Here is a 60,695-nt window from a genome sequence, read left to right as displayed (position 1 = left end):
AGAGCTGAGGGCCAGCACCCAGGCCCAGAGTTCAAGCCCCATGACCGACAAAAAAAAAAAAAAAAAAACCTTCAACAAACCTTAACAGATTTTAGAAGGTATGGAATTCAGAATTTCTACAAAATATCATCCATTAAGATTATTAGATACAGGGCTGGGAAGATGGCTCAGTGGTAGAGTGCTTGCCTTGCATGCCTGAGGCCCTGGGTTCGATTCCTGAGCACCACATAAGCAAAAAGAAAAAAGCTGGAAGTGGCGCTGTGGCTCATGTGGTAGAGTGCTAGCCTTGAGCTGAAGAGCTGAGGGACAGCGCCCAGGCCCAGAGTTCAGGCCCCACAACCGGACCCAAAAAAAAAAAAAAAAGATTATTAGATACAGCAGGGCTCTGGTGGCTCCTACCCTCCTGAGATCTGAGGATCGAGATTTGAAGACAGACCAAGCAGAAAAGTTCTTGAGAGCGGGCACTGGTGGCTCATGCCTGTAATCCTAGCTACTGAGGAGGCTGAGATCTGAGGATTACAGTTCAAAGCCAGCCTGGGCAGCAAAGTCCATTGGACTTTTATCTCCAACTAACTACTCAGAAAGCACTGTGGCTCAAGTGGTAGAGCACTAGCCTTGAGTACAAAGAGGCTCAGGGACATCACTCAGGCCCCAAGTTCAAGCCCCAGGACCAGGGGGATTGTACTGCAAAGGTGAAAAAAAAATATTGAGAAGAACCTTAATGTCTGGTTGGACACTGCCAAACTGTCTAAGACACATGACACTGGAGTCACGTGAGAGGAGAAAAGCTGGGCAGAGAAAGCTCTTGCAGCAATAGTGCCTGAAAATTTTCCAAATGCGATCAAAACTAGCAACTCACAAATTTATTAAGTCTCAGATGCATAAAAGCAGAGGAAAACATACAGAGATACACCTGCAATGGACAAAAAAGTCAGAGAAAATGCTGAAAGCAGATGTGGAAATGGGGAAGGAACGAGAGCACCACTGGCTCACACGTAGCTATTCAGGAGAGTGGATCTGAAGATCAGGGTTCAAAGACATCCTGGACAGGAGACTCTGTGACACTCAGCTCCAGTTAGCCACCAAAAAAGAGGAAATGGAGCTGTGGCTCAAAGTGACAGAGCACCAGCCTTGAGCACAAAAGCTTAGGGACAGCATCCAGGCCCCGAGTTCAAGATTCAGAACTAGCAACGACAACTACAACAAAATAGATGATAGCTGCTTTCCATCAGAAAATAAAGGCGACGAGGCCAGGCATGGTGGCTCACACCTGTAATCCTAGCTCCTAAGGAAACTAAGATCATGATCCAGGCCAGCCCAGGCAGAAAAGTCAGAATCTGTCTCAGGAGAGGGAAGCCAGATGCAGGGGTGTCTGTGACTCCAGCAAGGATGGAAAGCCTAAAATTAGGTGGAGTGTTGCTCTGACAGCAACACTGCTGCATATCTCCCGGACCAGCTGTGACATACCACCATCCCAGAGACAAGAGACGGGCCATGTTCAGCTCATATATCTTAGCTAAGCAAAAATTTTGTGTGTGTGTGTGTGGTAGGGCTTGAACTCTGGGCCTGGGCACTGCCCCTCAGCTCTTCAGCTCAAGGCTAGCACTCCACCACTTGAGCCACAGCGCCACTTCTGATTTTCTGGTGGTATATTGGAGGAGATAAGACTTTGCTGCCCGGGCTGGCTTTGAACCATGATCCTCAGATCTCAGCCTCCTGAGTAGCTAGGATGACAGGCGTGAGCCACTAGTTCCGGCTTCTCTCTGAGAATTTAAAAAGACCTCAAGTTCTGTGCAACAAGAGAGAAGGAACAGAGTGGAAGAGCACGCAGAGCAGAAGTAAGGCTCTGGTCATAAAGACAGCAGTCCTAAACTGCAGACCATGGAGAAGCTCACGCACTGGAGGCTGGAGGCCTTCCTGCTCTTTAAAAGGTTGAAGAGTTAATGCAACCAGCACAGCTATCTGGATACAAAAGTGAGTCTATTTCTTCCCATCTTATTCCTATCTGGTGGTAGTCAATTACTTTTATGTGAATTCATACCATCGATTCCTGTTATTTTAGGTAACAAGAATCATGTCTTAAATCAAATTCTTCCCTACTACAGAATAAAAGGATCTTCTTAATTCTTGGGGCTGAAAGCAAGTGGAAAATTTTTGAATGAATTTGTCCTTTACAACTATGCTTCTCCATTGGGATAATATTTCTAGGCTAGGGCAGTGTTCAAAACTGTGAGGCAATGCACAGTAACAAGTGGATTTTAATGGATTTTATTAAACTATATATATAGCATGTCTATAAATACATACAATATCCATACCCTTACCCTTAATGTGTATACTATTTCTATTCTGGCTTATTCTAAAGTGGTGTGTGCGTGTGTGTGTGTGTGTGGTGTGTGTGTGTTGCCGTAAATAAAATTCAGGGCTCATTTTGTTTCAACCCCTCCTTCCCCTCAGTCACGGGGTTTGAACTCTGGGCCTAGGCGCTGTCCCTGAGCTTTTTCCATTCAAGGCAAGTACTTTACCACTTGAGCCACAGCACCACTTCTGGTTTTCTAGTTAATTGGAGGTGAGTCTCACAAGACTTTCCTGCCCTGGCTGGCTTTGAACTGCAATCTTCAGATCTCAGGCTTCTGAATAGCTAGGTTTACAGATTTGAGCCACCAGAGACCAACTTCCACCCCTTTTTCTTATCAAGAAAGAAAGAAAGAGCTGGGTACTGGTGGCTTACGCCTGTAATCCTAGCTACTCAGGAGGCTGAGATCTGAGGATAATGGTTCAAAGCCAGCCTAGGCAGGAAAGTCCATGAGACTCTTATCTCCAATTAGCCACCAGAAAACCAGAAGTGGTGCTGTGGCTCAAGTGATAGAGCTCTAGCCTTGAGCTGAAGAGCTGAGGGACAGCGCCCAGGCCCAGAGTTCAAGCCACATGACCGACCAAAAAAAAAAAAAAAGGTTTTTATACAGCTGATGTTCAGGTAACGAGTACATTTCTTTTTGGACAATGTCACCTCTTCCCTTTTTCCCCTTACTCTGGACAGTCCATTTGAAGACCTGAGGTTCAAATACTGCATACTTAAGTAGGGCTAAATGCTCAGTAGTAGAGTGCCTGCCTAGCAAGTATAAGGCACTAGATTCAATCATCCCTAGGACCACAATAGGCACGGCTGGCTCAGCCTATGATCAGAGCTACTCGAGGTTGAAATCTGAAGACTGTGCTTCAAAGTCAGCCCAGGCAGGAAAGTCCAAGACTACTTCCAATTAATCAGGGGCCTGGAAATGCGGCTTAGTGGTCGACATACACAGAAAAAGCCTGAAGGGGAGCTGTGGCTCAAGTAGTAGAGTTCTAGCCTTGAGCAAAAGAAGCTCATGGCCAGTGCCCAGGCCCTGAGTTCAAGGCCCAGGACTGGCACTGGTACGGACGCACGCACGCAAAGGAAATGGAGCTGCGGCTTAAGTGGTACAGCACCAACCTTGAGAGCAAAAGCTGAGTGAGAGCCCGAAGCCAAGTTCGGTACAACATAAATAAAACAATACTTAAACGAATGAACAGGCAGAAGGCACAGACTTCCGTCGGTCTCGTAGGAGGACGTCTTCCTGGAGGCTGTCTTCCCCGGGTTCAGTGTTCCAGTGCCACAGTTCACCTGCACGTCTTCACGCGGGCGGGCGCGAGGCCTGTGCCCGGGCTCCCGGGGCGCGCCTCCCACCACCGCGTGCCCCCCACCACCGTGTGCTCCCGTCTGGTCTGTTTACAACTTTCAAGGTCAAAGTGTACCCTGAAGGACATGGGGGGAGGGGAGGAGTTGACACCTTCAGCTGGACTTCCAGGGCCCCGCTGCGTCTTTCCCCCTGACGGCCGTCGGGCCCGGCCTCCGCGAGGGGCCTGCCAGTGCTCCACTGGGAGCGGCCACCTTCCCCGTCCACCCTCCGCGGCCTCCGCCCCGACCGCGCTGGCTGTGGCCGTGGGCCGTCAACGAGGCCCGCGGGAAAACCCGGAAACTCGCGTCGTGCTTAAAGGAATGCCAGGCATTTTAAATGAACACCAACCCCGTTCTTCCCACAGTCTTCAGCCACGGATGGCGCTGAGTCACCACCCACATCAAGGCCAGACTAACTAATGCTAATATAGCAAGATGGCAATTAAAAAAAAAAAGGAGAGAAAAAAGGTGCCAGCCAACCCACAGCCAGCCCGCGACGGCCACGCACCTCGCGCCTTTTAAGGGCTCGATGGGCGCGAGTCCGCCAAGCGCTCCCGCAGCCCGCCAATCACCGCGCCAATCACTTCCGCCAGCCCCGCCCCGCGCTCCGCCCCGGCCAATCACGGGGCCGCTCTCTTCCCCCGCCCGTCCGCACCCACCAGCCGACAGCGCCCAGCCTTCAAACGTCGCCAGCACCTGGAGGTGCGACCGCGGACGGGAATATTTTTAGCTCCGCGGAGAGCAACTCCGCCTCCAGCTCCGCCCCCTCGCCACCCCCAATGGGAGACGGAATTTCCGTCGCGTCACCGCGCGGGCAGGCGGGAGGTATCCAATCAGCGGTCGGGGCGAATTGGCGTAATTAAAAAGCGGCGGAAGAAGGTGGGAGGGTCATGACGCAGCGAGTTTCGGCCGTGGCTTTTCCCGGGGCGTCTCGGCGTCCCTTTTATTTCCCTTTAAAGTAGAACGTCGTTCCCACGCACCCCCCTCCCCTCCACCGCGTGCGCGTCCCGGGGGGGCGGAGGCGGCCGCGGCGGCGGGCGGGCGGAGCGGCGCTGACGCGGGCCGGGGGCGGGGCCGCCCGCGGGTCACGTGGGCGTGTTGTGGGGGGAGGGGCGCCGTCGCGCGGTCGGTTCCGGGCGGTTGGGCGCGAGCGGGCGAGCGAGCGAGCGAGGGGACGAGAGAGGCAGCCGCGCCCGCCGCCTGCCGCTCTGTATGCCGCTCTCCCCCGGCGCGGCCGCCGCCGATCGCAGCAGCAGGAGCCGCCGCCGCCGCGGTTGATGTGGTTGGGCCGGGGTGGAGGCCGCCGAGATGCCGCAGTCCAAGTCCCGGAAGATCGCCATCCTGGGCTACCGGTCTGTGGGTGAGTGGCGGCGCCGCGCGGCCTCCTCGCGCCGTCCCCGGCCGGGGGGACCTCTTGGGCGTCGGGACGCGGTGGGGCCTCGCGAAGTTTGGGGCCGGCGCGGCCATGTGGCGGGCGGGCGGGCGGGCGCGTTTCGTAACCACCATTTTGAGCGGAGGTGGCGGCGCGGTCTGGGCGGCGGCCGCGCGGCGCGCCGGGTGCGGGAGCTCGGCGCCCTTCCCGGGCTGGGGCGCCGGGGGGCCCGCGGGGCGGGCGGGCGTGTCCGCGGCGGGCCCGCGCGGGTGGGAGCCGCGCGCTCCGGCGGGCGGGCCGCACCTGTCCCCACCTGGCGCCGCGCGCGCCGCAGACGTGGCGGGCCGCCCGCCCCCCGCGGGTCCGACGGAGGCCCTGGGGTCCGGCCCCGGGAGCGACCCCGTGGGTTCTCTGCCATCGGTGGCGAAGTGGAGCCTTTTGGACGAATCGGGAACGTGTGACTCAACTTTCCCACCGCAGAGACCCAGCCCCCTCCCCCCTACCTGTTCGGAAGCCTCTGGACAGCTGCGGGCGGCGGCCCAAATAGGAAGGGAGAGGGGGGAACACTTCTCAACTCGGTGTCCTATTTTCCTTCTCGAAGAAAAAGGCCAGCAAATGGTAGCCAGGCTGCGGGAAGTAATCCCGAAGTCTTTTTGTTTGCCGGCGTCCCGGGTTTTTCTCCGCACCGAATGGCCGACAGGCCTGCGGAGCGGTGCGTGGCGGCGGCCTGGACCTGCTGGGCGCGGGAAGCGTGGCCTCGAGGCCGCGCCGGGCGGCGGGCGCCGCTCAACTTGAGGCTTCTGGGTGAGGCTTTATTGTCTGCCGCCAGCCGAAGCCCGGGAAAGCCCCGTCCGTCTTTCCGTGCCGTGTTGAGGAGGCGGCTGTCGTTCCGTCCCCCCCCCCCCCCCCCCGGTGGCCGAGGGGCTGGGGCGCCGCGCGCGGGCGCCGGGAAGCTCGCTAACGGCCGCCGCCCGCCCGTTGGCCGGGGTTCCGTTACGCTTTCCCTGGCGCTGGCTCACCCCCACTTTCCGCCGCCCGTGCCAGGGGCTGTGCTCTTTGACCAAGCTCAGGTCCGGCGTGCTTACTCATCCTGCCCCATCTCCCTCTCCCAAGGGCAGCGAGCAGGGCGGCGGAGAGGCTTGCCCGACGGGGGTGCCGGGCGCCGAGGATGGGGCAGCGCCGAACGAGAAGCCGGGACCGGGCAGGGTGGGTGCCTTGGCTTGACAGCTGTGGCCTAAAGTAGCCGAACATCCACCAAACACCAATGTAGAACCCGGTCTAACCTTTACTGATGGCCTAGATCACCGCGCCGGTGCTTCTCTGTTTTCCAAATTTCCTACACTGTATTTTGGGAACAGGGACCGTGACATGTCCTAGTTCCTGAGTGAGCTCACCAATCAGATCCATCACACCAATTATATACCTGGGTCACCAGTTTCAACGTCAACCCTGGAGAATGTCCACAGATCTAAACTTTAGCTCTTGACAGTTTTGAGATGGTAAAATGTTCTATCAGTTTGGTTAAAGAAGTTTCTTACATTCAGTAGCAACCCATTCTGTTTTGTCTTTATCCCTGCATGTTGCTAAGGACCTCTCTGATCCCTTTTTCTGCACGAACATTTCAACTGCTGTTAAGTGCTGTTTGTGGGGTCTTCAAATGGCTGCGGAGAGTGGGCTTGGTCTTTTGAGAATTATCTCAAATCGAGCTCACTGATTAACTTGCCAGTGGTACCATGCTGAAGACATATGAACGTGTGTTCTTAGGTTGTGATGTTTCATGATTCTAAAATGTTGGTCTATGTTGATTGGTGATAGTGTCAGAAATAAGCCTATTTCAGAACCACACATTTTTAGAATGTTCTCTTGGTATTGTCTTATGCCAGTTTGACTGTAGACTGCTTGTTGTGCCTTTGTCATGTGACAGGCTTCCAAGTTTGTCTTTAGTTCAAATTATGAAATACAATGATTGTTTTTGTTTTACTTCTTGGCTTTCAACTTCTGTCTTTTGGGAAGACTGAAAACTACCAATAGGGCAAATAATAATCCTTAGGTAATTTATACTTTTCCTGTTATATACAATGGTAAAGCTTTTAAGGACACGTCACCTATAGTTCAGTCTGGAATACAGCCAAGTAGCCCTACTGTAGGAGGAGGTAACTGAACTTAAAGTTTGCAATGTCTGTAAGCTGTGTCAGTCTGGTGTTTCTCACACTGGAATACTTTCTACAGAGAGCTTTTGTTAGACTAGTTTTCCTTTAGATCATAATCAAATGCTTGTCCAGCTAGGTTTGGTGTTGCACACCTGTAATCCCTGTACTTAGGAGACTGAGATGGGAATGTCATGAGGTTGAGCCTATCCTGGTTACATGGTGAGACCCTGCCTCAAACCAAAAAGCTGGCTGCCGGTGGCTCACACCTGGAGGCTAAGATCTGAAGATCACAGTTTGAAGCCAGCCCAGGGAAGGGTTTGAAACCAGTCCAGGCAAGAAAGTCCATGAGACTCTTTTTTTTTTTTTTGTGGGCCTGAACTCTGGGCCTGGTCGCTGTCCCTCAGCTCTTCAGCTCAAGGTTAGCGCTCTACCACTTGAGCCACAGCGCCACTTCCAGCTTTTTTCTTTTTGCTTATGTGGTGCTGAGGAATCGAACCCAGGGCCTCAGGCATGCAAGGCAAGCACTCTACCACTGAGCCACCTTCCCAGCCCTCCATGAGACTCTTTATCTCCAGTAAACTAACTGGAAGTGGGGCTGTAGCTTATGTGATAGGGCAACAGCCTTGAGGCAAAAGAAGCTCAGGGACAGTGCCCAGGCCCCTTGTGCGTGCACATGCACTCGCACGCGCGCGCGCGCGCGCACACACACACACACAAAGTATAAGCAGGTGCTTAACAGCATGTGATTTTTGTATACTCCAGGAGGGGTGTGGTCCAGTAGTGACTACTTTGTAGTTCAGTTTGAAATGACCTTTTTCAGAGTTGGGCATTGTTTTATACAAGAGCTCACATTTGTGATTATAATTTTTTTTTTTTTTTTTTTTTTTTTTTTGGTTGGTCGTGGGGCTTGAACTCTGGGCTTGGGCGCTGTCCCTGCGCTCTTCAGCTCAAGGCCAGTGCTCTACCACTTGAGCCACAGCGTCACTTCCTGTTTTCTAGTGGTTTATTGGAGATAAGAGTCTCACGGACTTTCCTGCCCAGGCTGGCTTTGAATCATGATCCTCAGACCTCAACTTTTAAGTACCACATGATACTTTTGATGTCATGTCATGTCATCTACACCTCTCCCAAAGTTATTTGTAGTCATTTCTCCATTGTTCTGTGGGTGTCTTTTTTTTTCTTTTGTCAGTTGTGGGCCCTGGCACTGTTCCTGCGTTCTTCAGCTTAGGCAAGTACTCTACCACTTGAGCCACAGCGCCACTTCCTCTGTGGATTTCCTCGTTCTGCACACTTCATGTAAATGAAAATGTGCAGGTGTAGTCTACATGTAGCGTATTTTCAAGCTTTATACTGTAGCTTGTATCAGGACTTCATTCCTGTTTGTGGCTGAATAATATTCCATTATGTGAATTTACCACATTTGCTTTAATTCATTCAACAACTGCGTATGTGAATAGTTTCTACTTTTTGACTGTTAATAATGCTGTTCTGAACATTTCTATACAATAGGCCTGTTTTCACTGTTTGGTTTCATGTGTTACATGTCTTCTGCTCATGTTCCTGGGCATGGACTTGGTGGGTGGAATGTGGCCTTGTTAACATTTTGAGGAGCTGCCCACGTTTTCGGAGTGGATGCCGCACTCTGCAGCCCCGCAGTGATGGGCTTCAGCTTCTCCGCGTCTTCACAGACACTGCTTACTGTCCTTTCTGGTTTTAAGCACCCTACTAACATGAAATAGTATCAAAAGTGGTTTGTAAATAATTTTCTTCCAGCTATGGGTTGACTTTTCACCCTGGTGGGTGGGGGGAAGGGTATGTTCTGGGAATCAAACCCAGGGCCTTGAACATGCTAAGCCAAATGCTCTGCCACTGAGTTATATACCTAGTACCAGCACACTTTCTGGAAGGTGTCCTTTGAAGAAAAAACCTTTAACTGGTTTAACTTTTTCTCTCTTTGGTCATTAGTGTTTTCTGATGTCGTATCTAGGCAACCATTGCCTAATCCTAGGACATGTATATTTGCTAAATTTTGGCAGTGTGCTACCTGGTTTTACTTCAAATTGGTAATCTCTTATTACTATTTCTTTTTTTCTTTTTTTTTTTTTTTTGGTCGGTCGTGGGGCTTGAACTCTGGGCCAGGGCGCTGTCCCTCAGCTCTTCAGCTCAAGGCGAACGCTCTACCACTTGAGCTACAGCGCCACTTCCGGTTTTCTGGTGGTTTATTGGAGATAGGAGTCTCACGGTCTTTCCTGCCCGGGCTGGCTTTGAACCGCGATCCTCAGATCTCAGCCTCCTGAGTAGCTAGGATTACAGGCGTGAGCCACCAGCGCCCGGCTCTTACTACTATTTCTTAAAAAAAATTGTCAAAGGGCTGGGAATGTAGCATAGCGGTAGAGTGCTTGTCTGGCACTCATGAAGCGCTGGGTTTGATTCCTCAGTACCATATAAACAGAAAAGGCCAGAAGTGGCACTGTGGCTAAGTGGTAGAGTGTCCCTGAGTAAAAGAAGCACAAGGACAGTGCGCAGGCCCTGAGTTCAAGCCCCAGAACGGGCAAAACAAACAAAAAAATCCAAACTGCCAGAAACCTGTGTTTGAAATAATAATAGTTTGTCCAGACTGGTGCAGACCTTTCTTGTGCTCATGCGTGTTCAAGCATCTTCTCTGGGCAACAGTCATCCTACTTCAGTATGTGGCACAGGTGCTTTAGTTTTCCCATTTTGTCACGTATATTATAAAGACAGACTTTTAAGGGCAGGATACAGTAAGCTTTGTCATTTTTACTGCTTCCTCAAGGTTATCTTAAAGCGAAAACAATTTTAAAAAATATGTCTTTGAGTGCACGTCAGTGATGAATAAAATGAGTTACTACTCAGTTTGTAACTACATTTTTCTGGTGCCCATGCTGGGGCTTGAACTCAGGGCCTGATTTTTTTGGGTTCAAGGCGAATTCTCTTAAACACTTGAACCACAGCTTCTCTTTCTGGCTTTCTGATGGTTAATTGGGGAAGAGTCTCACAGACTTTCCTGCACAGGCTGGCTTTGAACCATGAGCCACCAGTGCCTGCTCTGGAGTTTTTTTGTGTTTTTGTGGGGTAAGGTGAGGTAGGGAGGACCACACACAGTAATAACAGGGTTTAAAGAGACTTAGTCTTTCTAGGCACACTGACTAGAGTTTTCCCTCCGGCCCAGCAACCACTGTCTTAGTTCATTGAGGGTTGCCAGGGAGCAATTTTACCCACCATTGCATTAGCACCTGTAGTGCAGATGTGAACATAGTAAAAAAAAGAAAGAAAGAAAAAAAAAGTCAACAATAACTGAGTGTGGGCGGGGGATGTGTCTTCGAGGTAGAGCGCTTGCCTAGCATGCATGAAGTCCTGAGTTCAATCCCTTAGCAACACACAAACAGAAAAAGCCGCACATGGCACTGTGACTCAAGTGGTAGAGTGCTGGCCTTGAGCAAAAGAAGGGACAGTGCCCAGGCCTGAGATCAAGCCCCAGTACTGGCCAAACAAAACCCTGAGTGCTATGAGGAGAATAGTTCTGACCTTAGGAGCCCCTGGAAAGGTCTCTGGGGCTCCAGAGATCTGCAGACCGTGGAAGGATCTTGCTTCTTTCTGTGTAGAGTTGAATCACAGTGGCGATGTCCTAGATGTCTTTGACAAGGACATGGAGAGCAGCCTCCGCAGGCTTGTTACATTGTAGGATGGGGAAGAGGCAGGAAGGAACTTGGCAGGACTGAGAAGGAAGGAAGCGAGGGTGAGCACATAATGATGAGGTGGGTGGGAGTAGGAAATGAAGTTGGAAGGGAGTCACGAGGCGCCTTCTGTGGCCTTGTGGAACTTGGAGTAGTGAGTAGAGGCTTGCAAAAGGGTGTTGTGTGATTGGCTCGGCCTTTGATGAGGGGGAGGCACTTTGGGGTGAGCTGTGCTTGTAGTTGGTGGTAGTGAGGATTCCAGAGAGTGTGGGGATGCCTGGGGTACTTCTGTACATGCATGTAAATGTACTTTGATCATATTCCCCACCCCTTTAATTTCTTGTCTGCTCCCCCTTGGAGCACGTGTCAGGATGTCAGCTGAGACATTTATAAATGAAAACATTGTCCTCATCACCGAATGAGAAATGGTTGCCTGTACCTGTGATTACAGAGGCTGTTGATATACAATGCCTTTTTAAATTTCTGGTCCAGAATAACTTAGAATGTTGCCCATGCGTGGATCTTAATTAGGTATTCGAGTAAATCAGAGCTAAACTTGTACTTGATTGTGCATGTAAAAGCATTGAGAAAACATCAATGAATAGCTTTGAAAGAACTTTATTCCATTACCTTCATTCTGTTTTATTAGGAAGTGTCACATAAATCTTAACAGTTCTACCTACTAGTCGATAGCCACAATATAACTTAGTTGAACTACTCACTAGCAGCAGACTGCTGAGTGCTTTTATTATGAATTGCTTCATTGGTAATTCAGTACCCTAAACCTGAAGGTGTGGGAATACTGCGTTAGCATGTGTGCATCATCAGTCTTCTGGTGAAAGAGTTCCCTGGAGGACTTCTGGGATTTTCAGTCCATGTTGGCATTAGTGTGGAACAGGAAGCACAGAGGTCTTTGTGCTTTGCCCTGTGGGCTAGTTAAAGCAGGGTGATCTGAGGACACTGATGAGATTCATGCCCAAGTGTCCTGTTTGCCTGGTTTGTATCTTAATGTAATTGAGTCCCTCCCACCTCTACTTCTCTTGAGATATAAATTAGTATTTTAGCAATATGATATTGGTTTTTGCAAGATTAAGAATGAATGCTAACTACATGGGGTTGTAGTAGGATTTCCTGTTCACAGGAAAGGCTAATACTGGTTTTTGTACTCTATTAAGTTGTGTAAAATAAATGCTTTCCTTCTAAGACTCATGTGTTTTTGTTTATTTTGGCCTCTCTGGGGCTTGACCTCTGGGCCTGGGCACTGTCCTGGAGCCTTTTCAAGGCTAGCACTCTGTTTGAACCACAGTTCGACTTTTAGCTTTTTGTAGTTAACTGGAGATGAGAGTCTCACAGACTTTTTCCTGCCCAAGCTGGCTTCAGCAGCTACCCTCATATCTCAGCCTCCAGCCTAGGATTACAGGCATGAACTCCAGCACCCAGCTCATGTCTTAAATATAATGTGTCTGGGTAATGCTTTCCTAGTTTTAAAAAGTCTTAAATTATATTTTAAAAGGCAAGTGTTCTTATTGTATTTGTGTGTGTGTGTGTGTGTGTGTGTGCCAGTCCTGGGGCTTGAACTCAGGGAGTAGCACTGTCCCTGTGCTTTGATACTCAAGACTGGCACTCTACTACTTGCCCTGCACTTCCACTTAAGGCTTTTTGGTAGTTAATTGGAAGTAATCGTCACAGACTTTCCTGCCCGGGCTGGCTTTGAACTGGGATCCACAGATCTCAGCCTCCTGAGTAACTAGGATTATAGATGTGAGCCACCAGCATCTGGCAATTTTCAAAAGTTTTTGAACCAGTTTGTGCATGATTGCTAACCTCTAAGGTAGGAGTAGAAAGGGGAAAACAGTGGTTACCCATCCCTCAGCTGGCTTGTGGGGGCTTAGGCATGGCCGCCTAGCCCTGTGTGCACCCAGGGTAGGAATGCTGCCTGCATTCGTGTGGGAGAGCTGTGCAAAGGTTCGTGCGTGTCCAAAGAGTGTAAGCAGCAGTCTTACAAACGTGAGCTGCCACCGTAAAATTGTGTATCGATGACTGAAACTTGACCTGATTTTTTGGAGATTTTAGTAGGTTGCATTTCATTGTGAACCAGCTCAACCAAATGGAACCACAGGAGATCCAGCTGTTGAGCATTGCCAACCTAGGGAAAGAGGCTATCCGAGATGTGACGAATCCTTCCAGGATTTCAGCACCTACAGTTACCAAAAGTGTTGGTCAGAGAGAGCAGTCTGTGGGTTCTAAAGTTCTGCGTGTTACTAGAGTAGGGGTGCTTAGTCACTGAGCCTGGGCATTGGCATACTTGCCTCCTGGAGCTTCAGTCTAGAGAGGGAGCCAAAGGAAACAGATGGTAGAACAACACTAACAATAATTGGTGGTTTAAATGCCATCCGTCCATATATTAACTGTCTTAATAGCCCTTAAGTTCTAAGGGGTGGGTACAATTATTGTGCCTACTTTGCAGATAAAGAAACTGAGTTACCTAAAGGGTTAAGTGATTGCCACAGTCAGACCTGTGGCAGAACCACGCTCTCAGTGGCTGTAGAGCTGGCACTTTTTAATCAGCTGCTTGAAAAATGGGTGAAGTATGATTGTGTAAGTCCTTGAGAAATCAGAGACCTCACCTAAGGTGGTGGGAGTGTGAGAATTGTCTCTAAACAAAGGCAGTGCAGCTCCTCTAGGAGCCACAAGATGTGAGTGGTGAGGGAGTGCAGACCTCTCTGTGCCCGCTGTCTGCTGGGAATGCCAGTGCAGGTCTGAAGTTTGGCAGGCCAGTTAGTAAACACTTCTGATACAGCTACTCACCTTGGTCTTTGTAGACAAAATAAGCCTCTCTCTATCCTACCGTGCATGAACCAAGGCTCTTGCCGTATCCCAGCAAACCTGTATTCCTGGACCTGGCAGTGAAATTTTATCTGATTTTCTTGTGTGTAATCTTTATTTTTCTTTCCAATCGTTTAAATATGGAAATGCAACCAGCAGGCACCAGTGGCTCACACCTGTAATTCTAAGCTACTCAGGAGGCTGAGATCTGAGCATCAAAGTTCAAAGCCAGTCTAGGCAGGAAAGTCCATGAGATCCATAGCTCCAATTAAGTACTAAGAACTCTGGAAGTAGAGCTGTGACTCAAGTGGTAGAGGGCTTGCCTTGAGCAGAAAAGCTTAGGAAGAGCACTCAGATTGTGAGTTTAAGCCCCAGGACCCCCCCCCCCCCCACACACACACACACAGTCATAGACTGCCAGATTTGGCCCTTGCTCTGTAGTTTACTCTCTTAACCTTCTTCAGAAGGTCTCTCCTGTACTCTGGGAAGTTGGAAGGGTAAAGGGGAAGCAGGAAGAGTAGAAACAGACTATCTGAGTTGTTGTGGACTTGTGTGGTATAAGCAGAGCTGTGTAAGAAAAAGGCTACACATGCACGGTTCCATGGGACTATGGAATGTGCATAGAAGCTTTTGTGATGCAGGAGCTGTGCTGTTAGGGAAACCTTCAGCCAATGTTTCCATTGACTAAAATGAGAAATGCTGGCACAGAACTAGGGTGGGAGACCAGATTCACTGTGTACAACAGCCCCCCACACTGGCCTGCCTCTGGCTGTGGAGGCCCTAGCAGTGACCCATCCATTCTTGTGGTCTAGAGATGGGTAGCTTTGTCCATAACTAGATAGGCTCCTGGGTCCTTATGTCTCCCCAAGGGTATGACCAGTCATCCCTTCTCACTGATATCTCCTGTCACTTCAGAGCCACCTGTGGTCACAGAACCCAGGTGGAGACCCAGAAGTACATGCGTGCACTGCTCTCTGGAGGGCAGGCGGCTGAGGGCCGAGTCTAGGTCATCCCTGTTCGTGGGGAGCAGTTGAGCTGCGTTTCTAGACCTCTTCATTCTGCATAACTGCTTGCACGAGTGTACCTTGTATAAAGGAAATTGTTCCTTTAATCCAGCAATGCTTCTGGGTGAGCAAGTATCCTAAAGAAAAAAAAGCACAGCCCATAAAGTGAGCCTGCTTTTAATTGTTTAGATTTCAGGAAGTCTTTTGGGAGCTAAAGTTTACACAAATTTAGGGAATTTATGTAAATAGGGTGTTCCCATTCCGTTAGGCCTGTAGTATAGCATAGCGTTTAGAAACAGAGAGCAAGCTACATGGAACTAAATTTCCCAGTAGCCATGTGAAAGCAAAAGAAAACAGATGAAATTAATTTGTTATTTATGTTAGCACAGGTTGTCCAAAATGGTGACATTTCAGCATGTGATATTTTTATTACCCTGCCCACGGCCCCGGTCCCAGCCCAGGGGCCTGTCCCTGAGCCTCTCCGTGCTCAAGGCTAAGGATCTGCCACTTGCACAGTGCTACTTCTTGCTTTTTTTGAGTAGTTTATTGGAGATGAGAGTTTCACGAGGCCGGGGCGCTGGTGGCTTACGCCTGTAATCCTAGCTACTCAGGAGGCTGAGATCTGAGGATCGTGGTTCAAAGCCAGCCCGGGCAGGAAAGACCGTGAGACTCCTATCTCCAATAAACCACCAGAAAACCGGAAGTGGCGCTGTAGATCAAGTGGTAGAGCGAAAAAAAGAGTTTCACGAGGACTTTTCTGCCCAGGCTGCCTTTGAACCCCAGTCCTCAGATCTCAGCCTCCTGAGTAGCTTGGATTACAAGTGTGAGCCACTGGTGCCCAGTTTATTTTTACATTTTTTATACTACATTTTCAAAGTCTTACATATTTTACTCTGTTGCATATCTAAGTTAGGACTAGCCACATTTAAGGCTCAAACTGGGGCTCCTGGTGAGTATCCAGCAGCAGAGGTATAAGGAATGAATGCAGACCCTCAAGAACTTGTGAAATTATGAATATGGGTATTTTTGTCGCTTGCTGACTATTAATGTTAAAGATTGTGTTAAAACTTTTGAGAATTTGTGGCTTTGCCTTTTCTCACTTCTTACCCTCGTGTGCTCCCCAGCCTACTTGGGCTAAATTTGAGAAATCCTCCCTCCCCCTTTTGGTACCAAATATTTAAGTTTTCCTGTAGTTTATCAGGTCTATCTCCTTGTCTTGCAGTTTGGCTTTATCTCTAAATCATTCTAGAAAAATGGATGTCCTATTTAAAACATCTTTGGAGAACTAGTTCACTGACCCTCCTAAGCAGCATTTTTTTTTTTTTTTTTTGCCTTTTAGCTTAATAACTCCAACAGTTAATAAAGCTGTTCATTTATGTAACTCAGTCATTGATGTTTATATATGCATACATGCACACATACCCTTATTTTTACTTGTATTCCTTGGCAGAATGTTTTCTAGTAATAACGTGTTTAGGAGTAGTAAGCATGTGCTAAAAGTATTTAAAATGAGTAGAGTATGTATGTGTTTGTATGTACGTGTATGTGCACGCGCACCTGCTGCTCCAGATTCTTTTTTTTGGGGGGGGGGTCCAGTTGTTGGGCCTGAACTCTGGGCCTGGGCGCTATCCCTCAGCTCTTCAGCTCAAGGCTAGCACTCTACCACTTGAGCCACAGCGCCACTTCCAGCTTTTTTCTTTTTGCTTATGTGGTGCTGAGGAATCAAACCCAGGGCCTCATGCATTGCAAGGCAAGCGCTCTACCACTGAGCCACCTTCCCAGCCCTGCTCCAGATTCTTGAACTCAGGGCCTGGGCACTGTTTCTCAGCTTTTTTGCTAAAGGCTAGTGTCTGCCACTTGAACCTTCCTACTGTTTTCCTGTTGTCCTAAACCCCAAGAGAGCAATAGAAAGGATGGTGGGACAATTACCCACCACTCTGGCTGTGTGTGTAGGGGGGGAGGGAGTTGATTAATTGGTGATAAGCGTCTCGTGGACTTTTCTGCCCAGGCTGGCTTTGAACTGTGATGGTCAGATCTCAGGCTGTTGAGTAGCTAGGATTACAGGCGTGAGCCATCAGTGCCTGGCTTGAAAGAGTATTCATTTTATAAGCCAGTTTTCCTTAGCCATTCTGTTCACCCTTGTCATAATAATTGCACCTTAATTTTTTTTTTTATCTCCCAACATCTATTTTTAAAATTGGGGAATTGGTGTGAGAAAAAGCAAGATGATACCAACCCTTATTCATAGGGATGGGTGAGATAATGCGTGTGCAAATGATCTGCAGATTCTAATAAAATAGCATCTCCCTTGAAGATTCTGTTTAAACAGTGTAAGTTTGAATTGTCTGCATTGTGTGCCCTCATGTGTCTATATGTTGGCACAAGGGGTTGGAGTCACAATGAATACTTACCACAAATACTGGTGCTCCAGCTCAGTGGGTCTGTCTCCATCCATCCATCCATCCAGTCTACCTACTCTTTCTCTCATAAAAGCAACTAGGACCACTCTTACATGAACAGAATTAGGGTGGTTGTTTTATTTATTTATTTATTTACTTATTTATGCTAAAGTGGATGCATATAATTGTTAAGTCTTGTAAGGAACACATTGTTAAGGAAATTTTAAAGAAACATTGTTATCCCAGCCCTTTTAGAAATGCTGATGTAATCCAGTTCTTGTCCATTTATAACCTCGGCTTTTCTGCAGTCTTTGTCTGTTCTGTAGTTGGCTCCCACAGAGGGGCCTTCCTGCCGTTCCTTCCTACTGTTCTGTTGTCCTGAACCTCAAGAGTGCAGTGGAAAGGATGGTGGGCTAGTTTCCCATTTTCAGCCTTAACAACTGGGTCGCCTCTGCTTTATGTTTTTGGGAGACTGAGGAAACGTCTGAGAGATCTGGGCCTGGGAGAAGGCCCTGCCTCCTGCTGAGGCCAGAGTGCATGAACTGGTTGTTGATTTCATTCACCAAGCCTTTCGGGAGTTTGTCATTCATTCAGCAGCTGAAACAGTAAATTATGCTATAGGTGTGTGTGTGTGTGTGTCTATTTTTATCATATTTAAAGACAAAGTAGTTAATGTGATCTTTTAGTTTTAAATTTGTTCATTTGGTACTTAGTAAGTTTGGCTTAAGTTTACCTGTTGTTGAGAGACATTTACACTTTCTGCTGTGAGCTAGCACACACATAAGGTTTTGGATGTGTATTTGGGGGTACTGGGGCTTAAACTCGGGCTGGTACTCTACCACTTGGGCTATGCTTTCACTTCTGCCTTTGTGCTGGTTAATTGGAGATAAGAGTTCCTCAGATTAGTCTAAGCTATCTTTGAGCCATGATTTTAGATCTCAGCCTCCCTCTTGAGTAGCTATGATTATTGGGGGGGTGGATTTAGTAATTTGGTCAGGTTTGGGTTGCTTCTTCCTCTCCCAGCTGTTTCCAGGGTAATGTTTTCTGTTTCCGTCAAAGGTGCATAAAATCTGACTGTTCTCTTTTGTGATGTTAATAGCTGCTGCCTAGATACATTTGTTAACCCATTAGTTAAAAACTAACATGGTAATTGGTTAAGCTGAGTCCTTTCCCTTAGAGGGAATAGATACTAGCAGGTTTTCTCCCATTTATCGAATTTACTCTCAGCGTGTTTCTCCCACTAGAATTTCCTTGCTCTGAAAGGGGTTTTCTGTCTGATCCCTGATGTGCTCTTCCAGTGCCTGGAATTGTGCCACCTGGCACATAAAAGTTGCTTAACATGCATTTTAAGTGGGTGGGTGAATGAATCTTTAGTCAGAATTCTGAAAACTTGGGATTCAGAATAGAATGAAAATTTGTTTCCAAGCTAGGAATTGTAAAAATACAGCTGATAGGAGGTACAAGTGTAGGAGAAAAGGTAGGTTGGGATGCTGCTCTGCTTTTATAAAAAGCACTTGTGACTATGACTAGTGAGACTAGGAGTAATGCAGGGCAATTTGAGGAGGGAAGAAACCACGCCACGGCTCTGTGGGACGTCTTAGCTGAGCTCTTCGGAGACACACGGCTACAAGCTCTAAGTTGCCTCTGGCCTGATGCTGGGAGGGTAGAGAATGTAAGTGGTCAGAAGATGAGGGGAGTCTCGCTGGGACCTCGGTGGTCACAGAATGTCTTAGTCATCTTACAACTGGCCTGGCTCCTGTGGTAGTCTTCATCTTTAATTAATTAATTAATTAGTTAGTTAATGCTAGTCATGGGGCTTGAGCTCTGGGCCTGGGCATTTCCCTGAGCTTTTGTGTTCAAGGCTAGCACTCTACCACTTGAGACACTGCTCCACTTCTGGATTTTTTGAGGGGAGGAGGTGCACTTATTGGTGCTAACAGTCTCACCAACTTAGCTGCCCAGGCAGGCTTTGAACTGCAGTCCTCAGATCTCGGCTTCTTGAGTAGCTGGGATTACAGGCGTGAGCCCCTAGTGCCCAGCTACATTTTTAGTACATTCTTAGTGGCATATTTTGGTTGTACACCGGGGTTTCATTGTGATAGTTCCATAACATGCACGCAATATATCCTGGTCAAATTCACCCCTTTATGGCTTTCCTTCATCCTTCCTCCAAAGTTTTTCTTTCTTTTTAATTTATTGTTATCATCGAAGTGATGTAGAGAGGTTAGATTTACATGCGTCAGGTAATACTTCCTTTCACACAGTGTCTTCTGTTCCTCACTGTCTCCCAGTCCCTCCCTCCCGTCTCCTCCCACGAATTGTATAGCTCACTTTCATCAGTGTCCAGTGAGCTCCAGGGCTGCACGTGTTCACCCTTTTTCCCCTCGAGTTCTACCTTTCCCCACCCTCCCAAATGGACACATGTGAATACACCATGTGTAAGGTAAAGAATGCAGAATCATCAGAAAAAGAAACAAGATTTTTGTTTCATGTCTTAAGAATTCGTTTCAGTATATGTATTATTTTATATACGTATTAAGAGGCTCCTAGGCATTGCACCTTTGTGAGTCTTTCCTAAGACTTTCCTCTTTTGGTCTGACTGTGAGTATCTAGAATGCTGTGTCATTTGTCATATCCCAGTGCTTTTTTTTTTTTTGGCTAATCCTGGGGTTTGAACTCAATGCCTGGGTGCTGTCCCTGAGCCTCCTTGTGCTCTAGGCTAGCGCTCTACTTGAGCCACAGCGCCACTTGTAGCTTTTTCTGAGTAGTTTATTGGAGGTAGGAATTTCACAGACTTCCTTTTCCTCATTTTAGCCTCCTGAGTAGCTAGGATTACAGGCGTGAGCCACCAGTGTCTGGCTCCAAAATGGTTTTAACAAGTTTCATATTGTGTTTTCATGTATTCACCTCACCCTTTCCGCCCTCTCCCCTTCCTCTGATAGCCAATCCACAATAGAACCTGTTTTACATTCCTGTCATTCATTTTTTAGTGTATGTTGGCTGGACAAAGGGTTTCCATGTAGTATTTCACAAGACATGCTCATATTATATCTACTTGGATGGATGTTGCTCTTTCCCCGTCCTCTGTTCAGCAGCTGTCAGTGAATTCCTATGCAATGGGTGATGAAACGTACTCTTCTCCATCTCTTTCCTTCTCCCTCCCCCTTGTCTCCCAGTTTCACAATTAATAACAAGTAGGGGAGAGAGAGAGAGAGAGAGAGAGAGAGAGAGAGAGAGAGAGAGAGAGAGAGAGAGAGAGAGAGAGAGATTTAGGTCTCAATTCCACATGTTAAGAGAAAATATGTGACTTTTATTCTTCTGAGCCCAGGCTAACAGGAACTTTCGCTTAACTCAGTCTCCATCTCTTTTCCTGCAAATGATGTAATTTCATTCTCTCTCCCCCTCCCCACCCCCCATTGGTCGTGGGGCTTGAACTCTGGGCCTGAGCGCTGTCCCTCAGCTCTTCAGCTCAAGGCAAGCACTCTACCTCTTGAGCCACAGCGCCACTTCTGGTTTTCTAGTGGTTTATTGGAGATCAGTCTCACGGACTTTTCTGTCCAGGCTGGCTTTTAACCGTGATCCTCAGATCTCAGCCTCCTGAGTAGCTAGGATTACAGGCGTAAGGCACCAGTGCCCGGGTGTAATTCATTCTTTACTGCTGAATAATACTTGGTTGTGCAAATATTTCTTTTTCCTTTTTTTTTTTTTTTTTTTGCCAGTCGTGGGACCTGAACTCTGGGCCTGTGCAGCTCTTCAGCTCAAGGCTAGTGCTCTACCACTTGAGTCACAGCGCCACTTATGGCTTTTTCTGTTTATGTGGTGCTCAGGAATCGAACCCAGGGCCTCATGCATGCAAGGCAAGCACTCTACCACTGAGCCACATTCCCAGTCTTGCAAATATTTCTTTATTCATACATCATTTGTAGGGCATATAGGCTGCTTCCATAGCTTAGTTATTGTGTCATTTATTAATTGATTGATTGATTGGTGCTGATATTGCTGCTTGAACCTCAAGGTTCTGTCCTTTTAGCTCGAGGCTTACACTACCACTTGAGCCATAGCTCCATTTCCAGCTCTTGGTGGTTAATTGAAGATAAGAATCTCATGGGCTTTCCTTCCTGGGCTGGCTTCAAAACATGATCTTCAGATCTCAAGCCTCCTGAGTAACTAGGTTTATAAGCATGATTCAATGGTGCATCTCGCAAGTATCTTTATTATTTCTTGACTTATTTCTTCAGATAAATGCCCAAGTGTGGTATTGCTAGATTGTAGGGTAGTTCTATTTTTAATTTTTTGAGGAATCCCCATACTGTTTTCCACAGTGGTTGCACTAATTTACATTCCCACCAACAGTGTATAAAGGGCTTCTTTTTCCCCAAAACTTTCCTTTTGTACATCGTGGGGCTTGAACTCAGGGACTGAGCACTGTCCCTAAGCTTCTTTGCTCAAGGCTAGTACTCTACCACTTAGAGCAGAGATCAGAGTCTCAAGGACTTTTCTTGCTCGGGGTGGCTTTGAACCACGATCCTCAGATCTCAGCCTCCTGAGGTAGCTAGGATTGCAGATGTGAGCTGCCAGTGCCTGGCTCCCCACATCTTTACTAGCATAGCGTTTCTTGTTATTTGTTTTTGATGATTGCCACTCTGGACCAGGGTGAGATGGACTCTCAGTGTACTTTTGGTTTGCATTTCCTGTATGGCCAGGGATAATGAATATTTTTTCATGTAGTTACTGAGCATGTATCATGAATGGTCTGCTCAGTTCATTTGTTCATTTATTAATTGGGTTGTTGATACTTTAGGATTTAAGTTTCTTAAACTTTCTGTATATTATGGTTATTAATCCCTCATTAGGTGTATAGCTGGCAAAATCTTTCTCTAGTTCTGTTGGCTATTTCTTGAGTCTAATAACTTTTCTTTTGCTGTGCAGAAACTTTTTTTTTTTTTTTTGTTCTGGTCGTGGGACCTGAACTCTGGGCCTGAGCGCTGTCCCTCAGCTCTTCAGCTCAAGGCTAGTGCTCTACCACTTGAGCCACAGCGCCACTTCCAGCTTTTTTCTTTTTTGCTTATGTGGTGCTGAGGAATCGAACCCAGGGCCTCAGGCATGCAAGACAAGCGCTCTACCACTGAGCCACCTTCCCAGCCCCAGAAACTATTTATTATTGTTATTTTTTCCAGTCCTGGGGCTTGAATTCAGCTGGCCATAACTATGGACTTACTTTTGGGCCCTCTATTCCATTGGGCTACATCATGTGTGGTTGAGTGTCCAGCCCTTTAAATCAATTGACTCCGCATATATATATGTGTGTATATATATATATATATATATACACATATATATATGCATACATAAACACATATACACACTACTTCATGAATTTGCGTGTCATCCTTGGTCAGGGGCCATGCTAACCTCTGTATCGTTCCAGTTTTAGTATATGTGCTGCCAAAGCGAGCATGACTCTGCTTTTTTCATAGTAGCAGAATGTAACTTTTGATGGGCAAGGAAGGGATGTCTGTTATAAGATAGACAAGACACAAGTGGGTGCATGATAGGAGAGCCACATATACTTCTTGTCAGCTGCCTAAAGGCTGTCCACCTGTATTGTTAGAATCCAGAGGACAATCTTTGATACCAGGCAAGCTGGGAGCGTACATGGTTTGTAAGTGTTAACACAACATAGCAAAACTATGGTGCTCTGGTGATGTTGAGATGAGATGAGATGTCAAGGGCCTTTCCTCTGATTGGCTACAGTGTCATGACATCTTTGTCAACACAGACTTTTTACTATGACTAATTCAACCTTTAGTCTTATACCCATAATCCTCACCAAAAAAACCCCTGAATCCTCGAATGAAGATTAAGGAAATTACAATACATGGAAAAGACCATGGTACAAACATTGGATAGTTACCAAAAGTTTAGGGGTGTGACATCCTGCAAGTGGCAGTTACAAAGAAAAGTTAATGCAGAGTGTTGGACGCTGGTGGCTCACACCTGTAATCGTAGCTACTCAGGAGGATCGCAGTTCAAAGCCAGCCCAGGGAGTAAAGTCTGTGAGACTTTATCTCCAATTAACCACTCAAAAACCAGAAGTGGAGCTTGTGGGAGACAGTGCCCAGGCCCTGAGTTCAAGCTCCATAACCGACAAAAAAATGAATAATAGACAAGTTACTATTTTCTGGTTGTTCTTGAAGTCAAACTCAATGATACAGGAGGCCAAATGTATCTAGAGATGAATGCTCTTCAGCAGTTTGGAAGTACAAGCTGCTTTCACTAGGCCCAGTAGTGACAGTGTCGTCTAAGTTATGTAGTGAACATGTAATCGCAGAGAAGCTGAGGTTTCATGTCTGCTGCTGCTGAGCATTGTTGAGAGTGGTCTGGGAGAACTGTCTCAGATTTGAATTCTGCCCTTGCACGAGGTGTGGAGAAAACATTGAAGGATTCTGTTCGGTTTTTCTCTGGCTTATGAGGCAGTGGACATAACAAATGCTCCCTAATTGGCCAGTGTCCTTCATGATGTTGTCACACCACAGTTTGACAAGAGAGGAACCATTTGTGGCTCTGCAAGATATGAAGACTCAAGAGACTGGTTCCTATCAGGGAAAAAATTTCAGCTAGCATTCAAAAAGTTTAAGTGGCCTTACTATAGAAGAAGCTCCAGTCATGGCTTGCACAAAGGCTTAATTGTGTTTGTGTTTGTGAAGAAAGAATTAAATCATCTAACCATCTTAATTTTTGTTGTTGTTGTTGTTGCTTATGGGGCTTGAACTCAGGACCTTAGTGGTGTCCTTGAGCTTTTGTGCTCCACTTCTGGTTTTGGGTTGCTTAATTGGAGATCAAAGAGTCTCCCTGACTTTCCTGCCTAGCCTGGCTTTGAACCATAATCTTCAGCTCTAGCCTCCTGTGTAGCTAAGATTACAGGTGTGAGCCATTGGCACCCAGCAGTCATTTCAATCTTGGCCCGAGTGATTTAATTATACACCATGAATCCTATACCATGTAAATCTCTGTGCAGTCATTTCAGCTTAACCACATGATAGTGTCATGCATAATTTTTTTTTCCAAAAGGGAGAGTTTAACAGTTTAAGGAGTTTCCGACTGCTCTTGACTGATGGTTGATCTTGTCACCGTGAAGTGTGGTGACTGAGTCACAGGAAAGTGCGCATGAGTTTTATGAACTGCAGGATGAAGCCGGGAGTTCATGGAGATGAAGGGAAAACCTGTCAGTGGTTCAGTAACAGCTAGCGGCTGTGTGTCTTGGCATTCCTGGTGGATGTTACCAGGACCCTCTCAGGAGCTGCATGTCAAACTTCAGGGCCCTAACCACCTTCTCTGCTTTCCAATGTGAAGTGATTTGAAGCCAAATTAAGGCTGCAGAAAGTACAACTGAAAAGGAAGAATATGGCCTTTCTACTCTGGAAGAACACTTGAATGTGCTGGTGAATGTGCGAACCTAATCGAGGCATTTAATGAGAGCCAAAGACATGAAAAGTAAAGGAATGGAATTGAACATCTTTGCTACGCCAGTTAGTGTGGAACAGCTGACGTCCCTGATGAGCGCCTGTACAGCGTGCGAGCATTCCACAGCACGGCTAGCTAGACTTCTGTAACCCTTACACGGACAGATGCTGAACTACTCCCACTTGAGGGGACATGCATTGGACTGTGCATCTATGTTTAGAACAACTTACTGCTGAGCGCGGTACCTTTCAAAACATATCACCATAAACCGAGGGCCGTGCTCCCGACGGGCCAGAAACCTGCACAAACAGTTGTCAGTCCCCTTGCTTCTCTCCCTTCCCCTCCGCTTCCTCCCGCAACTGACGTCACATAGGGCTGAGTTAACTCGATGTTTGACCAACTGTATCAGGTAATTTTTAATTTGATAGTTTTATTTGGCCCATGGATAGCAAATATCCAAATGGCTGATGGCAGGAGAAAAAGCTCCTGTCCCATCCTGTGTTACCACTATGCTGTCTGCATGTCTACTTTTGTGCCAGTACTATGCTGCTGTTTTTTTGGTTGGTTATGGGTCTTGACTGTGGCCTGGGTGCTGTCCTATACTCTTCAGCTCAGGAGAATGCTCTACCACATGAGCCACAGCGTCACTTTTGGTTTTCTGGTGATTAAGAATTTCATGGAGATAAGAATCTCATGACTTTCCTGCCCCAGGTGGCTTTGAACTGTGATCCTCAGATCTCAGCCTCCTGAGTAGTTAAGATTACAAGCATGAGCCACTAGCGCCCAGCTCTTGATTCCTCTTATGTGTTATATTACATTAATTAATTTATTTATTTATTTTTGTTGTGGGGCATGAATTCTGGGCCTGGGCGCTGTCCCTTAGCTCTTCAGCTCAAGGCTAGCACTCTACCACTTGAGCCACAGCACCACTTCTGGCTTTTTTCTTTTTGCTTATGTGGTGCTAAGGAATCAAACCCAGGGCCTCATGCATGCAAGGCAAACGCTCTACCACTGAGCCACCTTCCCAATCCCGTTTTATTATTATTTTTAATGATTTATTTAATGACTTTTTGTTTTTACCAAGGAATGGAATCCAAGGCTTCATGCATGGTAGGCAAGCACTCTACCATTAAGCCACAGTCCCATTTCTATATTTATTGATATTTGATTGTTGAATGAAACCATCTTAATCATGATATGTGATCTTTTTAATATAATGTTAGATTCTGATTACAAGTATTTTGAGCTAGTGGCTCATGCCTGTAATCCTACTCAGCTGAGATCTGAGGATTTTGGTTTGAAGCTAGCTGGGGCAGCAAAGTTCCTGACCCTCTTACCTCCATTTAACTATACCCCTCCTCTCCAAGAAAAGGAAAACTGGAAGTAGAGCTGTGGCTCAACTGGTAGAGTGCTTGTCTTGAGCCAAAAAGCTCAGGGGCAGCACCTAGGCCTTGAGTTCAAGCAAGAAAATTGGTTTTGCCTTTGTTGGTATTGGTGTAATACTGACTTCATTGTGTAAGTTTGGTGATCTTCCTTCTCGTTTTTTTTATGTTGTTTTGAGTAATTTGAGGAATGTTATTTGTTTTTCCTTTTTAAAAGTCTGTTAGGATTCATCAATGAACCCACCCACTCCTGGATTTTTCATTGAGTTACTCTTACTACTAATTCAATCTCATTACTTGTTATACATGTCTTTAAGCTGTTTATAACCTCTTGGTTCAATTTTGGTGTCTTGAAGAATTTATCCTTGATTTTCCAGGTTGCTGGAGTACAAGTTTTGAAATACTCCATATGATCTGATAAATTCCATTGGCATCTGTGCTAATATCCCTCTTTTTAACTCTGATATCAATTTAAGTCTTCTTCTGATTAGTTTGCTTAAAGGTCTGCCACACTTCTTTCTTTTTGAAGAAGCAGTTCTGTTTCATTGACTTGTTGTATTCTTTTTTGTGTATGTTTGGTCTGGTGCTTATACTCTAGGCCTGGGTCCTCAGCATCTTTCACTGAAAGCTAGTGCTCTACCACCTGAGCCACAGCACCACTTTTGACTTTTCTGAGTAGTTTATTGGAGATGAGGATCTTACAGACTTTCCTGCCCGGGTTGGCTTCAAACGGTGATCCTCAGATCTCAGCTTCCTGAGTAGCTAGAATTTATGGGCATGAGCCATCATTGCCTGACGATTTTATATATATAAAACAATCTTACCCTACTGCAGGATGGAATTCTCTAGATGTCTGTTAAGTTCCATTTCATCAATGGTGTTGTTTGAGATAGTTTTGTTATGGTGCTGGTTTCTGGGCCCACTTTTCAAGTTTGAAGTGTGGTGGTATAGAAGGAAAGAGCGCAGAGGATCACTTCTGAGAGAGCTCAGAGGAGGCGGCCAGCTGCTCAGTGGCCACCCGCGTTCTACACAGCTGAGTGCCGCAGATGCAGAGAAGGGATTTGGAGTAAAGAGAAATGATTTATCTTGGGGGTTGAAACTAGATAAGGAAGGAAATAAAAATCTGTAGGTGGAGATTTAGGACCGTGGTTTACAGTAGTATATTTCTCTCTTTTTTTTTTTTTAACTAGAGCCCTTAGTAAGGAACATTTTTATTGTCAACCAGTCCTAAATGTGTTTATGATCCAGACAAAAGTGTTCTGATACCTTTATTGACAATTGAGGCCAATGTTCCCGTTTCTTAAATACTTCCTGTGGGTGCTGGCTCAGTAACTGATCTCATGACCCCAGGGCTCACTGCCCTGGATAGAAAGCACTGCTTCAGAGAAGTCTGGTTGAGGCACTGGGGTGAGAAAGGGAGCATATAGGCAGCTTGCCCGTCCCTGCCAATGGACTGCACCTACAGAGGTGCCAAGTCAGAGCTGCCACTGTCTGGGTCAAGACGACCAGCATATGCTTCCTACTACACACAGGAGGTGGGTTACCAAAGTGCCAAAGACACTGGGCTTTGAGGCTGTGGTTGATTAATAATTAGGGATGGGCCTAGACTCTTGTTCCATGCTGTAGTTATACATGTTCTGGTTAGCATGTGTAATTCCCTAGTTCAGTTCCCAATACCAAACAAAAGGGGCGCTGAAGAAGAGAAGAAGAGGAGAATCAGCCAGCCGCAGTGGCTCATGCCTAGAATCCTTTAGCTACAGGAGGTTCGAAGCCAGCCCAGGCAGGAATGTCTGTGGAATTTTTTAAAAATTTATTTTATTTAGCCAGTTCTGGGGCTTAAACCCAAGACCTGGGCACAGTTCCTGAGCTTCTTTTGTTCAAGTCTAGCACTCTACCATTTGAGCCATAATGCCACTTCTGGCCTTTTCTGTGTATGTGGTACTGAGGAATGGAACCCAGGGCCTCATGCATGATAGGCAAGCACTCTACCACTACGCCACATTCCCTGCCCCGTGAAATTCTTACTCTCCAATTAATCACAGAAAAGGCCCAGAAGTGAGAGCTATGGCTCAGGTGGTAGAGCACTAGCCTCTTTTGCTCAGTGCCCAGCACCAGAAGAAAACAAAAAGGACAGTCAGAATGGGCTGCATACCACATACATCACATCAGTTCTAACAAATTTCCTCATCTGCCAGGGGACTTGATAAATTAGTTTGTAGATGAAAAACCTCCCCATCATACCTGTTAACCAGTAACATGTGGACTGTTCTACAGAATGCTGGGGAGTTAGGGGGTAGGGGTATACAATTAGTTACATATTTTTTTCTTAGGAGAACAGGCATGAAAACACGTTCAAAACTAATCTGAAAATTATTAAGGGAGTTATTTAAACAATGCCTATGGTGCAGTGATCATGAAGCATGAGATTCCAGCGACAACTTTGAAAATACACCTTCTGTAGTAAAAACACTGGATAGAACACTTAACTTCCGTGCCATTGTATTGGTGTAGAAAACATGCAACAATGCTATTCTTTCTTGTTTAAAAAAAAGTTTGGGGGCTGGGAAGGTGGCTCAGTGGTTCAGTGGTAGAGTGCTTGCCTAGCATGTATGAAGCCTTGGGTTCAAAACCGAAAAAGCCAGGAGTGGTGCTCTGAAGTGGTAGAGTGCTAGCCTTGAGCAAAAGAAGCTCATGGACAGTGCCCAGACCCTGCGTCTGTGTACAAGCCCCGCAAGTGGCAGATAAACAAATATTTTTTAAAGCTCAACTTTTTTTTTTTTTTTGAGGGAGGTGGTCAGTCGGGTTTGAATTCTGGGCCTGGGCGCTGTCCCTTAGCTCTTCAGCCAAGGTGAGTGCTCTACCACTTAAGCCACAGCACCACTTTCAGTTTTCTGGTGGTTAGTTGGAGTTAAGAGTCTCATGGACTTTTCTGCCTGGGCTGGCTTTGAACCACGATCCTCAGCCTCCTGTAGCTAGGATTATAGGCTTGAGCCACCGGCACCTGGCTAAAGTTCAACTTTTTAAATAGTTTTTAACTTAAAACTTTAAAAGTTTGTAATATTAAGGTGTTTCGTTTTGAAGAGGAGCATACAGATGTTTATTGTGGCACTGGGTTGTTTCAAACCTTCATGATGTGTGCCCTTAAATGAGTGATTTGTGTCTCTTTCTGTTCAGGAATACACACACACACACACACACATACACACACACACACACACGCAGCTTTACTGTATATTTGAGGTCACTCTGGTTGTTTTCCTGTATCATTTCGCTAGAGAATTGATCTTAATCTGGAGCTCAAGTTCAAGTTGTACAAACTTGTTTGGTTTTGGTTTTGGTTTTTTTGGGTCTGTCGTGGGCCTGAACTCTGGGCCTGGGCACTGTCCTTCAGCTCTTCAGCTCAAGGCTAGCACTCTACCACTTGAGCCACAGCGCCACTTTTGGCTTTTTCTGCTTATGTGGTGCTGAGGAATGGAACCCAGGGCCTCATGCCTGTAAGGCAAGCGCTCTACCACTGAGCCACCTTCCCAGCCCCAACTTGTACAAATTTATAACCTTTCTGAGAACAGGATCATTATTCCTAAATCATCTTCAGGAAATAGCTAGTTTCTGAACCTGAATTTGCTAGGAACAACGACTAGAGGAAGTGTGTGAGATTCTGAGGGAGGTTGTGAAAGGGATCCCAGTGTAGGACATGCATGCACTTGGTGAACGTGGCTCCTTGGAAGCTGTCAGCCACAGCTGTAACCTGCCTCGCTGGGGCACCCCTTAAAGCCAAGGTAAACCCTTGCGCCTTGCGTGAAGGTGGCCGATAGCCGCTGTGTCATGTCAGCGAGGAGCACTCTCTATCCCTACTTGACTTCAGTAATGAATCATCTCACCTCAGGGGCGGGCCCAAGGGAAGACAGACCCAAGGGACACCCAGCTCTCCCTTAGTCCCACTTCTAATGAATAACACTTTTCTCCAGAGGGCAATTGTAATTGACAAATCCAGTTAATACCCCCAAGGAATAGTTTCAGGTCCTATTATCCTTTTCACTTCTCCTGAGGACAGTACTTGACTGTCTTTTGTTGGGGTTCTGGCTAGACTACATTGTCTGCTCTGGCCAGATTGATAACTTACAATTCAAGACAAATATTAATTTAGCCCACCAAATAATATATTCCTTTTATGATACAAATGAGGAATTCTTTGAATGTGTAACAGTAATTAGATTTTGAAATTTTGGTCTAGTTTATCTTTTTTTTCCTATGGTGTCCAGAATGGTCTTAACTCCCACATTCTCTCACTAGCACCCCCCCCCTCTCTTTTTTTTTTTTTTTGGTCAGTTGTGGGGCTTGAACTCTGGGCCTGGGCGCTGTCAGCCCCTCACTCTACCACTTGAGCCACAGCACCACTTCCAGTTTTTTGAGTGGTTTATTGGAGATAAGAGTCTCACAGACTTTCCTTTCCAGGCTGGCTTTGAACCTTGTTCCTCAGATCTCAGCCTTCTGAGTAGCTGGGATTACAAGTGTGAGCCACTGGCTCCTGGCCTCCTCCCTCTTTTTTTTGTAAGTTCTTGAACTCATATTGTATCCATATATTACAGGCTGCCAACAAATACTAGTTGAATTGTTCCTTCGTTTCCATTAATGTATGTTTCCTATTTGTGTAAAAGACAATGTCTTTTTTTTTTTTTTTTTTTTTTTTAGTATCTAAATGGATACTCAGACCTGGAATTGGGTCTGAGCTTCAGTGTCACTGATTTGTTTAGAAATGAATACTGTGTCAGGCTGGTCTCGTGGACCAATAGTAAGGGTAGTCTGAGATAACTGAGGTGGTAAGAAAGACACAAGGTAGTTGGAGAGCGCTACTGGTGGGGACAGGTGCTGTCTCAGGGCGATTTCTCTCTAGAACTGACATTGAGCTCGGACCAAAATGTGGTGTGTACTTTCAGAGATGTTGGAGGGGAGGTGGGTGGTATAAAGAGGTGGAGGCAGCCAGGCGCCGGTGGCTCGTGCCTGTAATCTTAGCTACTCAGGAGGCTGAGATCTGAGGATCCCAGTTCAAAGCCAGTCCGGGCAGGAAAGTCTGTGAGATTCTATCTCCAATAAACCACTAGAAAACCAGAAGTGGCACTGTGGTTCAAGCGGTAGAGCGCTTGCCTTGAGCTGAAGAGCTCAGGGACAGTGCCCAGGTCCAGAGTTCAGGCCCCATGACCGACCCCCTCCCCCCCCCAAAAAAAAAAAAAAAAAAGAGGTGGAAGTAGCAGGAGCCAAGTAACACCTACAGGACAGGACTGGAGTCTGGGGAGGATGGGACTCACTGGAGATCACAGAGCTGCCACTGTGGGGAGGGCACTGCTTGCAGTGAGACTTGAGCTGTGGCTCAAGAATAAATGGCTCTTCCAATGTTAGATTGAACTCAGAGCTTTGTATCTGCTCAGCGTGCTTGCCAGACTGGTACTCTACCACTTGAGCTACTCTCCAGTCTTGGCTTCATACTGTGAGTCTCCTAGACCGCAACCTCCTGAATAGCTAGGATCGCAGGTATGAGCTACCAACTAAAATCCTGCCTTTAATCCAGCCTTACAATAAATTGATTCAGTTTTCAAGTCTGTGGGGAATGTCTTGGTGTGAGAACATTCACACAGCCTAGCCTGTAAGGTGTGTGTCTATGGTTTCGCAAAGCAGAGGTACAAGTTAACCTCCACAGTATAAGCCTGGCATTACAGTTCCTTCTGAGATGGAAAGTGTATGGCACTTGTGTGTAACTTGTGTTCTGAAGGCTGGAGAGGGAAGAGTTCCTGGGCAGTGTTAGGGAGAGGCCACTTCCTGTTTCCGTGATAAGTAATCAGAGCCATGTTCTCAAGTTGTATCTTCCATACAGTACCTGCACGCACTGTTCTCAAGTCCTTCGGTAGGAATTTAGGAAGCAAAATAAGAGGACTAAGAAGTTAGAGCCTTGCTTGCCTGCTTCTTGGTGTGTGTTAACACGCAAGCTCAGTTACTACTGGAGATTTTATGAAACGAAAGGTATTTCTCTCCAGGCATGATGGTACACTGATTTGAGGCTTGTCTGAACTATGTCAGACCCTGGCTCAAAACAGATTCCTTGTTTAGACACCCCTATGTCTTTTATACTCTTCTTATCAGCTGGACCTGGGCCTGGTGCCAGTGGCTCACGCCTGCTGCTCAGGAGGCTGAGATCTGAGGATCACAGTTCAAAGCCAGCCCAGGCAGGAAAAGTCTGTGAGACTCTTATCTCCAGTTAACCACAAAAAGTGGTTAAAGCCCCAGTACCAGCACACAAAAAAACTGTACCCGGTAACGCTGTTAATAGCCATATATGAAAAAGCATAGAAACCATCTTTAATCTTCATATTCAGATTAAACTGCCAGACTCCAAGGACTCTAGAGAAAATTAGCTTGGTTTAGAACAAATATTTACCTTAACATTCTTTGTTAGTAGTCTAATTGCTTAGTCTTTACATAGAAAGCAAATTGATGTTTATTTCACTTTTAAAGTTGTTCAAATGACAAGACATGTTCCTCTATCTTAGAGAGTGGCTTTTTTTGTAAAACAGAGTTACCGGCGCACGCTCAGGCCAGGCCATACTGAACTGTTGTTCTTTCTCACAGGGAAGTCCTCCTTGACGATTCAGTTTGTTGAAGGCCAGTTTGTTGACTCCTACGATCCAACCATAGAAAACAGTAAGTATTGTTTTCAAGTACTCCGGAATTGAGAATGCTTGTCTCCCTTACAGACAGCCATTGTGTGCCTCAGGAGCCTTGGATAGCAGGCTATTCCATTAAATCTACCTTTCTCTTATGGTCAGATAGCCTCTAGAAACTTTCCCCACTATGTAATGAATCTGTTTTCATTCAATGTCAGGATCCCTAGCCATCTAGAAATTATTACTCGAATCATAGGAATCCATTTGTCCTGTACCAGCCAGCGCCTTCATGTTCAGAATCTGCTTCAAGAAACCAGAGAGCAGTGTTTGTTTGTTTGTTTTCCTCCTTTCCTCCACAGTAGCCCTTTTTCCACATCTTGAGCCTGAAGACAGATGAGGCCCTGCGGCCCCCGGTACCTTCTTGCATAGGAGCGGAGCGCTCCCAGACTCTAGTCCTCTAGACTCAGAAGAGACTGCCAGGAAGTGAGCTATTTTGAGATAGGAGCAAGCAGGCACAGCACTAAAAAGAAGTTGCTCAGAAGGCCTCTGTGCATTTCAGAGCACGTGCGGAAGAAAGCAAGCACAGACATCCAGAACCAGCCACAGCACTTGCTCTATTTCAATCTTTCTAAAGATTCTAGGGATGATGAAGGGAAGCTGTTGAAAGCAGAAGCAGACTCGTTTGGGGCTGTTGTAAAACACCAGGTGGGGCCTGGGACCAGCCTGACCCAGCCTCCTCCGATTCTTAAGGCAGTACTTACCTAGGATTTTGTCACAGGGAACACAAAGATGGAACATGGGTTGGATCCAATCCTCATTGGCATGGATAAGGAACCTTCACTGAGGGGTTCATAAACTTGAAACAACTAGGTTTCTTACCAGAAGAGAAACACCCACATATGCATTGGCTTGTAACAGGGTTGGAGGCCAGCCCACAGGCCTAAGGGGCCAACAGCTTTTCTTTCAGTAGTGCAAGGCTAAAGGGCCAAGAATAATACTGTGATGGGTGAAAATCAGAGTTTATGTGTCAGTACCACTGAAGATTTTGTTTCTTCTTGTTATTGTTTTGCAAAATTGGGACGGGAACCCAAGGCCTGGCATGTGCTAGGCAAGTGCTCTACCGCTGAACTACGTCTGCTGTCCTAATAAAGTTATCAGTCCTTCATGTATTATGTATGGCTGCTTTTGCTCTGCACTGGTAGCTATTAAATAATTACACCACACACTGTGTAGCCCATAAAGCTTAAAATATTTGCTATCTAATCCTTCATAGGAGAAGTTTGCCCACTACTGGTTTAGTAGTGTCCTCTGCATCCTAGTGCTCTGGTAGCAGAAAGGATTCCTGTTGGTTGACACTAACTCTTCAGAAGACCCGTGTTTGAAAGTCACCAGCGGGGAGATGGGGAGTTGGGGGTAAGGGGGGAAATGGGAACGGATAGGAAGGGGAAACAAAGGAGGAGGCAACAATGCTTGATAAGAAATGTACTCATTATCTTGCCCATGTAATTGTAACTCCTCTGTACATTATTTTCACAATTAAAAAAAAAAGTCACCAGCTAGAATCCTCAGGGAAAAGTCCTGACTAAATCCTGCATTGAGGTTAGCTGGTTACTTACAGAGTAGAAAGCAAGTCTGAAGAACAGATGCATTGGGGTGTTCACCGGGGTTTTTTCTACTTTTTTTGGGGGGGGGGTCTGGTCGTGGGGCCTGAACTCTGGGCCTGGGCGCTGTCCCTCAGCTCTTCAGCTCAAGGCTAGCGCTCTACCACTTGAGCCACAGCGCCACTTCCGGCTTTTTTCTTTTTTCTTACGTGGTGCTGAGGAATCGAACCCAGGGCCTCAGGCATGCAAGGCAAGCGCTCTACCACTGAGCCACCTTCCCAGCCCCTTAACCCGGGTTTTGAATTTGGCCTGGCACTTGCTAAAATATGCAGGCATTCTACCTAGGTAGAAGCCACGCCTCCTACCTAGATTTTTTAATTGCGTGTGTATGTGTGCACATGCATGCGTGCACGCCAGTACCAGGGATTAATTTAGAGACTCTCAGCTAGGCTTTTTCACTCATGCCACTTGCTTACTGTGCCACTTGAACCATGCCTCTAAGTTTCAACTTTTTGCTGGTTAATTGGAAAGAAGAGTCTTGTGGATTTGTCTGCCCTGGCTGGCTTTTGAAGTACAGTCATCAGATCTAAGTCTCCTGAGTGATTATGATTATAAGACTGAGCCACCAGCACCCTGATTTTGGTCATAAAGTCCAACTTACATAACTCAGTATTATTAAAGAATCAAGGGGCTGGGAATGTGGCATAGTGGTAGAGTGCTTGCCTAGCATTCATGAAGCCCTGGGTTCAATTCCTCAGTACCACATAAACAGAAAAAGCTGGAAGTGGAGCTGTGGCTCAAGTAAGTTTAAGCAAGCTGGGTGCCAGTAGCGCTACCTGTAATCCATGCTACTCTGGAAACTGAGATTAAATGATCACGGTTTAAAGCCAGTCTTGGCAGGAAAGTCTGAGAAACTCTTTAACGCTAATAAACTACTCAAAACAAACCAAAAACAACCTGAAGTGGAGCTGTGGCTCAAGGGGTAGAGTGTAACTCGGGCCCTGAGTTCAAGCCCCAGGACTTGTACCGCGGCCCCCCCCCCCCCCCCCCCAAACAAAAAAATCAATTGATATGATCTTACTTTTTTTCTTTCCCTGTGATGTGTTTGTATTGCCCATGCTGGTCTCTTAACTCCTAGGCTTGAGTGCTCCTTCTGAGTAGCTGAGATTGTATTCTACTACATTTCTTGGGGTAGGGGGAGGGTGGTCATGGGGCTTGAACTCAGGGCCTAGTTCCTGTTTCTGAGCTTTCATGCTCAAGGCTAGGGCTCTTCCACTCTTGAGATAGTGCTACTTGCAGCTTTCTGGTGGTTATGCAGATAAGAATCTCATGGGGACTTTGCTGTCCCCAGCTGGCTTTGCATTACAATCTTATGATCACCCTCTGAGTAGCTGGGATTATAGGCATGAGTCATGGGCACCAGCTTTTCTGCTCTCTTTTTTCCGTTGTTGGTGTTGTTGTTGGATGTGGGGCTTGAACTCTAGGCTTGAACTCTTCAGCTCAAGGCAAGCGCTCTACCACTTGAGCCACAGCGCTACTTCTGGTTTTTTTGGTAGTTTATTGGAGATAAGAGGCTCATGGACTTTCCTGCCCGGGCTGGCTTTGAGCCATGATTCTCAGATCTTAGCCTCCTGAGTAGCTAGGATTACAGGTGTGAGCCACCAGCGCCCAGCCATTTTCTTCTTTTTTTAAAAGTAAATACAGGAAGTGGCGCTGTGGCTCAAGTGGTAGAGCGCTAGCCTTGTGCTGAAGAGCTGAGGGACAGTGCCCAGGCCCAGAGTTCAGGCCCCACGACCGACAAAAAAAAAAAAAGTACGGGCTGGGAAGGTGGCTCAGTGGTAGAGTGCTTGCCTTTGAGGCCCTGGGTTTGATTCCTCAGCACCACATAAGCAAAAAGAAAAAAAAAGCCGGAAGTGGCGCTGTGGCTCAAGTGGTAGAGCGCTAGCCTTGAGCTGAAGAGCTGAGGGACAGCGCCCAGGCCCAGAGTTCAGACCCAAGACCGGACCCAAAAAAAAAAAAAAAAAGTAAATGCAGGCTGGTCTAAAACTCTGGTCTCCTGAGCGCTGGGATTACAGGTGTCTGTCACCATGCCCAGCTTCCCTGTACCTGCGTTTGCCTGTTATTCGCAGTGCTTGCAGCATAATATTTGAAGGATATAGTTGAGATTATATTACTCCTTTGCTCAAAATCCTTGGCTTCCCATCCCATTCGGGTCCATAAGGCCTACCTGGTTTCCTTCACTTCAGCTGCCTTGGCTTTTTCACTTACTGTCTACCTTCTGCCCAGGAAGAATATCAGACAAGGTGGGTGCTTTTCTTCACTAGGATGCCACCTAAGGGTCAAGGACTACCAGCATCCTTTGTGCAGAGAGGTTTTAATTCAGCGTGTCCATGTATGCGTACAATGCATCTTGATGAAACACTAATCATAGCAGAAGGGTTTCTCACAGCTGTTTCTTGACTGCGCCTGGCTGGCCGTGCCAGACGAGCCCTTCCCGTGTCAGGTCACGGTGTGAAAAATACCTTGGAACTTAGAATCAGTGAAGCAGATTATAGTAGGTGTTACCTGTCCTGACATAATTCAGATTCAGTTTTCATCTGGTTTACCTATTTCCTAAAAAACGATGGTCTCTAAGCCAGGCGCCAGTGGCTAATGCCTGAATCCTAGCTATTCAGGAGGCTGAGATCTGAGGTTCATGGTTCAAAGCCAGCCCAGGCAGGAAAGAGTGTGAGACTCTTATCTTCAGTTAACCACCAGAAAACCAGAATTGGCACTATGGCTCAAGTGGTAAAGTGTTCGCCTTGAGCTGTAGAGCTCAGGACAGCACCCAGGCCCAGAGTTCAAGTTCCATGACTGACAAAAAGAAAAAAAGATTTCTCTAGAAAGCCTTCAGTGGAGAGGCTGGGTAGGTGGCTCAGTGGTAGAGCGCTTGCCTTGCATGCCTGAGGCCCTGGGTTCGATTCCTCAGCACCACATAAGCAAAAAGAAAAAAGCCGGAAGTGGCGCTGTGGCTCAAGTGGTGGAGTGCTAGCCTTGAGCTGAAGAGCTGAGGGACAGAGTTCAGGCCCCACAACCGGACCCCCAAAAAAAAAGAAAAAAAAAAAGCCGCCAGCGGAAATGGCTGTTGGTCTGCAGACTTTCTGCCCCTGAGCCTGACACCCCTGAATGCACTAGAAGAAAGGGGTGCCAGCCATCCTCCCCAGGGAACCTCTGTAACTCACATAGGATCTCCTGTCTCTCTCTCTCCCCTTGTTCCTTGTTTTCTTGGCTTTGTTGCTTATTTCCTGGCTTTTTTTTTTTTTCTTGAATAATTTCCATTTGTCTCTTTTTTTAGTCAGTTGTGGGGCTTGAACTTAGGACCTGGGCACTGTCCCTGAGCTTTTCTGCTTAAGGCTAGCATTCTTCTACTTTGAGCTACAGCTCCACTTCTGGTTTTCTAGTACTTAATTGGAGATGAAAGTCTCACGTCCTTTCCTGCCTGGGCTGGCTTTGAACCGTGATCCTCAGATCTCAGCCTCCTGAAAGTAGCTAGGATCACAGGTGTGAGCCACCGGTGCCTCCCTTTCCATTAGTATGTTTGTTTGTTTGCTTGCTTGTTTGTTTGTTTTGCCAGTCCTGTGCTTAAACTCAGGGCTGGGCACTGTCCCTAAGCTGCTTTTGCTCAAGGCTAGCACTCTACCACTTGAACCACGGTGCCACTTCTGGCTTTCTTATGTGGTACTGAGGAATAGAACCCAGGGCTTCATGCATGCTAGGCAAGCATTCTACCACTAAGCCACATTCCCAGCCCCCATTTGTCTTTTTGTTTCCCTTTTGGCTATAGCACCAAGTAGATAGTTGTGCCAGGGATAGCTTGGATCTCAAGGGATAACCAGCCAGGGTGGCTGTGACATCCGCCACGCTTCCTGTAGGGCTCTGCGTGTTACTTCCTAACATTCTCTTACTGTTAATAGTTCCTCCTCTTTTATCTTTATTTATTTAAAGCCTGTCTCCTTAGAATTCTGACTGAATTGGCTTTTTTGCAAGTTGCTAGAATATAATTTTTTCTTCATGAAAGGAAAAACTCAAGTTGTGACAGATTGCTTAGGTCCTTAGGTAAATGAGAACAGTGGCTTCATCCCAGAACATCTTTTTTATGCTGGTTTATTTCTCAATAAAAGAACTTGGGCTGGGATGCTGGTGGCTCATGCCTATAATCCTGGCTGCTCAGGAGGCTAAGATCTAAGGATCCACGGTACAAAAGCCAGCCCGGGCAGGAAAGTCTGAGATACTCATCTCTAATAAACCACCAGAAAACTAGGAAGTGGCGCTGTGGCTCAATGGTAGAGCTATTGCCCTGAGCTGAAGAGCTCAGGGACAGCACCCAAGCCCCAGAAATCAAGCCCACAACTGACCCCAAAAAAAGAATTCGGTTTTTTTCTTCTATGTGCTGAACATTAGCACTTTCTAAAATTTTTAGTATCTTTTAAATAGTTGGACCAAAGGGTTTCCATTAACAAGTACTTTAGTTAATGAGGGGCCAACTATAAGTTAATGGAAGCCAGGCTTCCTGTAGTGTAATTTTGCTAATTGGCAGGAGGTGAAAGGACTCTGTACATAGAACATTTTTGGTTTGGGGGGCTGGGAAGGTGGCTCAGTGGTAGAGCGCTTGCCTTGCATGCCTGAGGCCCTACCACAGCGCCACTTCCAGCTTTTTTCTTATGTGGTGCTGTGGTAGAGCGCTAGCCTTGAGCTGAAGAGCTGAGAGACAGTGCCCAGGCCCAGAGTTCAGGCCCCATGACCGGACCAAAAAAAAAAAGAACATTTTTGGTTTGGTTCTTGTATATTCTGGGTATGAAGTGTTGCCTACCCTGGTCTCTTTGGGAAAAAAGTCAAGTTCCCCAAGGTTGATCTTAGTCAGCCACAGTGTCTCCCAGTTAAATGACAGAGGTAGAGGCGAATCTGTACCATGCAGGAGACTCCTTTCTTGTTTCCTGGGAAGTATTCTTGAGGTCATTAGGCATTCTGGTATGTTTCATTGTTCTGACTTGAAGTTAATTTATTTAATCTGTGTTTATTTTTTTCCTTGTAGCTTTCACAAAGTTGATCACAGTAAATGGACAAGAATATCATCTTCAACTTGTAGACACCGCTGGGCAAGTAAGTGACCTCTAAAACCTCAGAATCTCCCGCCGGAAAACATGCCTGGCAGCGTCCAAATATCAGTCCTACCAGGACCAGTCCTCACGCTGTGCGACAGAACATTCACAGCACTCTGCTTTGTCTTCTAAGACACACATGGAGGGTTCTGAGTAGTTTACTTTTCTGAGACCTGGACTCAAACTCGGTAATCTTAGGCTTGTTTTCCATCATCGGCTGACACTCTATTACTGGATCCACACCTCTCAGTGTTTTTTTTTTAGAGGTGGTGTTGTTGTTGTTGGAGGAGGATATTGGGCTTGAACTCTGGGCCCGAGCACTACCCCTCAGCTCTTCAAGAGCTCAAGGCTAGCACTCTGCCACTTGAGCCGTAGCTCCACTTCTGGTTTTCTGAGGGAGTGGTTTATTGGAGATAGAGTCTCACAGACTTTTGTGCTGGCTTTGAACTGCAATCCTCAGAGCTCAGCCTCCTGAGTAGCGAGGATTACAGGCATGAGCTACTGGCACCCAGCCACACCTGGCTTCTAAAATACATTCTTAATGTGAGGGTTGATGCGATACTCAATGTAGGATTCTGCATCCCAGAATCAGAGTGCTTTCTTTTCCTCTGTAATATGTATTGTCCATTAAGAGCAAAAGTAAATCTTAGGAGCCAGCATGAGAATATACAAGGAAGAAGCAACTGATTGCATCTTGTAAGTACTTGGTCAGAAAGCACTGGTTCATTTGGCATCCCAGATTCAGTTTGAATGTTTCTTTGGTTTGTGTACTTACTATGTAGCGGTAAGGTTGGAGATCATCGAGTGTTGGTTGCTTTTCTATGCAGCAGGTAACTGCCAAAGGTCAAGCTGCTGCCACACACTAACGTGACTATCATAAGATAATAATTAGTATACTGGAAGTGGTGCTGTGGCTCAAAGTGGTAGAGCACTAGCCTTGAGTGAAAAAGCTCAGGAACAGTGCCGGGGCGCTAAATTCAAGCCCCGTGACCGACAAAAATTATAATAATAAGATAATCAGTATAGCCAGGTAACGTGGAATGGCTCATCAGGGGAACTGATTGGGGGCAAAGGGGACAAATAAGAATAGGAAATTAAAGCCCTTTTGACAACTTAGCTGCTTCGTTTCTATGGTGCCCAGTTCTGCTTTTCCTAGAAACCATTCTGTTAGACTGAATTTCTTCCTGCGCTGGAGGGTAGGGAATAGAGAAGCTGGGATTTTAATTCCTGGCTTCTGTCCTTGCAGCTCTAATCACAAAGGGTCAGGTCAGCAGGAGGCTGAGTGGTCTAATCTGATCTGCCTTGTTGAATTGGGGCCTTTTTCTGGAACCTGGGGGTGTGGAGTGGCCTTGGAATAATGAAACATGTCTTGTGAGTTGGAAATGAATTCCCAGTGCTTCATGTTTTGGTGTGAATTTAGAACTGGAAAGTGACACACACACACATGCCCAATGAAGCAGGAAACAGCTATACTGGTATTAGCACTAAAAATGTAAGAGTTTCCATTCTGAAAGCTTGGAAGACAATACATCAAAAATCAAGACTCTGTGCTTGAGCGCAGCAGCCTGTAGTGGACATTTGAGTCTGTAAGCAGCCATGCTGGTGCTTGCTGTGGGGCTCCTGCCCCTCATTGTGTGAGGCTCATTGGCAGAAAGGGAAGAGTAATGGCCTGTGGGCATGGAGCACATAGGGCTCCTAGAACTAGCGCAAGGAGCCCTCTGGGCTGTGATCGGTGTTGGATTCTTTGGTTAAGAAGAGTAAGAACTTTATCTCCTGAAACTAGACGTGCTTGTCAGAAGGGCAGCTGGTCGTGCTGAGTTTGCTGGTAACAGGTAGAAACACCCTGGGCAAAGAGTGTGGCCGTTCCACATTATGGAACTTTATTTATTGTTTGTTTGTTTGTCGGTTGTGGGGGCCTGAACTCTGGGCCTGGACACTGTCCCTCAGCTCTTCAGCTCAAGGCTAATGCTCTACCACTTGAGCCACCGCACCACTTACAGTTTTTTCTGCTTATGTGATGCTCAGGAATCGAACCCAGGGCCACATGAATTCAAGGCAAGCACTCTACCACTAAGTCACCTTCCCAGCCTCTGGAAATTGTTTTTTTTAATCTTTGTTTTTGCTTGCTATTTGTGGGGTGGGGTGTGGCAGTGCTGGGGTTTGAGCTCCCCTCATGTGTGGTTTGCTCTTTATCTTCCTCTCCTGGAATGGGGTGAGGCTGGGAACTGACAGGTCTCCAGTCACTGTTGCTGTAAGGCCTCCGTGTTTCACAGGGACTCAGGACAATGAATGAGCTTTGCTGGCCCCAGCCCCTTCCTCTGTGCGAGAATGGGAGCCCTGGATCTCCCTGCATGGGGCTGTGAGAGAACACTGGCTTCGGCGGGTCATGGGTGCCTCGCAGGGACTCAGCTGCTGGTGCAGGGTAGGAGGAGGTGCCACGTTCACCCCTGCAGAGCTGCACAGGAAGTAGCTTTGTGTTGTCTCCTTAGCGGCACAAGATGGGTCTCTCCGAGTTAGAACTGAAGCGCAGTGTGGTGTGACTGCCCCGGGCTCCCGGCACAGCTCTTGTTCCCTTGGCTTGTGTTACTAGTGGATAAGAGTTCTTAGAGACTTTTTGCACAAAATATATCCACATTTAGCTACTTTGAATATTATAGGCAGTTGCTGTGCAGCTAATAGGTTTTTTGTTTTTTTGTGTGGATTGTGGGACTTGAACTCAGGGCCTGGGCACTGTCCTTGAGCTCTTCTGCCCAAGGCAAGCATTCTACCACTTAGAGCCACAGCACCACCTCCGTTTTTCTGGTGGTTAACTGGAGATAAGGGTCTCATGGACTTTCCTGCCCCAGCTAGCTTGGAACCAGGATCTTCAGATCTCAGCATCCTGTGAAGCTAGGATGACAGGCATGAGCCATGGCTCATGGCTTTAATAGTTCTTAAAGGTGACATTGGCAGTTGTCAGGTGACAAAGGTCATGTTCCTGGAGGTGACCCTCTCCCCACCCCCGCTTCCCCTTCCACTCCACAGCAGGGAGACGCTCCTGCATTCGGCTCGTGTGGGCTGGTTCAAATGCAGACTGGCATGGTGAGGAGAAATGGTCAAGGGGCAGACTCTTTTCAAATCATCTGTAGACCCAGTGGTGCACATCTATATATAGTCCCAGCTACACCAGAGCTTGAGGCTTGAGCCCATTAGTTCCAGGACCAGCGTAAGCAACAGAGAGAACCCCAACTGCAGGAAGAAAATAACCTATTGGACATGTATTCACTAGTTTAGTTTACTTTTTAGGTGTAAAACGGCAGGCAGTAAGTTAGTGATAGCAATAGCCAGTAGTTTTTACTTTGCGGTTTCTATCAGCACTGACTGAGGCACTTACCAGCTAGTGATGAGCGCACATGCTGAGAAATGTGCTAGTGGGGAATTTCACTACTGTGTAAACTTACACCCACCTCGCTGTGACAGCCATTTCCCCTAGGGCCATACTGAACAAAGCAGCACAAGATCAAGTCCACAGCATAACAGCTGGAGTGGGCTGGAGTGGACCTGAGCGCCTGGGCTGCTAATGTGCTAGCCGGCTGCTCAAGCTGACTGCGGCAGCTCCCTCCCCAGCCCAGGCGGCCCAGAGCGTCGCCTGTAGCCCCAGGGATTTGGGGTTGGGGGTTTTAGTCTAGTCTTCAGTTGCATTAACAAAAATTACATTCAGAAATCAACACTCAAATCCAATTTAACAAAAATTGTACTGGTAGTGAAAAGTTCTATTTTGCCTATGAAGTAAGTGCTGTGAAATAGGTGTTTGCTTTCTTTCTTTTTCTTTTTCTTTTTTTTTTTTTTTTTGTCAGTCATAGGCCTAAACTGTGGGCCTGGGCGCTGTCCCTCAGCTCTTCAGCTCAAGGCTAGCACTCTACACAGAGCCACTTCTGGCTTTTTCTGCTTATGTGGTGCTGAGGAATCGAACCCAGGGCCTCATGCATGCAAGGCAAGCACTCTACCACTGAGCCACCTTCCCAGCCCAAGGTATTTTCTGATTAATGAGTATGATACCAAGGACTTCATTTGTTTTTTTTGTTGTTGTTGTTGTTTTGTTTTAGTTTCTGTTTTTGTTTTTTTTTTGGGGGGGGGGGAGGTCCAGTTGTGGGGCCTGAACTCTGGGCCTGGGCGCTGTCCCTCAGCTCTTCAGCTCAAGGCTAGCACTCTACCACTTGAGCCACAGTGCCACTTCTGGCTTTTTTCTTTTTGCTTATGTGGTGCTGAGGAATCGAACCCAGGGCCTCAGGCATGCAAGGCAAGTGCTCTACCACTGAGCCACCTTCCCAGCCCTTCATTTGTTTTTTAATGGACTTTACTTACTATACAGTAATTCTGGGCCATCATAAATGTAGTTTACCATACTCTGGGTTGCAAAGTTAACAGAGATGATGGTTGATAGCAGGGCACATGGGGTGATATTGCTGTAGCCGGGCTCGTCATGTATGGTACGGCGACAATTACATGTCAACAGACAACGAAATGCATGTACCAGGCAGTGGTGTGTGTTGGTGAAAAATCACATTGATGTCAGAACCTTTTATATGTTTTCATAAGTCTGTATCTTATCTCATAAGTCTGTATCTTAAAGCAGTTTGGTAAGTTGCTTTGTAAGATTAGAGCTTAATACATAGTTACATCGTTTGTGCTTTGTCTTTAACTCCTGAAGTTGCTCAGTGGTAACTCTTGGTCCCCCAAAGTATGGATACACTGATTTATTCTAGTGGTTTAGATTGTTTCCTCTTTCTCAAATACCTTCTCAAATGTGTCTAACATAAAAAATAGGACAAGACAGGCACCGTTGGCTCACACTTGTAATTAGGGCTACTCAGGAGACAGATCTGAGGATTGTAGTTCAAAGCCAGCTTGGGCAGGAAAATCTGTGAGACTTGGTTGTGGGACTTGGTTGGGCACTATCTACCACTTGAGCCACAGCGCCACTTCCGGTTTTCTGGTGGTTAATTGTAAATGAGTCTTGTGGACTTTCCTGCACAGGATGGTTTGTATTTGCAATCCTCAGTTCTCAGCCTCCTGAGTAGCTAGGATTACAGGTGTGAGCCACCAGCACCAGCTGCAAGAAGCCCAGAGTAGAGGTGTGGCTCACGTGATAGAGCACTAGCCTTGAATGAGAAAGCTCAAGGCGAGCACTCAGGCCCTGCGTTCAAGTCCTAATATTGTCACACACAAAAATTAGAACAAATGATAATGGCATTACAAACCAGAAAGACTTGTCATTTCCCATGGGGGTTACAAGAGATTCTGGACTTTCCTACCTAGTGAAGAAAATGTGGCAGTGCTCATCTTTTCATAGATGACCACAGAGTCCACCATCGTCTCCCTCCTTCCATCCTCTCCTCCCAGGAGCCAGTGATGCTATCGCTTCTACCCTAGCGTTCTGAGACCTCTAGCCATTTCTTAGTCTTGGCTGGAGCCACTGTCACTTCCAAGCCATTCTGAACTCCTCAGAGCTCACAGGTTCCGGGATAACATTATATATACTCTGCTTAGATTGAGATTTTACTCAAATAGAATTTTTTTCTTCTTCCACAGGATGAATATTCCATTTTTCCTCAGACATACTCCATAGATATTAATGGCTATATTCTTGTGTATTCTGTTACATCAATCAAAAGGTAAGGCTTTAGACCGTTGCGTTGAGTTTCCTTGCTCTGAATAAATAGCACGAATCCTTTTTAAAGGATTCAGCCACATAGTCATGGTCACGGTTACACGTGGTCAGAATCACACGTGGTAGTACTGGCAATAGAATCTGATTTTTTACTTATCTATACTTTCTTTGGTCAGTGGGGCTTGAACTCGGGGTCTGGGTGCTGTCCCTGAGCTTTTCTACTCAAGGCTAGCGCTCTCCCACTTGAGCCACAGCACCACTTCTGGTTTTCTGGTGGTTAATTGGAGATCAGAGTCTCACAGACTTTCTTGCCTGGGCTGGCTTTGAACCGCAGTCCTCAGATCTTAGCCTCCTGCATTGCTAGGATTACAGGTGTGAGCCACCAGTGCCCAGCTCATCATCATCTTTGAATATGCATTTCCTTAGTGATAAGAACACTACTTCTTTTTTTTTTTTTTAATGTCATGGGGCCTGAACTCTGGGCCTAGGCATTGTCCCTCAGCTCTTCAGCTCAAGGCAACTGCTCTACCACTTGAGCCACAGCGCCACTTCTGGCTTTTTCTGTTTATGTGGTCTGAGGAATTGAACCCAGGACCTTATGCATGCAAAGCAAGCACTCTACCACTGAGCCACCTTCTCAACCCGAGAACATTACTTTTTATATCAACTGCATCCAGAATGTGTCAGCTGTGATTTCCACCTTGGTGTTGTAGAGTGAAATGTGTAAGAACTATTCAGCAATCTGTGGGACTTCGTTGCGCTGTTTTTTTCTGAAGTGCTGGGGATTGAACTCAGAGCCTCCCTTAAAGCTTCATCCCAGCCCTCCCTCTGGTCTGTTTCATACTGTATTAAGAAGCAGTGTTTTTCTTTCCTGATTCCTGGGGCTTGAACTCTGGGCCTAGGTGCTGCTCCTGAGCATCTTTTGCTCAAGGTTAATGTTCTAGCACCCAAGCCACAGCGCCACTTCTGGATTTTTCTGTGATTTAATTGGAGATAAGATTCTCAAGCTGGCTCCAAACTGTGATCCTCAGATCTCAGCCTCCTGTGTAGTTAGGATTACAGGCGTGAGCCGCCAGTGCTGGGCTAAAAGCAGTGTTTTTACAGTGTTCCACTTGTTGCTTTCAGAGAATCAAAAACTATGCTATTTAAAAGGTCTAGAGCAGAAATGAACATGTATGAGGCGATCTGGAGCTGCTGTGTGCACTCAGGTCAGACTGGTGTGCCCTGGCACACAAGTGTCCCTGCACAGAAGCTGGCTCTAAGCAAATGTGCAGCGCTGATTCCTTTCTAGTGGGTAGTCATTGCTTTTTTAAGGTTATTTATCAAAGTCCTACTAAGCTAATATTATGCTGAGTTGTAATCAGCAATTCAGAACTGCTGCTTTTCATTGTTGAACCTGTTCTCAGTGGAAAGCACGTCGTTTAATTGGGGTCATCCGAGAGGCTCTCTGCCTGATGAGAGCCCACGGAGCTCCTCTGTTGGGAAGGGACAGGAATCTGGGCTGTGGTGGTGTGGGCGTCCACTGCCCCAGGCTTACTCTGCATACTTGAGTCCATTTCTAGCTGGCTCTTTGCCGTGTGAGGATATTTGTTTTTTGGTTTTTGAACTCAGGCTCTGGGTGCTGTCCCTGAGCTCTTTTGCTCAATATGAGCGTACTACCACTTTGAGCCACAAGGCCACTTCCAAATTTCTGATGGTGAATTGGAGATAAGAGTCTCTTGGACTTTCCTGCCCGGTCTGCCTTTGATCCATGATCCTCCAATCTCAGCCTCCTGTGCTAGGATCACAGGTGTGAGCCACTGGCACCAGGCTTGTTTTGTTGTTTTTCTTGATATTGGCCATTCTGATTGGGGTAAGGGGAATCTCAGTGTTTTTTTGATTTGCATTTCCTTGATGGCCAGGGATGTTGAACATGTCTTCATGTGTCTATTGCCCATTTTACTTCTTTTGAGAAATTTTGTGTCTACTGCCCATTTTACTTCTTTTGAGAAATTTCTTGAAGTCATTAGCCCATTAATTAATTGGGTTGTTGTTTCTTTGGAGGTTTATTGTTTGGAAGTTTAATTTTTTGAGCTCTAATCCAAGTATATTTTGGATGTTTGTCACTTGTCCTGATATATAGCTTGTAAAAATCTTTCCCTTTCTGTTTAGCTTATTAGTGATGTCCTTTGCTATGCAGAAACTTTTACGTTTGATACAATCCTATTTATTCATCTTTCTTTTTTGACGGTTGTGGGCTTGAACTCTGGGCCTGGGCACTGTCCCTTGAGCTCTTCAGCTCAAAGCTAGTGCTCTACCACTTGAACCACAGTGCCACTTCAGCTTTTTCTGTTTATGTAGTGCTGAGGAATTGAACCCAGGACCTCATGCATGCAAGGCAAGCATGCATTCTACCACTGAGCCGCCTTCCCAGGCCTTATCCATGTTTCTTTGAAAGCCAAACAAAATAAGTGCTGTGAAGTGGATACTTATAAGAGGGTAGGGTGAGGCCAAGGGGAGAGGGGAAGAAGAAAGAAAATGCAGGCAAGAATTCATTGCATATACCACAGACCTGAGAACTAGAAGGGAAGGAGGGAGTGGGTTGAAGGGGGGTGAAGGTGTTGGTGGTAACGCAGATCAAGATGCATTGTACACATGCATTGCTTTGTTAAAAACAAACAAACAAACAAACAAAAGCCTGGTGCTGGTGCCTGTAATCCTAGCTATTCGTGATGCTGAGATCTCTGAGGATCATGGTTTATAGCCTGCCAGGGCAGGATAGTCCATGTCATGACTCTTATCTCCAATTAGCTACCAGAAAACCAGAAGAAGAACTGTGGCTCAAAGTAGTAGAGCACTATCATTGGATAGAAAGGCTCAGGGGATAGCACTGAGGTCCTGAGAGCTCAAGTCCCGTCCCCCACACCCCCCCCCCCCAAAAAAAATTTAATACATAACCTAAAATATATAGTGAATTAAGGGAAGCGTGGGGTAGGCAGGGAGGGCTGGGGAGAAGGTTGAAAGAAGTGAGGTTCATGCAGATGCGCTGTATTCGTGAAACTGCTTTGGAGAATTGGAACTCCTTTGTACAACTATTTAAAGATAACACTTTTTAAAATGAAAATGAGAGAATTTTTGTAAGTAGATAGTAATTGCGCACTTTCTGTCTTGTAGTTTTGAAGTGATTAAAGTCATCCATGGCAAGTTGTTGGATATGGTGGGTAAAGTGCAGTAAGTAGAGTTCTTTCCTTCTTGATTGAACTCATTACAGTTAGTGGCTGCTCATCAAGAGAACCTGGCACTGACGGTTCTGTTTCTGTTTCTGTTTCCTTTTCAACAGAATTCCTATTATGTTGGTTGGGAATAAGAAAGACCTGCACATGGAAAGGTATGTTTCCTTTTCAGTCGTGTGTGTGTGTGTGTGTGTGTGTGTGTGTGTGTGTGTGTGTCACTGTTGGTGCGTGCACGTCCTGACCCTGAGTGTTGGACTCTCAAAGCTTGTGTGTTGTCCCTGAGCTTATTCGAGGCTTGTTTTCTACCACTTGAACCACAGCTCTTTCCAGCTCTTCTGGTTAATTGGAGGTAAGAGTCTCACGGACTTTGCTACCTGGTCTAGCTTCAAATTGGGATCCACCAGCCCTGGGCTTAAGTCATTTATGTATGAAATGAAGCCTGAGGAGATTCAGTCACCTTAACATCAGTTTTCGATATTGCCCAGCAGTCCGTGTGTAGCTGTAGCGTTTACCCATTCAGAAACGTGGCCCTGGGTGGAGCCATGGCTCCGGAGGTAGAATGTCAGCCAGTGAGCGAACAAGTCAGATTGAGAATTCAAATCCTGGAAGGAAAAAAAGTAAAAGAGAAATGTGGTCATGAGGCACAACAGAGGTGAAACTACAGTGCACATTGAATGCCACATCATTCTAGAAAAAGAGAAGATGTTCTCTTGTGGCTGTCTACTGTGACAAAGAAGAAGGCATTCCTTGTTCTTGCTGCGGTTTCTCGAATGGGCTGGGATCGCAGGGTGAGCCTGGCGCAGGGACACCACCCCAGCAGCAGCTCGCGGCACACGCGAGCTGTGGCCCTTCAGAATTTCCTCTGCCCTCGGGTGCTCGCAGCCCCGCTGGGAAGCAGGTGGGTGTCCGATAGTGGAATAGCTCGTGTTCTCTGAATTGCATGGACTTGCTGGACCGTGGGTGGCCCAACAAGGCCTTGTGTTTTCTGTTCCCCACCAGGCTTGACTTAAGCCCCTGTGTTGTTCCTTGTAACACCGTCACGCCGTGTCATGTGTCACGCGGTATAGAAGGCTGATCAAGAGTTGAGCCAGTTCCTTTAATTATAGATGTTGTATGTCATTTAAAAACCCCACAGAATGACAGTGCTCTCTTTCTTTTAGGGTGATCAGCTATGAAGAAGGGAAGGCTTTGGCAGAGTCTTGGAATGCAGCTTTTTTGGAATCTTCTGCTAAAGAAAATCAGGTTCGGAGCCTGTAAAGTTCATTTTTCTCTAGTTCTCCCCAGCCATAGGCCTGTGTTCTTCCTGTTTAGCATTGCTAGCTCCTTTTAGACTTGATCCATTTCTGACACCAAACTTTGGAGTGCTTTAGAAAGCACTATGCAAACTATCGTTGTTGTTTTTATTTTATTTTTATTTATTTATTTATTTTTTGGTCCAGTCGTGGGGCCTGAACTCTGGGCCTCGACACTGTCCCTCAGCTCTTCAGCTCAAGGCTAGCGCTCTACCACTTGAGCCACAGCGCCACTTCCGGCTTTTTTCTTTTTGCTTATGTGGTGCTGAGGAATCGAACCCAGGGCCTCAGGCATGCAAGGCAAGCGCTCTACCACTGAGCCATCTTCCCAACCCCGTTGTTTTTATTTTTTAATCATAGGTTAGTACAGAAATAAGTCACGACACAGAAAAGCTATTTCTATAACCCTTTTCCCTCTTTTTATGGAGAAGGAAATGAGTCACGTGCCTCTGTTACTCTTTCTTTTTTTTTTTTTTTTTTTTGTCCAAGACTCAGCCTCAAACTCAGTATCTGACGCACCAGCTGTTTCCCAGTCTGGCCAACAGATAGATAGCCCATTAAAAGCACGTCTAGGCGCATGCGGCTTCTGTTCTGGAAAGAACATCGCTCCTTTTCCTTCTGCCTCTACGGCCTTAGTTCAGACCAGGGCCGTTTTCTTCCCACACACTTCCTTTGCCCCGGGAATTGGATGAGCCGAGGCGATCCCGCAGCCCTCGCCCCGCCCACTGGCGCCGCCGCCACTGTGGAGCAGCGCGACGCAGGCGCACACCTCTGCTGCTGCTCCTCGCCGCTCTGCGCCCTGAGCTTTTCCTGGCTTGAAGTGCCCTCTCTCCCGCTGTCTCCTTGTTCTTGCTTCCTAATGTCTAGGCTGTTTTCAGCATGTGACCTTGTTTAATGTATAGGTCTTCATTTCTCTGCAGAAACGCCAGCTGGTGAGGGGGGCTGGCGGGCGCCCGGCCAGTGCCCCTCCCTCCCCACCCGGCCTCCTTCCCGGGATGACACCCCGCCCCCCATCACCTTGTCACCACTCAGCTGGATAGTGTGTCCTCTCTTCCCTGAGTTCCTTCCCAGGTCCCAGTCTCCCTTGCCTCGCTGTCCTCTGGTGGTGGGGGCGGTGCTGTCTGGCTTGCGTCCTGAGTTGAGATGTGTTGGGCGTCGCATGTGCGCTGCCTTGTGCGCGCCAGCTGGCCAGGGCTTCCCGGGCGGCGCGCGACAGCGCAGAGGGCTCGGACAACGAGAGCCGAGGCCAGCAAATTGGCGGAGCTGCGTCTAAACGGAATTGAATCAGACGCTTATTAGGTGCCAGATGGGTGCACTTTGTTTTTAGATGTGAGAAAGTAAAAGTCAAGAGAGGGTGAATAGCTTCTCTAAGGTTATGCTTTGTTCCAGATGTAAATCTAACCCAAATCTTACCCTTTCTGGTGTGCACGGCGTGTACTGGTAATCAGTGACCCCAAGGCCGCACCTTACAGGGCGGGCTGGGCCCCGGGTTGGCTTGGGACGCGTTAGGAGCACAGACAGCTCATTCATGCCAGCGTGGCGGGATGGCAGGCGAGGATGTGGCTGGTGTTCAGGGGACGGAGCCGTGAATGGCGCCTCTGTTCCCAGGGGAGGGGAAGCCAGGTTATCAACGTGTGGACAGAGGGGGGGGCCAGCACAGAGCCTGCCTTCCTCCGGGCAAATTCCTGGGCTCACCCAGAAACTACATTTGGGCTTGGAGGCGACACAAAGCATCCACAGGATTCCTGCTCGTGGGTGGAAAGCGAGTCTGCGTGTGCCCCCTGCGTTGTGGCCACGCTGGTCAAGACTCTGTGCGGCTAGACATTGCCAAGAAGGGAGATAGATAAAGGACCCTGACCACAGGGCAGGCTGGGCCACGCGGCCAGGAGAAAAGAGGGGGGCTACTGTGGGAAATGTCTTGGGGTGAACAAGTGGGGTACGAGTGGGCTTGAGCATTATTGGGCTCAGGAGACTGCTAGCAAGTGAGCTGTGGTCTTCCTAGGCCCCGCCCGTAGGCCCTTGATGCCAGTGCTGCACCGTCCGCGGTGGAGGGCGAAGAGGCAGGAAAAGCCCAGAGTAGAGAGGGACCCCAGAAACCCAGAGTAGGGAGGCGGCCGGCACAAGCGGGGAATGGACCCACCCCCTCTAGCCTCCACCTGCAGAGTGGGGCAGTGCTGTCTTGCGCATGCCCTGCAAGTGAGGAAGTAGTCCTTAAAACGAAGTCCATGGCAGTGGAGACGCTCACGCCTGTGTCCTAGCTGCTCAGGAGGCTGAGATGGAGGATCGCGGTTCAGTCAGCCCTGGCAGAAAAGTCCCCATGTGATTGTTTATCTCTAATTAACCACTCCAACCCTGGAAGTGGTGCTGTGGCTCAAGCGGTAGAGTGCTAGCCTTGACCCAAAGCGGCTTAGGAGCATCATTCAGGCCCCAAGTTCAAGCTCCACCACCAACGAAGAGTGGAGATGTAGCTCAAGTGGTAAAAGCACTTGAATGAAAAGCCTGGAGAAAAAAAGCTAACCAATAATTGCACAAAGCCCTGATGAGTTCACACACAAAAAACGGGGGTGACCTAACTGCCTTGGCTTCTTCCTCCCTGTAGACTGCTGTTGACGTTTTTAAGAGGATAATTTTGGAGGCAGAAAAAATGGATGGGGCGGCGTCACAAGGAAAGTCCTCGTGCTCGGTGATGTGAAGGCCTCGCGGGAGCAGGCCCGGGGTCTGCGCCACCGGAAGACGCGAGCTGCGCCAGCCTTGAGACAAACTGCTGCTTTTCTCTTCTGTTCACCTGAAAGATAGCGTTTGGGTCAGAACTCCTCCCCTTCCAGATTATGTTCAACTCTGACTCTGTCCAAATGAGCTCACTTCCATTTTCAAATTTTAAGCAATCATATTTTCAATTTATATATTGTATTTCTTAATATTATGACCAAGAATTTTATCGGCATTAATTTTTTCAGCGTAGTTTGTTGTTTAAAATAATGTAATCATCAAAATGATACATATTGTTACACTACTATTAACTAGGCTTCAGTGTATCAGTGTTTATTTCATTGTGTTAAATGTATACTTGTAAATAAAAATAGCTGCAAACCTTAATCCTTCCTGATGCTTGGTGTGACTTTTTTTTTTTGGTCAGTGTGGGGCTTGAACTCTGGGCCTGGGCGCTGTCCCTGAGCGCTTCAGCTCCAGGCAGTGCTCTACCACTTGAGCCACAGCGCTGCTTTCAGTTTTCTGGTAGTTCATTGGAAATAAGAGTCTGGTGAGAATTTTTCCGCCTGGGCTGGTTTTGAGCCACGATCCTCAGATCTCAGCCTCCTAAGTAGCTAGGACGACAGACGTAAGCCATGTGCCCCAGCCCAAATTCAGCCTTGCTGCCTCCGCTGCCCTGTCTGCCCTGTGAGGGCCTCCACCACTGAGAACCTCCATCCCTGAGGACTCCCACCACTGGTCTCCAGCCACCCGCTACCGTTCCTGACCAGGAGGTTCCTGACACTGTGGCTTCCATGTGTCAGCTCTGCCTGACACACCCCTTCCGGGATGTGGCAGCTTGAGGCCTCCGTGTCATCTCCACAGTCAGGGGGGGGCAGGCACCCCAGCGGGTCACCGTCAGGGCCTTGCAGTGGGAGTGTGTGTACCCTGGACCATGAGGGCTGAGCAGCCTCTGTCTCAGGCACCTCCCCCCCCCCCCCCCCCCCCCCCCCCCCCGTCATTGCATGGGTATTTCTACTGCTATAGTCGTTTTGTGAATGACATTTTTGTATACTGCTTTGTAAAGTTATCCTTCATATTTACTATATTTTGTGCTGGTTGGTCCTAGGGCTGAATTCAGGGTGTGTGTGTGCACGCGCACATATGCTGGTCCTAGGACTTGAACTTGGAACCTGGGCGCTGTCCCACTTGAGCCAGAGCTCCACTTCTGCCTTTTTTTTTTTTGTTTTGGTAGTTTAGCGGAGAAGAGTCTCAAACTTTTCTGCTGAAGCTCACTTTGAACCATAATCCTCAGATCTTAGCTATGATTATAGCCAAGACCCACCAACTCCTGACTTCCAGCTGCCCTTGAAATCCAGAGGGGGGTGGGGGGCTGGGGAGTCCTCTGTCTGTGTTTCTCGTGTGCTTTTTGGTGCTGCGTGTGGATTCCGTTTCCGCTGTGTCCCTCTGCTGAGCTCCGGGGTCGCCCGGGCTTCCTGCAGGCCGGGCTGTCAGAAATGAGTTCTTGGGTTTTATCTGGAAACGTCACTGCTCCCTCTGGGAAGAGAACAGGTCTGCCGTCGGTGCCATCGGGGGCACGGGGTGTGGCTTCCTCGCTCTGCTGACGTCCACACCCTCACGTGGTTGCGCGTGTTCAAGTAAAAGTCAGAGCTGGAGTTTGGACTGTTGGGGTTCAGGTGGGTGGCAGCCACCTGTAGGGCCCCACCGTGGAGACGGCACTGGGACGCTGCGTGCAGCGTTTAGAGGCCTGCCGCGCACACAGCGTGGCCTGTGCAGTGGATGATGCGAAGGACTTGGCTTGGCCTACAATGTGGTCAAGCCGGGCTGGAGGCCCAGAGCACCACCCTGAAGGCGCCAGCCAGCCAGGCTCAGGGTACACTCGGCCGCCCCTTGAGGCTGCCTGGCAGAACGTGCCTTCTGAAGCATTCCTCAGAAAATTCCAGAAGCTGGGCTGGGAAGGTAGCTCCATGGTAGAGCGCTTGCCTCGCATGCATGAGGTCCTGGGTTCAATTCCTCAGCACCACATAAGCAGAAAATGCCGGAAGTGGCACTGTGGCTCAAGTGGTAGAGCGCTAGCCTTGAGCTGAAGAGCTGAGGGACAGCGCCCAGGCCCAGAGTTCAGGCCCCACAACCGACCAAAAAAAAAAAAAAAGCAAAGAGAAAATTCCAGAAGCACATTACTTCTTTGCTGAGACAGCTTGCCTTGGACACCTTCTTGCAGCCCGAAGGCCTGCTGCGCCCCGGCAGGGTCTGCGCCCCAGCAGGGGGTGCCGGACACCCTCCTGCACCAGTGTTGGCACCCCACCATGTGACCACGGCTCCAGGGCCCCACAAAACCACAGCTGGGCGGCGTGCGACGGAGACCACATCCCACTGCCCGCCCCGGCTCGGCTGCCAGGGCCCTGGGCCTTCCACCTTTCTCCCTCGAACCAACCGGTGTCTGATATGTGTCGTGGCCACGCGTCTGCACACTTGGAGGTCGGTCCTGATGTCGGGGGGCCCCCACCTGCCCCCAACTTCCCACATCCAAATGGACAGTACGGATACACAGATGACCTTGGTGGGCAAGCACGATTCCCGACGTGAGCGATCCTTCCACCACTCCCAGCCGGGACGGGAGGAAACCGGCCTCCCCTGGTGGCTAGGGGTGGTGGTGGTCCCGCATCATCTCAGCCGGCCTTGCTCCGCCTGCACCCGCTCGGCCCAGCCTGGCGGCAGCACAGGAGATCACCGCTGGAGGACCCGGTTCCTCGCTGACAGGAGAGGCCCAAGCCAGGAAACAGTCCTGAGCCATGAGCGGTGACGCACAGACACCTGTAATGCCTGCACTTGGAGCCGAAGGAGGAGGATAGAGAGTTCAAGGCCAGCCTGAGCCGCAGAGTGAGACCCCGTCTCCAAGCCAGCAGACTGAGTCCAGGCTGGCTCTGAATTTGGCTTCTGTGATCCTCCCACCTTGTCTGCTCTGCCTCTTGATCCATACCATTCCTCGCGGCAGTCTCGCATCGTGGCCCAGGGTCAGCCTTGGACCTCTGTCATACCCAGACCCTCCTGTACGGTTGGAATTACAGACAGGAGCCACCATTCCTGGCCTGTTTGAGATGGGGTCTTGCTAAATTTTTGCCTAGACTGGCTTCCCAAATAGCTAGGATTACAGGCCACTGCACCCAGCTTCCTGGTTTGATTTTTTTTTTTTTTTGGTCAACTGGGGGGCTTGAACCCTGGGCCTGGGCATGGTCCCTGTGCTCTTCAGCTCAAGGCGAGCGCTCTACCACTTGAGCCACAGTGCCACTGCCAGTTTTCTGGTGGTTTATTGGAGATAAGGGTCTGATGGGGAATTTCCTGCCCCAGCTGGCTTTGAACTGAGATCCTCAGGTCTCAGCCTCCTCTGTAGCTAGGATTACAGGCGTGAGCCACCATTGCCTGGTTGATATATATTTTTTTTTTTGGGTCCAGTCATGGGGCCTGAACTCTGGGCCTGGACGCTGTCCCTCAGCTCTAGGTTAGCGCTCTACCATTTGAGCCACAGCGCCACTTCCGGCTTTTTTCTTTTTGCTTATGTGGTGCTGAGGAATCAAACCCAGGGCCTCATGCATGCAAGGCAAGCGCTCTACCACTGAGCCACCTTCCCAGCCCCTGGTTGATATTTTTAAGGTATGTAGTTGCACAAGAAATAGCACAGATTCTGTACATATTGATTGGTGAGGCCACGATATTACCTATTTCCTGTTCCTGCCCAAGAAAGGCCCAGGCAACACTATAGCTCTTGGTATATTTCTTACAAGAACAAAACCTGTATGGCTGCCCGTCCAGCAGGGGGAGACTGTGTGCACTGTCACTGGTGTCCTGGCAGCGTGCTTTGCCCTTCATTCCCTCCCTTTTCCTCGGACACTCGCGCTTGTACTGCAGTCCCTGCTTGATGCAAGGGTTGTGTCTGTGCTTTGCTCCCTGGGACCTAAAAGATTTCCTCCGTACCATGAAGTTCTGAAGTCTCGCCACAGTGTATTCAGACCGGAAGTATCATCGGGTTTGGTACTGGCCTGCCTTCTAAATCAAGACTCAAGATCGCTTCCAGTCCTTGAGAGTTCTCAGCTGCGAGAACTGTCCTCAAATCAGGTTTGTACATTTTTTTAAACTCTAGTTTTGTCTCTGTGTGTGTGTTAGTTGTTTTGTTTCATTTTTGTCTGTCATGGGGCTTGAACTCTGGGCCTGAGCACTGTCCCTCAGCTCTTCAGCTCAAGGAGAGCGTGCTCTACCACTTGAGCCACAGCGCCACTTCCCATTTTCTGATGGTTCACTGGAGATAAGAGTCTCTCAGACTTTCCTGCCCAGGCTGGCTTTGAACTGCGATCCTCAGATCAGCCTCCTGAGTAGCTAGAATTACAGGCATGAGCCACCATGCCCGGCTTTTGTGGGTTTGTTTGTTTGGTTGGTCTTTTTCTTTTTTGGTCCTGGGACGTTGCACTTGCTAGGAAGCGCTTTGCCCCTGAGCTACATCCCAGCCCGTATGTGCTGTTTTTATTTTTTATGTTTTTAACTTATTTTTGGTGCCAGTATTGGAAGCTCAGGGCCTCTCACCTCACTTGGCTTTTTTGTTCAAGGCTGGTGCTCTGCTGCTGGAGCCACATCTATATTTCCAGCTCTTTCTGGTGGTTAATTGGAGAATCTCACAGACTTTCTGCCCAGGCTGGTTTAGAACCACAATGCCCAGATTAGCTAGGATCGCAGGTGTGAACTATAAATTCATAATTCAGATGCTAGTATTGCCTGTGGACAAACCAGTCAGTGTCTCGCGTGTGTGAATGGGGAGGATTGCCCTGCATGCCCCACAGAGTGCTGAGAGAAGTAATGAGAAAATGCACGTTAGTGCTTGGCAATAAGAACTGCTGCGGCTGCAGCCCAGGTTTTTCCCTGGGTGCCATCACCATGGCTGCCGCCAGGGGTCAGCCTTCACGCCTTTCCGCTGCCACTGAGGCTGGGCGAGAACAGAGGATGCCCGAGAGGAGCCCAGGCCCAGGCCCTCTTCTGGGAGCAAGGCTGAGCCCAGGACAGTGGGCCTGCTAGGGCCAGGCTCAAGGTCCCAGGTGGCTGGGTCGGGCTGGGGCAGACCACTGGCCCCCAGGCCATGGTGGTGGAGACAGGTCCAGACCCAGGGGCGCCTCCCGCCGACCTTTCAGCGGGACCTCAGCCCCTCCACAGCATGCTCCAGGCTGGGGCTGCGTGCCAGGACCCCAAGCCGAGCCCTGGTGTCCCCTCCCACCACCCCATTCTTCCCCGTCTCTGCATGCAGCCTCTGTTGCTCTCCAGGGACTCAATATTTGACCCTAGACCTGAGATGGGGGGATGGAAAGGAGCTTCTCCCTCCTGCCCGCCTCCCTCCCTTCCTGCTCTCCCCCCCTTCTCCCTCCTGATGCCTCCTTCCCCTCCCCTCTTTCCCTCCCCCCAGTGGTCAGAGAAGGCAGGTGGTGGGGACCAGACCCCCTGAGCCCTGGGAGCCCCTTCAGGAGAAGGCACTGCTCCCCAGCACCGACAGGGAGGGGTCTGGGCACAAGATCACAAGAGAACTTGTGACCATGGGAAGCCTGGAGGGTTCTAGAAGATGAAAGGGTCTGCCTTGGGTTTAAATGTCCGTTCAGATAGAGAGGAGCACCGGGTGCCCGGCTGTTTCTCTGTAGGGTAGGTGGATGGGTGGTGGCCCTTCTGTCTCGCTGACATAATTCATAGTTTGGAGAAGAAGAAAAGGGGAAAGGGAAGAGGAAGGGAAGGGAAGATTCTCTGAGACGAGTTGGAGTCAGGTCTGGGGTCTGGCGTGGCCAGGAATAACACAACAGGAACACGCACACACTCACGCACGCGCACACACACGCACACACTCACACATGCGCGCACACACACACGAAGGAACTAAGAAATCAGCCTCCTCAGCCTTGTACTGAAACATGGATACTGGGTCGAAGTTTCAGCGTCTTGTCCTCATGACCATCTTGGCGTCTTAACAGATGATGGGGAATTTTCACCCAGTTCCAAGAACTCTAGAAGTGATACAGGTCACTCTGGGAACTCTAGAGGCGATACAGGTCACTCTGGGAACTCTAGAGGCGATACAGGTCACTCTGGGAACTCTAGAGGCGATACAGGTCACTCTGGGAACTCTAGAGGCGATACAGGTCACTCTGGGAACTCTAGAGGCGATACAGGTCACTCTGGGAAGGGGAGGGGCGACAGGTCGTTCTGAGAGCGCTGGAGGTGGCACGGGTCATTCTGTGACCCTCGGCCATGTCATGGGTCATTTAGCTCCAGGAAAGTCTTGCTCCAGAGAACACTTGTCCTTGTCGGTTCCCCCTCAGAGCTTGCTTTGCTTCTGGAGGACGCGCTTTGCCGGTCTCTCTGCCTGGGTGTGGTTTTTGCCTTTGTAAACGTTGTGCCAGCTACATTCGGTCTGCAGGTATTCAGGACGTGAGTCCGCTTGGAAGACACAGGAGCTCATCAGCGAGATGCAGAGAAGCCACATTTTGAGGGTGGATTCGCGTCTTTATCAGGAAGCCAGTGACAGCCGGCAACACACGTCCCAAAGACCCGCGACCCCCAGTGCAGCCGTCACAAAGCTTCTACAGCAAGGCCACGTCCAGGCAGGTATATGCCACACACGCAAAGCGCGTGCTACTGGAGCTAGCTATGTAGGGGGACAATCGAGGACAGCCAAGGGCAAGTATTGTCTGGAGCAAACCTTTTCTGGAGCTAAACAGCTCATGACACAGCTGGATGCCGGTGGTTCATGCCTGTAATCCTGAGATCTGAGGATCTGGTTCAAAGCCAGCCCAGACAGGAAAGTCCCTGAGATTCTTTTCTCCAAGGAACCACCAGAAAACCGGACATGGTACTATGGCTCAAGTGGTAGAGTGCTAGCCTTCAGCGAAAGAAGTTCAGGGACAGCGCCCAGGCCCAGAGTTCAAGCCCTAGGACTAGCAAATAAAAAAAGATGGCTGAGTAGGAGGAGGCGTATAATCCTACAAGTTCCTCGACATGGGGCCCTCAGAAAGGATGGGGCTCAGAGACGCAGTTGTTAGAGGAAGAGCCTCGGATGGCTGCGCTCAGTGGGGGACAGCACCTGAAGTGTGTGTTGGGGCCGGACTCCTGCTCGAAGCTTCCGGTGCTTCTAGATAAGAACCGGCAGCTTTCTCGTGGGAATTCCTCCTGCCTTTAAGAAATGGGATTCCGAGCGGCTCTCTGGCCCCTGCTGGGTTTTAGGCTTTAACTCAAAATAGTCAGTGGTCTGAGTGATGTACTTGGCACAGGCCATGTTCTCAGCACATTTATAAAACCCCGCACAGTGCGCAGCGTGAACCTGAGCGGACATGACGTAGACATAGTTACCCCTGCACAGCACAACTCCATCCTCACGTGTCAGCTGTGTGTGTGTGTGTGTGTGTGTGTGTGTGTGTGTGTGTGTGTGTGTGTGTGTGTGTGTGTTGCTTAAACTCTACTACTTGGGCCACAGTTCTACTTTGAGCCTTTTTGGTGCTTAGTTGAAGGTAAGAGTTTCACAGACTTTCCTGCCTGGGCTGGCATTGGAACTGGGAACCTCACTCTCAGCCTCCTGAGTAGCAAGGATTACAGATGTGAGCCACCTCTACCCAGCACTTTGAGAATTTGTCTTTCGAAGGAATGTAAGTCTTTCTCTTGACACAATAAGGCTTTTGCTGGTCTCATCATTCTGGATGAATTCCTCAAGGATGGGGTGCGTCTTACAAGGGTCAACAGCAGGCGGCCCCGGTGGCGCACGCCTGTCATCCTCGCTGCTCAGGAGGCTGAGATCCGAGGAATCAAGGTTCAGAGCCAGTCCGTACTGTAAAGTCCATGAGACTCTTTTCTCTGATAAACTGCTCCAAAAAACGCCAGAAGTGGTGCTGGGCTCAAGTGGTAGAGTGCTAGCCTTAAGCAAAGAAGCACAGGAACAGCACCACCCAGGCTCTGAGTTCAAGGCCCAAGAGCAGCAAACACATAGAAAAAGATAAACATCCAGGACAGAAAGCGCCCTCCCCCCCCCCCCCCCCCCCCCCCCGCCCTCACGCCCAGGCTACATTTTAGGATGATGCTTGTTCAATACCAAGCTGCTTTCCTTCCCTTCTGCTCTCTGAGCTGGCAGAAGACTGTTTTAAGTTGCAGCCTCCTGCAGGGCCATAATCCAGAAAAGCATGTTGGAATGTGCAGTTTGGAGTGTGGAGAGGAGGGGCAGGCCCTCGGGTCCCTGGGGAAGGCAGCCGGGGGTGGGGGTCACGTGTGATTTCCAGCCTCTGCCCTGTCTGCCTTGGATGACCTCCTGGAGCCAGCTCAAGGTCATCCATCGGCCCAGCCGCCGCCGGCTGGCCCTTTTCCCCGCAGAAGGTCTGTCTGTGAAATGGCGAGGGAAACCCATTCTACTTCCCTCTGCAGGCCCCTCTCTCAGTCCTC

At 48.0% G+C, this 60,695-nt stretch overlaps 1 protein-coding gene and 1 non-coding gene across 2 annotated transcripts; one reads left to right on the top strand and one right to left on the bottom strand.

The window, feature by feature from the left end:
• Positions 1 to 4,830: 4,830 nt before the first annotated feature.
• On the top strand, positions 4,831 to 52,634 carry Rheb (Ras homolog, mTORC1 binding). The gene is made up of 8 exons (XM_042677258.1): positions 4,831 to 5,057; positions 32,611 to 32,682; positions 39,318 to 39,385; positions 44,956 to 45,038; positions 48,188 to 48,244; positions 48,354 to 48,401; positions 49,407 to 49,488; positions 52,138 to 52,634. Exons 1-8 carry the CDS (start codon positions 5,006 to 5,008, stop codon positions 52,228 to 52,230), a joined length of 555 nt encoding a protein of 184 aa, XP_042533192.1. The 5' UTR covers positions 4,831 to 5,005; the 3' UTR covers positions 52,231 to 52,634.
• LOC122105999 lies at positions 22,498 to 22,601 on the bottom strand. The gene has a single exon (XR_006147106.1). It is a non-coding gene; the product is annotated as a U6 spliceosomal RNA (small nuclear RNA).
• Positions 52,635 to 60,695: the final 8,061 nt, after the last annotated feature.

This window comes from Dipodomys spectabilis, unplaced genomic scaffold (assembly GCF_019054845.1).
Source record: "Dipodomys spectabilis isolate Male_0828 unplaced genomic scaffold, ASM1905484v1 ptg000034l, whole genome shotgun sequence".
Classification (NCBI taxonomy): Eukaryota; Metazoa; Chordata; class Mammalia; order Rodentia; family Heteromyidae; genus Dipodomys; species Dipodomys spectabilis.
This window is presented reverse-complemented; position numbering and strand designations above follow the sequence as displayed.

Excerpts from the sequence above, each read along its gene's own strand:
- Rheb (XM_042677258.1), top strand. The coding sequence starts at position 5,006 with ATGCCGCAGTCCAAGTCCCGGAAGATCGCCATCCTGGGCTACCGGTCT. Across the intron at positions 32,683-39,317 it reads CGATCCAACCATAGAAAACA|CTTTCACAAAGTTGATCACA; the intron begins GTAAGTATTGTT and ends TTTTCCTTGTAG. Across the intron at positions 49,489-52,137 it reads CTTCTGCTAAAGAAAATCAG|ACTGCTGTTGACGTTTTTAA; the intron begins GTTCGGAGCCTG and ends TCCTCCCTGTAG.